A 72,089-nucleotide genomic window follows, 5' to 3' on the forward strand; every position below is an offset into this window, starting at 1 on the left:
AGCTTGTCCAGGGTTTTTAGGAATTGAAGACTGATACTATGGTAAATTTACTGGATTTTCTTATTGCCTTCAATGTATCCCAGGTGATGGACTATAGAAGCTTCCAATACAGAATCTCCATTAGGCACAGACTTCAAGGAAATCCTGTTCTCTCCCAGCCAAAGGACCAGGAAAGGATGATCTAACCATACACAACCACTCAAAACCCTTCTACAGGAATAACCAAGCTATTCCAGACAACCAAGCTATTCCAGACAAACACCACAGAAAAAAACTACTACAGTGGTTTCTATAGAGCCATGTAGACAGACAAGTTTCTCCCAGATCAGTGATGCTCTGATTCCCTCTAAAGGCAGAGTAGGCAACTAATCTTTTACTACCCACCTGGCATGAACAGAGGACAGCATTCCAATTCCCTAACCAGTGTCAGCAGAGTCCAGTAGCAAGCTGAGCATCCAGGTCAACGCAACCACAACAGTTTTTAAAGAGCCAGTTCTAAGTAGGGTTCATTGCACTGTGCTTCTAACCTCCCCTCCCCATTATCCTACATTATCCTGTTACCAGGTTCCAGTGGGGAGTTAAGCATCTACCACCACCCAACCTCCTAGGCACTGAACAGTTGATGTGAACCTAAACTAGTCAGCAATCTGCTATTTCCCCACGCCACAGGTCAGCAGTAACCCAATTTAGCAACAGTACCATTTACAACTGCTCCAAAGAGCATGAAATGCTTTGTTATACATTAAAACAAAACAAAACAGATATGGGATCTGTATGCTGAAACATATAAAACACTGGTGAAAGAAATCAAAGCAGAAATAAAGGGAGATACACTATATTCATGGATGGGAAGACTGAATATGTTGTGTTAGGTTTCCCTAGCTTGGTCTATATATTTGATGCAATTCCTATCAAAATCTCAGCAAGAATTTTTGCAGACAAAGCAAACTTACATCCTTGGATAGCTAAGAAAATTTTGAAAAAGAAGTATAGAGTGGGAGGAATCCATCAGCATTTCAAGGACTGATGCACAGCTAAAGTAATTATGACAGTGTGGTATTGACATAGGGATAGATTCATATAAAAATGGAGCCAAAGAGAAGGCCCAGAAATAGAGCCACACTGGTATGGCTATTACCAATTGATACATCACAAAGCTGGCAAACACAAATCAGTGGAGGAAAAAATAGCCTTTCAACAAATGGTGCTAGGGCAAGTGAACATCAATAGGTTAAAGAAAAAAAGCCTTAACACAAACCTCACACTGCAGAAATTAACTGAAAATGCTTATGAACTTGAATGTAATATAAAATTGTAACCCTTTTTATGAAACATTTTAGAAAAAATCATAAACAAAATTCAAGCCTCTTAGGTGTAGCAAAGAGTTATTACCTTTTATCCCAAAGGTATAAGACATAATAGGAAAACTGATAAACTGGATCAAAACTAAATTAAAAACTTCTGCTTTGTGAAAGAACTTACAAAGAGACTAAAAAGTCAATCTGCTACAGAAAAGAGTACTTTTCCTGCTGATAGCTGGGGACAATGGGAAGACCAGCTGCAGAGAGCAGTACCTTCTCTGCTGAGAGCAGCAGCTGCAGCAGAGAGCTTCAGAGACCTGCAGAGACATTTAAAGAACTTGCCTGCAGAGAGAAGACAACTGCTCCAGGGCCTCTTCTCTGCTGCGAACTGAATGCTCCATGGGAGGAGCTGCCTATATAGAGTAGCTACCCACTCCTCTGAGCTCTTTTAACACTAAATAGAACTCTTCTTCTTCTTCACGCTTTGCTTGTCTGTGTACCTCATTCTTCCTGCATGCAGGACAAGAACTTAGGCAAAGGTGCCAAGGCCACAGAGGTTTCCGGCTGGAAAAATCAACATCTCAGTGATCCCGTAAACAATAGCACTGAAATTTCTGTGTTGATGTTTATCATGTTGTTTCATTGATGTGCAGGGCTTCCTGTTTCTTGCCAAGATGAGAGATTTTTATTTTCAAGTTAAACATTTGGGAGACTACTGGGAGACTCTGGATCTTGTTATGACATTCTGTTTTTCATCTGTAGCTGGCTTTGTCTGAAACTAGCCTAACAGAGGAAAGGGTATGCTTGTCAAGTAGGGGCACAATTCCAATTTCCCTTTTTCTCTTTGACACACAAGGCAGGGCTCCTCATTACTGACAAATAAATATCTAGATTCTAGCTTCACCCTAGGCCTTACTTGTAACTCTCTGTCTAGGAGGGGAAGGGTGTCTTGTTACTACATGGCAGGGTTGAAAACTCCTCTAGCTCTTTACTCTGTCTTCTCTAATTCCACTCCAGCAGGGGATTGGGATGCTTCATTACTGCCTGGTACAATGGATGTTCCAAGTTGGATTTTGTTGTCCTGGCTAGGTTTTTTATTTTCCTTTGTTTTGTGCTGTGTAGTTTGGCTAAAGTAGGATAGTTATTATAAAAACTATCTTTGTATTAGTAAAATGTTCCTTTCCTAGCCTTTGGTTCTAAAAATTGGGCTTTTAGGGGAAATTTTTGTCTTGGCTTACTGCAACCTCTGCCTCCTGGGTTCAAGCCATTCTCTGGCTTCAGTATCCCGACTAGCTTGAATTAAAGGTGCCCACCATTATGCTTGGCTTATTTTTGTATTTTTAGAAGAGATGGGGTTTCACCATGTTGACCTGACTGGTCTCAAACTCCTGACCTCAGGTGATCTACCTGCCTTGGCCTCCCAAAGTGCTGGGATTACAGTCGTGAGCCACCATGTTTGTCACATTTTGTTTTCTTTTTAACATTCTTCACGTTCAGCATTTAACCATGTATATCACAGTTCCCTCTGAAAATACAGTTTGAGAACTAAAATGCGGTATATATCTTAATACCCTGTGGACACAGGTGAAATGACCATTGTCTTGTGTCATGGTATGCCAGGATAAGGAATCAATATTCCCCATGTACATAATTGATTCTGAACTTTTTCTACTTAGGCATAACTTGAAAATATATGTATATGGTAGGATGGCAGCAGTAGGTTTCTAGCCTGAGGAATCTGGCTGTCCAAATTCATACCCAATTCCAACCCCATTCCAACCCCAGCTTTCCCAGAAAACTGGGTGATAAATCTCGTCAGGCCTTAGCTTCTGACACCAGAAGTTGTATAGTACACCAAATCCACCGTGAATGCTGCTTCTGAAAAACTGTGCAGCTGGGATCCTCAGTGTAATCCATTTCAGCACAACAGCTGGGAATCTCTGCTGCAAATAAAGGAAGGAGTAGTAAGCACACACCTAGTTATTTCAGGCAAAGACCTGCGAGTCAAAGCAGAAGATGAAAAAGAAATTTTAGAGTAAGCAGGGAAAATCAGAACTAGACCTAAAAAGAAAGCATGATAGTTGAAGTGATAACCAGTGACACTAGTTTTATTTAAGTCAAAATTATTGCCTCTCTAGTGAACACTACTGTGACCTACCCTTTAAAGAAAAGTTCTGCTGAAGAACGAAGAGTAAAGCGTAATGCCACAAAACCAGGAACGTTTGTTTTTGACAATAAAAATAGATTTTATGTTTTAAGTCCACAGTCATCATTGACTAATATGCATACATACATACATCAGGTACTGTGTACCATCAGTACTGAGTTTCCAAGACAGACAAGAAAACTAATCTGATAGATAAGAAGCCCCTCCTGGAGGAAGTGATGTCTGTGCTATAGGAGTCTTAAGCAGGCAAAGAGGGAGAGAGTTTTTATCTCCAGGATAGAAATGGGGGCAAAATTACCAGATGATAAAAGGCATGCCTGAAAGTGGAGTTGCCTGAATGTTGCTTCAAATGGACGGTGATGAAACAGAAACACATGAAGCTGCAAGGCAGACAAATATCAGGTCTTGAAGGGATTTGTTCAGTTATGCTGAGGATGTAGGCTCAGAATCTAGAAAGTATTAAATGCCAACAAAAGAATTTAAATCAGACTTTGGATGGAGCATGAAACCAATGTGATGAAAATGTGCAGTTAGAGGCCAGGTGTCATGGCTCAAGCCTGCAATCCCAGCACTTTGGGAGGCTGAGGTGGGTGGATCACCTGAGGCGAGGAGTTCAAGACCAGCCTGACTAACATGGTGAAACCTCATCTCTACTAAAAATACAAAAATTTGCACAGTGTGGATGCACATCTAATCCTACCTACTCAGGAGGTTAAGGCACAGAATTGCTTGAACTCAGAGGTTGAGGATGCAGTGAGCTGAGATTATGCCACTGCACTCCAACCTGGGCAACACAGCAAGACTCTGTCTCAAAGGAAAAGAAGGAAACTGTGAATTAGAAAACATGAAAGGTGGATTCTTACAGGATGTAATTAAAGGCACAAACCTGTTGGAAGGCTTTGATGGAAGATCAAAAAGGTCATTGATAATGCCAGCTATAAAATTCTACAATGTTCCTACAGTGATACAATCCATTAGCAAAATATCATGTGAAGTTTATTACATAAGTGATGACACAAATAATTGTGATCATGGTTACTGAGCTCACTAGGTATGAATTGTAATGAAGAAAATCTTTGCCAACTAAAATCCAAGTTTAAAATAACTGAGAAAAAGCGAGAAAATACTGAAGTATATAGTGTGTCTTAACCTTTCTCTAGATTTTCTCTTTGTGTGTGTGTGTGTGTGTGTGCACATCTATTCTTTTTGTGCCATCCTAATTTAGGCCCTCATTTGATTTATGCCAGACTACTTTAGAAGTCAGTTATTACTCTTTTCTAACTCCAATTGCTTCTTTTTCCCTTGCCTGCTGCCATGGTTTTGAATATATAAACATATGTATATGAATTAGTCAATATTGACTGTGGACTTAGAAACCATATAATCATGAGTGTGCACCCTCATGGCCGGATTGATAGCATTATTTGGAGAACAGGTTAGTTATTGTGTGAGTAGGCTTTGGAACAAAGGATGAGTTTGGCCCTGATTTTCTGTTTATCACATGTCCTTTACCATAGGATGCCCTCCTGCCACGTTGCAACATAGAAAGAAGATCTTACCAGATGCAGCCCCTTGGACTTCCCAGCCTTCAGAATAATGAGCAAAATAAGTCATCTTACAAATTATCCAGTCAGCAGTATTGTGTTGTTGCAGCAGCAAATGGACTAAAACACTATTATTTCTTCCTCTTTAGATAACAAAATAAACTAACTTAGAAAAGGCCATGCCAAATTTCCCATCAAATGATCAAAAAGCCCATATATTTTTTTAAATGCAGTACAATAGCCTGCCACTAAAACAAAGCCCCATTTTACTCTTAACCATAGTTTTAGAAATAAAGGAAAAGCAACCATAAAAGTCAACATGTAATTTTATTGTTCAGTAAGAGAATTGCAGGAATTTTTAATGTTCTTGTCAACATAAATTTCAGTCTCTGTTGTCGTGCATAATCTGGTACTCTTTTGGTGGAAGATCAGTTGTAACTAGGGTGATATTTTTCCAGTAAAGATGGTTGAAGAGCTGGCCTGTAACGAAAGGCAACTGATGTATCAGCTATCGCACTCATTCACAACCACAGATTGCCTGCTGGTAGCAGGTTATAACGAGGAGCCTCATTGGCTAATACTTCAGGAGATCTGGTTGGAAAAAGTTGAAGGTTTCACTATCAGCCCCAAAGAAGGGAGACATGATGTATTATTGAGAAGCTGTGGTTTTAACAAAATTCACAATGTGGCCATTTGCTTACATGTCGGTGCTATGAGAGTGCATATGAATATTCGTCAATTGATTTAAAATAGCATGTTGATTTGTTGTAATTTGTTCTGATTGTCCAACTGAGGTTGAAATGGAAGAGGAGGGAAACCACTTCTAAATGGGTCAGGTGAACCATCAATTCCCTGGCTGACAGAAGATTTCCTTGTTAGAGTCATATTTGAATTTGTAGATATGGAAAATGAACTTTCTTCACTAGTTTCAGCAGCTAAGACAGAATTATGTTTATCTGTGTTAGCCTCTGCTCTAAAGTGCTTCTTGAAATATTCAGTGAAGTAGATACAAGAGAAGTGTTTTTAATCCTAATTCTTCTTTTTGTTCTTATTAAAAGTTGGGGACAGCCATGCTTGAATTTTGGATGATAATACAACTTTAACTAAAACCAAGGAGAAGGTAATTCAGTGCCATTTTAAACCAAGAGACAAGTAACAATAACAAACATAACACATACAATCTCAGATTTCTGTTTTATCAACACAAAGTTAATATCATCAAATAATGAATGAACATTGTTTACTATTTTTAAGAACATGCTTGTTGAGAAAAAAAAAACACTCAAGTTTTGAAGTCCTCAAGTGAAAACATGTTATACATTTAATAGTAACATTTCACTAAGTGGCTTTGGTATCTTTACTTGGAGTTCACTGGTGATACTCAAAGTTGCTAGCAATATTTCCTAAAACCTGAAAGTTTAATGCTCAACCTGCACTCAATAATTTCAAAAAAATTAAGTAATTTTTACCTCAATATTTGATATAATTTTAAAAATCTGATCTTACTGCATGTATTAACATAGTTACTGATGTACAAAATGAAATTACATATATACTCAAAGTGGTAACTGAAATATTTTGAATACCTTGCTTAAAACAGAAATTTTTCTTCTGCCAGAAATTTGGCTAGAAAGGCAGATCTGTGAAAATTCTGTTGAATTTTACTAAATCCATAAAGGTTGAGCTGTCGAGTTAAGCTTTTCATACTGTCAGTTTCAAATATTCTGTAAGGAGCCTTTATTTCCAAATTTTCTTTATTGAAGAGTTCTTCATTAATCACTATGCAAGTTTCATTCTTATCCCATGATTTAGACTTGAATTTGGCACTTTCAACTATTTTCCAAAGTTTACAGGGAAAGGTCAGAGAAGGAAAATCATTATCTGTATCTAGTTCAGAGACACAATGTGTAATGTGGCCTTTTTATCAAGGATCCTTGTGGCAAGACCTGAAAATCATTTATTCAGTCATTTACTTTAATTCTGAATCCCCAGGCATTATGTGTTCACACAATGGAGACCAAGTGGAGGCTTCCAAGCCATTTGATTCATCTTTAGGAGAAACATCTTGAGTTTCTGCAGAAACATGTGCCATCTCAAATAAGTAATTCTTTAGCTACTTTTTCAGCCTGCGTATGTTTCAAGACTGCAGCTTCAAATGCTGCTTCAGTAGTCTACTCAGGTAAGGTAATCTAGATCACCACAGTGGTTTCCAACCTGAGTAGCAATGGCATCACAAGAGGACTTTGGTCACCTAGCAACAAACATAAAAATTTGGCCAAGAATGTTTACTTCCCAGTCTCAGAAATGTATCTGGTAAAAATAAAATGCAGAATGATTACTTACACAGTTTATTCTGCAAAAGTTTCATGCCTGCAGAATCTGATAAATTAATAAGGAGGGACGGGTATGGTGGTTCACGCCTGCAATCCCAGCACTTTGGGAGGCCAGGACAGGTGGATCACAAGGTCATGAGTTCGAGACCAGCCTGATGAACATGGTGACACCCTGTGTCTACTAAAAATACAAAAATTAGCCAGGTGTGGTCCATGTGCCTATAGTCCCAGGTACTCAGGAGGCTGAGGCAGAAGAATGGCTTGAACCCAGGGAGGTGGAGGTTGCAGTGAGCTAAGATCACTCCACTGCACTCCAGCCTAGGCAACAGAGTGAAATTCCATCTCAAAAAATAATAAATAAATAAATAAATAAGGAAATAAATAATATCCTCAATCCTTGAAATAAACATAATTTTCTTCCTGACACACACAGTCTTACTAGATTGGTGCGAGGAGCATAGGGCCTGGTAATTGGACAGTGCAAACAATAAAAATAAATGATTTTAAAAACTCACTCAGCTTGGCATGTTGGATTGAAAACTGATGCAGTGTAAAACATATATGGTAAAAAGACATGGCCATAGAGATAAAAGGTAGGTTAATGGCTGTCAGGGGCTGGGGAATAGAAAGAACTGTTAAGTAGATATGGGGTTTCTTGTTTGATGATAGAAATGTTTTAATAATATAATTTTGAATAACATAATTTTATATTATGTGAAATGTACCTTAAAAAATCAAAATAAAATCAAATATAAAAAAACTGATTAGATTTCAGAATAAAAAGTTATTCATGTATGTATCTATTCAAAACATTTTTTATTCATATCAGTAGAATAAATAATACTTTCACTTGCTATGTCTGTAAATATCTGACATGTTAATTATGTAAGATTTTAAAAGCAAGTGACCTACTTATAAGGAGATCCCAAAGAGTGGGAGATTTAAAAATGTAATAATAACAAGAAAGTGTTTTAAGTAAAGTAAATTTGTATGTATGTCTAAGCAGAAAATTTTATTATTTGGTTCCAAGAGCCAAATATCTATTAAAAATATTTCTTAAGGAATAATCTTTGTGTCCTGCAACGTAAAGTTATCATTGTAAAACAGGAGTCAAATTTGTGAGGTAATCTCAGTATTGAATAAAATATTTCTTCTCTTTGAAAAATAATGCCCCATTTACAGTAAGAATTTTTATATGTTCACAGTTGAGAGGTGGTATATTAAAATTCTAATGCCTTGGCTTTGGTAAGTGTTCAATATGTGTGGAATAAAGAAATGATAATTTTGATATTTCTTATACTGTAGGAGGCAGTTCTCTCATACTGGAAAGAGGTGTCATTGTTAGAAGCTTGTCTTGGTTTAATATAGTTTAGGTTTTGGGGGTGTATTTTGCTTGTTTAGTTCAAAATTTTCCATATTAGCAGTAACTAACAAAAATGTCCAGATCAGAAAACTGTTTGTGAAAATAAAACAGGTGCTCCTACCAGATGTGGTTCATCAATTTTGACAGTACTTTCATTTAAAAAATGCAAAATTAAAATTTGTTTAATTGTTTGCTTTCTGGGGAATTTTCCTGTTGCTCTGTCTGAAGGGAGTACAGACTTCTTTTGTGATGGGAGGGTAGGAATGGCTACTGACAGCAGCAAAAGATGAGACATGGGTGTGAAGAAAAGAAGGAGTTAATGGGTGAATCAGAAAAATATCACCCTAAATGTAGGACAATCTAAGTCAAATTGTGGCTGAACGTTTTGGGGAGCTAAGATGTGTGACTCTGTAGGGAGGAAGAATGCCTTGGTGTTTTGAGGGGAATATGGCTCAGCTAGTGCCGTCACCTGACTCCAAACTGCAAGGCTACTTTAGTCATAAAAAGGCAAGAAAATAAGCAATTTTACCTGAAAAGCAAAGGACATAGTATTGAAAACAAGACCAGAAATGGTGCTGTAAAAGAGGTGAACAAACGCATTTACTTTTTGAACAAGTTTCCAAACTGTGAGGGTAGCAAATAGAAAAGATAGGCAAGAGCAGCCCTCAACCATCTCAAATCAGCTACTTCAGCCTACCTTGACCTCTGCCTGTCTCAGCTGGGAATCTTAACATAAATCTCTTGATACCAGGGGTGGCTTTTCCGGAGTCTTGAGCCTAGAAACTCCCTCTCTTGATTCTGATTTTCAGAGAAGAGAAGCAGCTGATTAGCATTTGGGTGGGACAGTGGTTGTTACTAATATATTACAAATTTCAGCATGTTTTTAAACATCAGAAGGAGAAAGTGCTTCGTATTTAAGTGAAATCTCAAAGGGGCAGAAATCTACCATATTCTTTGTTATTCAGATGCAGTGAGGCACTGGCTATGTGAGCAGGAGAAACAAATTCACTTAATCAGAAACACACGCCTAAATTTCTTGGTTCAGTGACTTTACTTTCACTTTCTACCTTGAATTTTAGACTCTGGAAGACCCACATCCAAACCCTGTGGCCCTTTTCATATGTGCATATTTTCATAAGTGTTTTCCAGAAATAAATTCTAGAGGTCCTTCTGTGAGTCCAAAGGAGAAGGAAGTGGTTGGGGCAGCCAGGAAGGTACAGTCTGCATTAATATCGTATTCGATGTATGGATTGTTGGGGAGAGAGTGGGATATATTTCTTATAATGTTGGATGTATTTTTCGCCTATCCCGAGGCCCAGAAACTCTGATGTCTCTGCAGTTGTCTTTCCATGCTTTCCTTTATACCCCTCGCCTACTTCTGTAATTTCTTTCTCTACTCTCCCTCCTCCTTCCCACCCTTTTTCTTTCCATTTGTGCTCTCTCGTTCCATTCCTTCTTTTTCCCTTTTCTTTCTTTTTGTGGGTATCTGGTAGCTGCAACTTATTTTCTTTCTGCTTTTCTTACTCACTTACTCTATTTACTAGGTATTTAACAATTGTCTTTAAAAGTAACATTCTTTCTTTCTTAAAATTTTATCCCTAATGGACATTATTTGGGGAAAAAACATTTTTATAGTGCCTCTAGATAAGTAATTATATCATCTGCACGTGATTCCCGTATTTTCTTACATGCCCGTTCCTCGTAGGTGGAAATGGGTACTTCATTGTACTCTTCTCTCTTTATTTACAGTGTTTTTTTCTGTCTCACCCCTTTAAATAACACATTGTCTCTCTTTTTGTGACATTGAATTAATTAGGTCAGATGCAATTTTTCTCATCTGTTCATTTGAAGAATGTTTCCTTTCATATTGCTTCTAGGGCCTATTTGCAAGTAACAAATTATTTTGTTGTTGTTGTTGTTATTTTTAGTTGGAGTCTCATCACTCCAACAAGCAAGAATTAGTTCTCATCATTAAGATCCCTTCAAGATTTCATTCACTTGTTTCAGCAGCCTTGAATTATCATCACCATGACCTGTTGTTACATCAAGAATCTCTAATTTCTAATGTTCTACTTTGGACACTCTGTTACCTGTGAGTTTTAATGTTTATATTAAAAAAAAACCTTTTAGTACTTGAGTACCCTAAAGTTTCATATTTTGAATTGGTGTCAGATTTATTATTATTGATCTCTCCATTGCTGGAGAAAACTAAGCAATAGGTAAACTCTATTCTTTTGGTAATTTCTGTTTTCTGAATGTTTCAGAGTAAATGTTTACTACTCTTGTGATACTGCAAATTGGTAATCAGATATATTTTAAAGTGACAAGGTTTCCCTGTTCATCACCAGTTATGTACATCACACAGATCAAAAGTAAGGTGTTTATTTTAAATGTTTTTCCCAAAAATTCTGCTTCCACTACTTTTCCAAGCTCTACCAGATAGATACTCAAGAATTGACCAAGGCAATCTCTTCTCTCATATTTCACTGTCAAATACTCTTAATCAGTGAGTCCGGTCAATTCTGTGTTTCTAAGAAATGATGATAGTGGTCATGATTCTAATGATATCAATAGGAACACCTTTCCAAATTTCACTATGTACCACAAACTCTTCTTCCTGCTGCCGATGTATTATTTTCTCTACACTGCTATCTCCCCAGGAAGATTCTAATGATATTATTATTGTACAGATGTGGAAACTGTAGCTTATGAGGTTTTAATTTTGCAGTTCAAGGAAATGACAGGATTCTGGCAGTGTGGTAGCTGATGCTTGTAATCCCAACACTGGAAGGCTGAGGCAGGTGGATCAATTTAGCTCATGAGTTTGAGAACAGGAAGATGATCAAACCCTATCTCCTCAAAAAACACAAAAATTAGCTGTACATGGTGGCATGCTCCTGTGGTCTCAGCTACTTGGGAGGCTAAGGCAGGAGGATCACTTGAGTCCTGGAGGTTGAGGCTTCAGTGAGTCTAGGTCACACCACTGCACTCCAACCTGGGTGACAAGGGCAGACCGTGTCTTAAAAAATGAACAAATAAATGCCCACCACAACCAAGCACAAAGAAAGCAAGCATAATAAGCTAGCTAATATGCTTGTTAGCAATGTGGACATTTATTTTACAGTTAAAAGAAAAAAATAGAAAGAAGGGACAGTATTGTAACTCAGAAAGTCTGGTTCCAGAGTTTGTACTCCTAACCAGAACAACTTGAGCATCAGTTGATATTTTCCATTTTTTGCTCTACTTTGTCTGATATTAATATAGCCATTCTGGCGGTCTTATCACTAGGGTTAGTAGTGCACAGCTTTATTCCATCTCTTCCCTAGTAATTGTGTCTTTATGTCAAATGTGTGTTTCCAGCAGGCAACATATAACTGGATTTTACTATTTTTATTTCTCTTATAGGCTTTACCTTTTAATTGTGGTATATAAGCCATTTACACTTAATGTGCTGATTGATGTAGCTTTCTGTTTTCTCCATGTGTTATTTGTTCCATTTTCTCTTATCTGTCTTCTTTTCTATTATTTATTTATTTTTTTAATTTCCTATTATGGCCTTTGTTGGTTTCTTAGCTGTTACTGTTACTTTAGTTCTTGCTTTGAGGTTTGTAGTGTACATCTCAAATTTACCACAACCTATCCTGAAGAGGTATTACACTTCTCTAGGGACAATATTAAAACACTAAAATAACATGTACCATTCTCCCCTCTTAGCCTCTATGCTACATGCATTTTTAAAATTATATAACCACAATATTTTATTATTTCAACAGTCAATTGCATTTTTCAAAGATTTGATTAAAGAAAAAAGTCTAAAACTTACATACAAAATTGCCATTTTCAGTTTTTGTCATTTTATAAGATCTATTATATCTTTGTGGCACCTATCACAGCCATTTGATAAATTAATTTGTAGATACAGTAAGAATGTCATATATTTATTAAAGTTTTTAATAATGATTTTTAAATTTCTTATTAGGTAGCAAAAAATAATAAAAATAAATGCTCAGAATGAGTATGTTATAAAACTAAACTGAAACTGCATGTAACAGCTATAGCATAGTTCATTTGAACTGAAATTCACATAAAATAATCATATTGACATCCAAAAAATTTAAAGATGTAGTGTAAATTCAATTTATACAAAATTGAAGCACGAGGTTTCCTAGATACCTGCTGTCTACACAATTAGAATCTAATTCTTCTGATTATTCTTGTAACAAAATCTTTTGAAATTCTAAATTCCGATGCAGAACATATCAGTGAAACTCCCTACCACTGTCTCTTGTACTGGCCTCAAGGAAACGAGAAAAAATAAGGTAAAAAAAATTTCTGCTGTGTTTATTTTTTTAACCTTCCAAATCTTGCTGAGTATTACTGTTCAACAAATGAAAAAAAATTCTCATCAGTTGTACTTGTTTATTGCCAATATACCTGGAAAGCAAATTCACTTTGTGTACAAAGTTGCAGCTGTTTCCAGGTACTTAAAACACAGTAACCAATAAAAATACTCCTTATAATTAGGTTCCTGATTTTTGAGATGCTTTTTTTATCTACTATAGTACTTTTAAGATAACCTGTTAGAATTATTTTAAGTATTCTTTCTATTGATGTTTTTCTTAAGTTTGGCTGTACTGTCATAATAGAGCTTTCTAGAAGGAAAGCAAGTAAAGTGGCTTAACAGGTTTGATATATACATTTTTTTAGTTAAGGTCAATGCTATCATAGAAAATTACATTTTATTTTTAAATTGTGGGTTGAAAGTCTAATCCGTGACTCTTAAACATGAAGATATTGCTTAATATTATTAGTCTTAAACTTGAGCATCAGATAACATCAGATTTGAAGACTTAACTCTAACATCTTTATATAATATTTCCATTTACTTGAAATCTATGTCAGTCATATATATTGTTTGTCTTAGTCATAATTTTTTATGGATGATAATTGTTTGTGTTTTAGTTTTAAAATGGGAAAAAGGGTATTCTATCACAAAAGAGGGGTATTCATAAAGGAGTTATAACTTACAAGAGATTGTGAAACAGTCACCCTATTTCTAGCATCTGTTAGGTTTGCTTTCTCATCTATAACTGTGCATGACATTTCAGGAGTAACATCAAATCTGTTTTAAAAAATGAATATATTATTTACCTGTCACCACAATTCTTTCCTGATTACTCTGTCATTTCTTAGATATTATGCAACCATTTTTTTAAGTAAGCATAGTAAGTGATTGAATGAAAGAATGATCTCAGTATTATGTACTGGAGAGGGATGTCAACGAGATGTCTTACTAGGATGTGTCAGGCCTTTATGCCTTCACAGAGTCAGTGAATTAATAACAATATTTGGACCACAATACCTTTGTGAGAGCTCCAGAGACCAGTTGAGAAGCAGCAGCACCCAGGTCCATGTTAAATATGAAGGAATCCAGCAAAAGGAGTATGAACATTCATGTCATTTTACTTGTCAGTAGATCTGTTTCCATCTCCCTGTGTTGCATAGTGTGGCAGAAACAGGAGGAAAACTTCCCTGCCAAGACTCCTCACTCAGTTTAACTCCCTAGGATTCTTCCAATTATACATGCTAATTTCATTTTTATTGCTGAGTAGCAACCCATGGTATAAATGTACCACAGCTTGTTTGAACATTCATATTTGAAGAACACAAGGGATGTTTTAGTTGAGTTGCCTTTTACCTTCATGTACAGTTTTTTTTGCATAAGTTTTATTTTCTGTAGTATAACTGCACTCAATTGCAAGGTTGTCTAACAGCTGCATGGCAAACAGTTTTGGACTGAGCCTACCATTTTACACGCCACCAAACAATGCATGAGTGGCTTGTTATTTCTACATCTTCACCAGCATTTGGTGTTGTCATTACTTTTTAAAATTGTAGATGTTTTAATAGATGCAGTGATGTAGCTAATAATGTTCAGTGACTTTTTGTGCATTTATTTCCCATGTTTATATACTTCTTAATGAAATGTCTTTGTACCCTTTGTCCATTAGCTAATTAATTTTTACCTAGGTGTAGTAATTGGGTACACATTTCATAAATGCTTTCTTCCATCTGCAGATTGGCTTTCTAGTCTCTTTATAAGTTATTTCACAGAGCAGAAGTTTTAAGTTTTGATTTGATCTAATTTATCAGATTTTTTTCATGGCTTGTATTTTTGGTATCAAATCCAATAAATCTTTCTCACGCCTAAGAGGGTTGAATTTTCTTTATTATTTTTTAAAGTTTCCTGAAAAGTGTTAGAATATCAGATTGCATTGAAGTTCATGAACCCTTTTGCATTAATTTCTGTAGGGTGAGTTTTATGTTAAGGCTATTTTTACTTAACCTATGGATGTCCACTTGCCCTAGCACAATTTGTTAAAAGGCTATTTTTCCTCCACTGATTTGTGTTTGCCAGCTTTGTGACATATTGCATCATATCCAAACCAGTGTGACTCTATTTCTGGGCTTTCTCTTCTACATTTTTTTATGAATCTATCCCTAGGGAAATACTACACTGTCATGATTAATTTGGCTGTGTAATAAGTCTTTAAAACATTGTTGATAGATTCCTCCCATTATATACTTTTTTTTCAAAATTGTCTTAGCTATCCAAGGATGTAACTTTGCTTTATCTAAAAAAATTATTTTCGAGATTTTGATAGGAATTGCACCAAATATATAGATCAAGCTGGGGAAGACTAACACAACATATTGAGTCTTCCAATCCATTAACACAATGTATCCTTCTTTATTACTACTTTGATTTCTTTCACCAGTGTTTTATATGTTTCAGCATACAAAGCCCATACCTGGTTTTTTTAAATGTATATCAGAGTATATCACATTTTTTTGGAGCAGTTGTGGATGATTCTGTTGCAAATTTGGGGTTCTCCTGACCTGTCGCATAGGGAAATAGCAGATTGCTGACTAGTTTAGATTCATTTCAACGGTTCAGAGGATGGGGGTTGGGTGGTGGTAGATGCTTAACTCCCCAGTGGAGCCCACTGACAGAACAGAGTAGGGTAGTGGAGAGAGCAGTCAAGAAGCACAGTGAAATCATCTCTACTTAGATCTGGCTCTTTAACCACTATTGCTGTTGGGTGGACCTGGGTGCTCAGCTTGCTATTAGACTCTGCTGACACTAGTTAGGGAACTGGAATTGGAATGCTATCCTCTGTTTTATTTAGCTGGGTGGGAAATAGAAGATTAGCTGCCTACTCTGACTTTAGAGGGATTCAGGGCATCACTGACCTGGGAGAAGCTTATCTCTGTACATGGCTGCAGAGAAACTGAAGTAGTCGTTTTTTTCTGTGGTGTTCGTCTGGAGTAGTTTGGTTATTCTCCATAGAACGGTTTTGTGTATTTGTTTGTAGTTAGGTTATCCTCTCCTGGTCCTTTGGCTGGGAGAGAACAGGATTTTCTTGAAGCTCTTTTTGTCTGTGCCTATTGGAGATTCAGAATTGGAAGCTTCTATAGTCCATTATGTGGGATACATGGAAGGCAATAAGAAAACCCAGTATCTTTACCGTAGTATCACTCTTCAAGTCCTGAAATCCCTAGACAAGACTTTTCAGAGTCTGTCTTTGTTTCTTGTAATTATGTCCGTGGTGTTTTAGTTGTTCAGAGGAAACACTGGGGTGTTGCATTGTACCTGGAAGTCCTAGGAAGTCAAAGTTTGAGGATGGCTTTAAAGTACCAAGCAAACCAAATCTCATAAAGCAAAACATGGGGAGGTATGATTGCAGAGAATGAAATGATATGATTTACCTATAATAAAGTGATTTTATAGCATAAACTTTTCACTAAAATTAATATCAAAGAAGTTTTATAATATATGTGAAAAAGCCAATGATTTATAGCATATAAATAATATAGGTCAATGAAAAACAGATGAAATACCTGCCATACACTTTGGAAAAAAAAATAAAGTTGGCAGTGCTTCCAGAAAATATTACCAAAAATATGTTCTTTTTCAACTGCAGAAGGGATATAGTAATAATGGCTTCTCATAGGTTTTATTTGTTAAGTAACAAATAATTTAATTGAAATCAAGCATTTGTTTCTAGTTCTCTGGGGCAATGACAGCAGTTGCAAAACCAAATTTTATGGAAGCCAAAGATTAAAAGTGTAATATTATATTCTTTTAAAAAAATGGCTGTCAAGAAAGAAAACATCTGTAGGATTTGAACTCCAATATCATTAATTTGAGATAAACTTGATAGTTCATTGAAATAGTCAACTGATGAGTAAATGTGGATATATTCCCAGGAAAGAGACCATTTCTGAATCCAGTGGGGTTGGGCTTCCTGCCTAAATAATTTGTTAAAGAAAGTGTTGTTCAGACATTTAGCTGGAATATTTGAGCCAATACAGAAAGCCATTGACCACAGATACTAGGATCTAACACAGAATGAGGTTTTTATTCAAAGCCATGAGGGGAAAGTTCATATCTCAACCTCCATCCTATGTGATATTCAAGACTGAGGTCATATTTTTCATATTACCTACAAGATATAACTACCTCAAAAGCAGAAACTAATTGATTGGTGGGCATTCGATGCCCTAATAAATAGCCAAGAAAGACACACTAAGGGGAACTAAAGGATAAAAAGTTGAATTAAAAGATTCTTCATAATAAGTAGGTTTTGGTGTTCTCTGAGATGAATAAATGGAATCTAAAGGCAAAACAGGTGGGTAGGAGAACAAAAATAAATGTTTTAAATAGAGAATTATACCTTGTTGAAAAATGAACCATATAGTAAAAAGTCAAATAAATTTTTTTTGTTTGTTTCTTGTATAGTAGATTCAGCACAAATATAGCAACAATAAGTACTTTTCTAAGTAAATCTGAAAGTAAGTTTGCCAGTTTTGGGGGAAAATACGTAAATGTAAATGTCACATTTCATTTTGAAATTTCATAGTTTGCTGACAAACAACATATACTTTATTTTTGGTATGAGTCTCTTCCTTGCAATATTGAGAATATAATTATACTAAAATGCTATTTATTGTTTATTTAAAATGAAAATGCAACTGGGAATTCCATGTTATATCTGATGACCATACATGAAAGATAAGTTAATAAAAATTGAGCTCAGAGTAGACAACTTTCATATTAAATTACAAGATACACCAGAAGGAAAACATGTATAGAAGGACTAAAAGGCAGAATATGAAAATAAATTCTACACTGGATATTATTCCACATAAGTTGTCACTGAATAAAAATACATTTTTCAACTCACAAAGATTAAGCAAATATTGAAGACTTAGTGAAAGCCAAAGGAAAAGAAGTATGAAACCTATTATTTTTATTTTTTAGCAAGGGCAAAAACAAATATCAAAATTAAAGTGGTATGTAGGAATTTGTGTGAATTTTTTTTGTGGGGGCTAGAAATACATTTTACCTTTTTAGGAAAAAAATGTCAACTAACTGCATCCTTTTGATTAGCTATAGAAAGTGTAGAAGTATGGTAGTTAATATCAAAAGCAGGAAATATGAATATTTTTTCAAAACAATGAATAACTACGGAAAGTGTAAAAATATGGTAATTAATGTCAAAAGCAGGAAAAAATAAATTTCTGCCAGAAAAATAAATTAATACAATTAGAAGAAAAGGTTCAGGGTAGGGAGAGGGATTGAACAACAAAGACTGAAAGAGAGGCGGCAAAGGCAGAGACAAAAAATCTTGGGTAAATAAAAAGCTATCTAATCAGATATTAGTTATGTAGATAAGAGAGTAATCATATTAGATGTAAATGCTTCCAAATTATGTGTTAAAATATTAAATACTCTAACACTGGATTGAGAAAATATGCTTTTACCTGGGAATAATTACACTGAAATATTAAAACAAAGGTTTAGAGAAAATTAACAAATATTTATTTAAAAAGATAGGCCACTACAATTGTATAAGACAGAAGAGAATTTTAGAAAAAATGCAAGCAATAAGGAAGGACTATAATAGATAACATGAGAGGTGACAGACAAAATATGAAATATCAAAATATGAAAAATTTTTAAAGATATATAACAGCCACAAATTTAAATGCCTCAGTAGCATTCTCACAATATATGCCATAATCAAATTTGATGGATATTTATTTATATTGACAAATCACAATTGTAGTGAGAGGTGTTTAATAAATCAATCGTCTAGACTGATGAGTATACAGACATTTAGTTGTTAATAGGAATACTTTGCAATTAACAATTAACAAAACTTTTATATGTATATAAATGTTGCAACCTTCACTCTTAAAAAGTAAATATGTGTCTTAGCCACTATATATCTTCTACTTACCAAGAAAGCATTCTTTTTTAATGATGATTTACTTGGTTCAAAAATGTGATCTCAACAAGTTTTAGATAGATAATTTCATATAGATCTGATTTTATGGTTAAATGTAAGCAATATAAAATTAACAGACTTTCCAGCTCATTCTATGAGGCAAGTAGTACTCTGATAACAAAACTAGAGAAAGATTGTAGAAGAAAAGAATGTAACAGACAAATATCTTTCATGAATACAGACAAAAATTCCCAAGGAAATACTAGCAAATCAAATCCAGCAATATATGAGAAGAGGTACATTCCATAACCAAGTAGGATTTATCTCAGGAATGCAAGGTTAGCTTAATATTCAAGAATCAGCTATGCAATACAGATACAATTAAGGAACCCAAACCATATGACAATCTCAACAGATGTGGTAAGATATTTTATAAAATCCAACACTTTTCTATGATAAAAGCACTCAACTAGGTGGGAATAGAAAGAAAATAACTCAGCCTGAAAAAGGGCATCTACACAAACCCAAAATCTAACGTGAAACTTAATGCAAAAACCTGAATGCATTTTCCTTATTATCCAGAATAAGGCTAGGATGGCCACTGCTGCCACTTCTCTTTGACATTTTACTGGGAGTTTGATTTTGATGAGGGGCAATTGGGCAAGAAAATAAAAAAAGAAGCCATCTAAATTGGAAAGTAAAAAAGTGAATCTATCTCTGTTTGCAGATGACATGATCCTGTATACAGAAAATTCTGATAAATCAGAACTAATAATTAAGTCCAGCAGAGTTGCAGATGACAAGATCAGTATACAAAAGTCAATTATATATCTACACAGTAACAAAGAGCAATCCAAAAATAAAATGAGATTAAGAAAAACATTTCACAAAGATAGCAAGAGAATAAAATACTTAGGAATGAATTTAACAAATGTGCAAACATTATAATCTAATAACTCTAAAATATTGTTTAAAGACATTAAAGAAAATTGAAATAAATGGAAAGATATCCAATATTCATGGATTGGAAGATAACATTAAATGACAACACTGCAAAATTGACCTACAGTTTCAATTAAGTCTCTACCAAATCCCAGGTGGCTTCTTTGTAAAAATAGGTATAGCAATTCTACTATTCTTATGGACTTTCATAGGATGCAGAATAGCCAAAACAATACACTTTCCATTCAAAATTTACCACAAAGCTGCAGTAAAGATAGTGTGGTACTGACACAATACACCAATGAAATAGAATTGAGAATTCAGAAAGAAGCCTTCCCAACCTGTGCGCAATTGATTTCCAACAAAGGTACCAAGATAAATGAATGGGGAAACATAGTCAAAATCTCAAGAAATGGAACTGAGACAACTAGATATTCATGTGAATTTGGAACCCTGTCTTTTACCACAATTATCTCAAAATGTATCAAAAATCTAAATTCGGGAGCTGAACACAATAAAATAAAACTCTAGAAAAAAATATAGATGTTAATCTTTTTGACCTTAGATTAGGCAAATGTTTCTTCAATATGTAACCAAAAACACAAATAATACACATCAGTTAAATTGAACTTCATTGAAAATAAACTTCTGTGCTTCAAAGAGATCATGAAGTAAAATGACACTGTGGGAGAAAAATATTGTCACATCATATCTAGAGCTAAGCATAGGAAATGATATTTAGCTCTCAGAAAAATGAAAATCAAACCACAATGAGATACAATGAATCTCAAACCACAATGAGATATATTGAATAGAATGGAGTGTAATCAGAAAGAAATAACAGATGTTGGTTAATATAAGGAAAAATTGGGAACCTCATCCAGTTGCTAGTGGGAACGTAAACTGAGGTTGCTTCTTTAGAAAACAGTCTGGTAGTTTCTCAAAAGATTGGACATACATTCACCATATGTTCCTAAAAATTAAGATATAATTATGAACATTTCTATATGAATGTTACTAGCAGCATTATTCACAATATAAATGTTTCCATCAACTCCAGATGTGGAGGTGGGCCTAGGTTGATGTTACCCTTGCAGTGGTTTTGCATCATATATTCACTCACCATATATCTGATCTAATTGATGCAAATCCACATATTCTACAATAAAACGACCAAGATAAAGAATGTGGACAAATTACTTAAACTTTCTTGCCTCAGTATGCTCGGCTTAAAAACCGGACAGAATAGCAAGCCTGTTACAGAAATCTCGAGTTTAGGAAACTCCAGCCTTTTAAAGGGAGGTAACAGCAAAGCTGCTTAACTTCTGCCTTAGAAAGAGGTGTTATCTTTATCTTCTTTTAATTTTTAATTTTTAATTTTTTGAGCCGGAATCTTGCTCTGTTGCCCAGGCTGGAGTGCAGTGGCGCAATCTCGGCTCACTGCAAGCTCCGCCTCCCAGATTCACGCCATTCTCCTGCCTCAGCCTCCCGAGTAGCTGGGACTGCAGGCACCTGCCGTCACGCCTGGCTAATTTTTTGTATTTTTAGTAGAGACGGGGTTTCACCGTGTTAGCCAGGATGATCTTTATCTCCTGATCTCGCGATCCTCCTGCCTCGGCCTCCCGAAGTGCTGGGATTACAGGCTTGAGCCACCGCTCCCGGCCCATTATCTTTATCTTCTACAGTGATTGTTATACACAGCTCCGTGAAGATAATCTACAAAAAAAGGCTGTAAGTCACGAACAGCCTCATATTGTATTAGTCTGTTTATAGTAAGTGTCTGTAATAGGCAATTCCACAGAGACAGAAAATGGCTTATTGGATACCAAGGGCTCTAGGAAAGGGGGAAGTTGGTATAGAGTGCTAATGGTACAGAGTTTCTTATTAAGGTGATGAAAATCTTCTGTATGTAAGTAGTGGTGATGTTTGTACAACTTTGTGAATACCTTGAAAATCACCGAGTGTGTACTTTATTTTATTATTATTATTTTTTAGACGGATTCACACTCTGTCTCCCTGCCTGGAGTGCAGTGGTGCAATCTCAGCTCACTGCAACCTCTGCCTTCAGGGTTCAAGTGATTCTCCTATCTCAGCCTCCTGAGTAGCTGGGATTACAGGTGCACACCACCATGCCCAGCTAATTTTTTTTATTTTTAGTACAGATGGGGTTTCACCATGTTGGTCAGGCTGGTATCGAACTGCAGACCTCATGATCTGCCTGCCTCGGCCTCCCAAAGTGCTGGGACTACAGACGTGAGCCACCGCACCCAGCAAGTATGTACTTTAAAATGGTTAATGTTATACTATGTGATTTATCTCTCAATCCAAAAAGTGTTTAAATCTTGATTAAAGTTGTGTGCACTACCAGCCTTAACAGGAATGTATATGCAAGTTAAACACACAAACAAAACTACTGAATGTGCCCCAGTGACCTAAAGGTGCAGGGAAGTGAACAACTGGAAAACAATGAGAGCTAAACTCAAAATTGGCATTGAGTATGAAAGAATGCTTTCTCCAGTCTATGTAGGAAAAACTAGAGGAAGTGTCCATGTAGTTGGATAATTTTTCACTTATAACAAATGCCTGTAAATATGCCCCTAAATATTAAACCTTTTTTTGTTTTGTCTTTGTTTGTTGTTTTTTGTTTGTTTTGTTTTTTGAGACAGAGTCTTGCTCTGTCGCCCAGGCTGGAGTGCAGTGGCATGATCTCAGCTCACTGCCAGCTCTGCCTCCCGGGTTCACACCATTCTCCTGCCTCAGCCTCCTGAGTAGCTGGAACTACAGGCGCCCACCACCATGCCGGGATAATTTTTTTTGTATTTTTAGTAGAGACGGGGTTTCACCCTGTTCACCAGGATGGTCTCCATCTCCTGACCTCGTGATCCGGCTGCCTCAGCCTCCTAAAGTGTTGAGATTTCAGGTGTGAGCCACCGTGCCTGGCCATATTAAATCATTTTTTTAATAAGAAAGTGAAGTTCAGAATCTAGAAAGGAGTTGGCAGTACCATCATTAAATTTTAAATTGTTCAGCGTACACGTGAAGAATATAACTTACATTTTAGTTCATGTTGTACATACATATAAGCAAACAGAATTTTCTATTTTGATAACAAAACCACAGGATAAAGAATCAAGTCAAATTACTTAATCTTTTCTTGTTGTAGTCTCCTTAGTTTAATAAGAAGTCCAAATAGTAAGCCTGTTACATAAATTAAGTCTGTCAACCTTTTAGAATAAAGATCAGGCCAGCCACAGTGGACTCAGGGTGAATCCAAACACTTTGGTAGGACCAAGGTGGGTGGACCACCTGAGCTCAGGAGTTCGAGACCAGCCTGGCCAACATGGCAAAACCCCATCTCTACTAAAATTACCAAAAAAAAATAGTCAGGTTGGGTGGTGGCCGCCTGTGGTCCCAGCTACTGAGAGGCTGAGGCAGGAAATCGCCTGAACCCAAGAGGCAGAGGTTGTGTGGTAAGCCAAGATCCTGCACTTCTGCCTGAACAACAGAGCAAGACTTTGTTACTTCCTATATAAAAAAAAAAGAAAGAAGAAGAAAGTGAAAAAGAAAAAAAGATCAAAGTGAACTGAAAATATATCATGTATTGTTTTCCACAGTTCTTCTGACAAAAGACAAATATCCGTGTACTGACAGAACTTACATTTTGGCTTTAGTAGGAAGCAGTGACAACAACTAGTGACTTTTAAGTAAGAAGCGTAAGGATTGTGGGTTCATGTATATGCAGGTGCATAACATAAACTTAAAGGAGATTTGAGCAAATTTTTTGAAATGGCAAGGAGAGCAGAACCTCTGAGGTTGTAGTATATATTGGGGCCCTGACCAAGAAAAAGAATGTTAGAAGAAGATATGTAAAAGATAATAAGAATAAAATTATATATGTGTTTTTGTTACATTATAAGGACCATGGTTTTAGCTTAGGAAAGGGGGAGGCTGGGATTGAATGCTTAATGGGTAGTTTCTTTTTAAGGTAATGGCAACATTCTATATATAAATAGTGCTGATGGTTCCTGTAACTTTGGGAATACCCTAAAAATCACTAAATGTGTACTTTAAACTGGTTACTTTTACAGTATCTGAGATATAACTCACATAATGTAAGAGGTAATCGAGGAAGGTAGGGAATCACTGAAGAGGCTGAGTTAATCACCTGAGAAATGTGGATGGCCTGCATCTGGGTGATAGCAGGAGAAATAGGGAAAAGTGGTTAGATTCTGGATGTTTCTTAAGAGTAAAACCTGCAGAATTTGAGGATTAATGGAAATGATGCAATGAAAAGAAAAGCATTAAGGATGACCTTATGTGCCTTAGCAACAGGATATAATTACTATCAGGTGAAATGGGAAACATCTGGGGAAAGTTGTTTGGAAACTGGATTAGAATTCAGTTTGTAGCCTTGAGTTCAAATTGCATATTAAACTTGAATATGTACAACAGACTCCGATAAGATTGGGGGATTGGTAAGAGACTGACTGGAGATATAAATATGGGACTTATAGTATCATTCAGAAATCCATTGTACAGGAAAAGATAACCAGGAGATTGAGAGTAAAAGCATCAGGAATAATTCAAGTAAGAGGGAGACTAAAAAATAACTCTTATAATTGGCCAGGTGTGGTGGCTTGCACCTCCAATGCCAGCAGTTTGGGAGCCTGAGGCGGGCAGAAGGCTTGAGCCCAGGAGCTCGAGACCAGCCTGGGCAATATGAAGAGACCCTGTCTCTACAAAAATATAAAAATTAGCTAGGCCTGGTGGCCTGCAGTCACAATCACCCAGAACATGGAAGTGGAAAGATTGCTTGAGCTTGGGAGATTGAGCTACAGTGAATCCTTGATCACACCACTACACTCCAGCCTGGACAACAGAACCAGACCCTGTCTCAATAAAGAAACAATGATAAGAATTAAAAAAAAAAACTATTATATTTATATGGCAAAAAGGAAGTTAAATATAGCACTTTTGGTGGACGGTTGGGGATGAAAGCTTGACTGTTTAAGGTAAGTGGAATGTTCAAATGAGAGCATATTATCAATGGCAAAAATATTCAACTGAAGTTTAAGGTAACATATTAAATTTAGCAATTAGGGTGTCACTGATGACTTTTGAGAAACGACTGTGACTTCACTGTTGTGGGATAAAACTGAGAAATAATAAGAAGTGATGGAAAGGAAATAGCTAATAGAAATTCTCTGTGGAAATTAAAAGCAGAGAAAAAGTTCAGCACCATCAGAGACAGTTTTTGTTTTGAATTGTAAAATATGTTTTTTTTAATACTCGTGTGATAAGGAAATCAGGGCACTGACAAGGAGAATGAAATAAATTACACAAAAGAGAAAAAGATCAATCATATTGATGGATTGGGTCCAGGAGGACATATTTCAAAATGTGATGAAGGTTTTGAATTTGAATAAATAAGTGCATATAGATAAAGGTGTGATTTAGATCAGAATAACAAACAAAAGAAGGTGAGGAAATTAATATTCTGAAGCATAAAATTTAAAGAATTTGAGGAATATTTATGATAAATTATGACAAAGCAATGCAAAGAAATTTCAAGAAATGAACAACTTATCAAATGAAATAGATAACTTCCTGCTTCTTCCCTCTCACTTTTTTTAACTACTACTTTTACTTTTCCCATTAATATATTTTTAAAAATGACCAACATCTTCTGGGGAAATATTGTCTTTCTTTCTGGAAATTTGTATTAGATGCTTACTCATTTTTTGTGCTTTCAATACATTAACAGCATTTTTAGTCAGAAAAATATTTCTCTAAAACAATTTCATTTTAATATTTACTTGATTTAAAAGTACTGTTGCCTTTTATTTTCCTTCTTATTCATTTTGTTTTATATTGCTTCCCACACATAGTGACTAATTGACACTCACAGTATGTCAGTAATTTTTCTGGTGGTTTGTCTACAGAGAACCTAAAATGAGCTGTTTCCCCCCCCCCCCCCCAACAAAATAGAGTTTAGACCTACTATTGCCATGTAGTCTGGATTTTACATCTATTTAAATTGAAACTTTACTAGATTAATAACTTCATAGAGTTAAGTTCAGCCAAGAAACAGTATTTTAAATGCAAATAACCAACATCTAGCAATAAGTGGAACTTAGAGGCCTCACTATTCTGTATTCCTTTACTAATCACGAATATCTGGGGATAGTTTTCTTAGTGTCATCATGGTTACACTTGGCTTAGATTGTGCATTTTATTTTAGTGGATGTCAGCTGCAGACATTGGCTGAAAAGCACAAAAAGAAAACTTATGAGAAATGAACATTTCTTTCATACTACATGGAGATAGGACTGTCATCTCAGAGCTAAGGGGTAGTTGATGCCTCATAGAAGTTTGGTCATCTACTTCTTTAAAACAATGTTTTCTGAAGAAATAGTATGTCAAGTTAGACATTGTAGTTCAATATTCCCTAAATCAGACATAGATTTTTCTATTGTGATTAGTGATCCATATCTACCTGTTAACATTTTCTATGAATAGTGAATTATAGAGAATCTTGTTTACTTCTGTTTAAATTTAATACTGAACTCTACTGTATTCACTGACAAGACGACTTTGAATTAGCAGCACCCTGAGAATGGAGACAGTGTTTGAAGAGACAGATGAAGAAAGCACAGGAGGAGTTTCATCTTTGGAAGAAGAAATAGTCCTTGGCCAGAGACCCCATATAAGCTTTTCTTTTAGCATTCTCTTCTCAACTGTTCTATACTGTGGTGAGGTTGCCTTTGGTTTATATATGTTTGAAATTTACCGAAAAGCCAATGACAGATTCTGGATGTCATTTGCCATCAGCTTTATTATTGTGGGGGTAATTTTGGATCAAATTATCCTGATGTTTTTCAACAAAGACTCGAGGAGAAATAAGGCTGCATTGCTTTTTTGGCACATTCTTCTTTTAGGACCTGTTGTGAGGTAAGTGACACAAATATTTCTCATTCACTGCCTCCAACAAGTAAATTGAATATAAGTAGATGGCTAAAAAGATTAAGGATGCCATAATTATCGTTTCCGGAATTGAAATATTTCCCTCTTTAGATTTATGTAGTTTTCACACTTTTGTAACTGTTCCTATTTAATTGTCATCAGTTATAAAGAAATGATAGATTTTTAAAAATGCAAATGGGAATAAGTCAGTCATTTCTTCTATTCTTTCTATGCATGTGCTGTAGTCCAGTCTTTACTATTTTTCTCATTCGGCTGAATGGGCATTTTAAATAGTGATGAGGCATAGAAATATAACCTTAAATTAAGGAATGAGAGAGTAGCGTGAGTGAGAAGAGAGAAAGGCTTGAAAATAATCTCATAAATTTTATTTGTCAACTGAAGCGAATTTAACTTTTTAGTGGTAGATTTTCCAGACATCCTGGAATTTGTAGCTGTTACTTGGAGTATCAAAACATAGCTTAGCAATTAATTTCCATATCACTTCAGTCTGTTACCACACTGATTTGCATGAGTACTGTAAATTTTGTTATGTTAATCTGTCTTACTCATAGTTCTAAATTCTTAGTTACTATTTATGTGAATAAACATAACATTTGGCAGGTAAATTCTTTCTTTTATAACTTCTTTTCACTGAGTGTTTTAGGTAAACTCAAGTTTATTTTTCTGCATGAATTTCAGAGCTAGATGTTGATAAATTTTATTTTATCCAATAAAACTTATACATAAACTTTAGGAAAGACTAACGTGGTTTAAAAGAACAATTCTTCATATTTATGGACCACATAGGAATTAATATTTATTTAAGATTGGTCTATCTTAAGTGTTTTTTTTTTTTTTTTGATGTGTTTTCTTTATTGAAGTTTTTATATTTTTTAGGATTCTTGCATCATGGATTTACATTTTAGGTTAATACTATGCAAAGTATATTTTCATTTTACTTTTTATTATTGTTAACTGTTTTGTTATTGATTTAAAACTTAACTGTAGGTTGGGCATGGTGGCTCACACCTGTAATCCCAGCTCTTCGGGAGGCCAATGCAGGCGGATCATTTGAGGTCAGGAGTAGAGTCTAGTCTGATCATCACGGCGAAAAGCCATCTCTGCTAAATACCAAAAAAATAGCCAGGCATGTTGGTGCATGCCTGTAATCCCAGCTACTTGGGAGGCTGAAGCCAGAGAATCTTTTGAAACTGGAAGGCAGAAGTTGCACCTAGGCAACAGAGCAAAACTCTGTCAAAAAACAAACAAACAAACAAAAAAACAAACAAACAAAAACCTTAAATATATTTCATCACAAAATGTGATCTGCATTATAAAATGGAAATACATGTTTATATATGAATTATATAAACATATAAATTTAAAAATATAAATATATAAAGGGAGCCTTGAATTATTACCAGATCTGATGTCAGCTGTTAAAAAGGTTTTTCACATGAGCTAAATTAGAAAGTATTGCCTAATTGACTTTCTTTTTTTTTTTTTTTGAGATAAACTATCATTCTTTTATGCCGAGGCTGGAGTGCATTGACACAATCTTGGCTCACTGCAACCTCTGCCTACAAAGCTCAAGAGATTCTCCTGTCTCAGCCTTCCAAGTAGCTGGAATTATAGGTGCCCACAACCATGCTCAACTAGTAGTTGAGAGATAGTGTTTCACCAGGTTGGCCAAGCTGGTCTCCAACTCCTGACCTCTAGTGAGCAATTGGCAGACTGTCAGACTGACATTTGAGAAACTCTCAGGCTGTTTACCAAAGTAACTACTTCCTCACCCTTACCTCCCACCAGCAATAATTAGGGGTTCTTATTTCTCCACATCCTTCTCCACTCCTACTGTCTCTTTAAATCATAGCTCCTAATGCAAATAAATAAAGTTTCATTGTGATTTTGGTTTCTATTTCATTTTTGAATGGTCCTGGCAGCCTTGTTGAAAATCAACTGACGGTAAATATGAGTGTATATTTTGGAGTGTCTTATCTATCCCATTGGTCTATGTATTAATCCTTATTACCAGTTTGATGAATAATGTTTTGTAATAAGTTTTTAAGTAGAAAGTATTAATTAACAAATTAATTAAGTTGATAATATTATTTTTGCAAAGTTGTTTGGCTATGTGGAGTCCTTTGCATTTCCCAACTGATCAGATGTTTGTTTCTGCCAAATATTGTTAATAATAATAACAACAATAAAGGCAATTAATTTTGATATGGAATGAATTGAATCTGTAGATAAGTTTGGGGAGTATTGTCATCTTAATAATATGAAGTCTTTCAACTCACGGTCCTGTGATGTATTTCCATTTACTTAGGTCTTTAACTTCTTTTGTTGGTGTTTGGTAGTTTTAAATGTACAGGTCTTACACTTACTTGTCAAAGTTATTTCTAAATATTTTCTTTTTTAGGTTATTATAAAAAAGGTTTTTAAAGCATCATTCTCAATTGTTCATTGCTAGTATGTAGAAATACAAATCGTTTTTGCATACAGATGTTGTGTACTGAAACTATGCTGAAACTATTTACTAGCTTTAATGTTTTTTTGTGTGGATTCCTTCAGATTTTCTATATACAAATTATGTCATCTTGAATAGAGCTAGTTTCACATCTCCTTTTTAAAATCTGTTTGCCTTTCACATCTTGCCTGGTAACCCAACAACTAATTGTTTTGGTTAGAACCTCTAGTACTATATTAAAAATGAGTTTACATGTTTCACTTATTTCTGACATAAGGGAAAAAGTTTTCAGTCTTCCGTCAACAAAAAGAGTTAAACTCTGTAAAATATTTTGAAGGGATTTATTCTAAGCTAAATGTGAGTGACCATGGGCTATGATACTTTTCCTAGGAAGTCCTGAGTGCGTGTGCCCAATGTGGTCAGCATACAGCTTGGTTTTATACATTTTAGGGAGGCATGAGACATCAATCAAATAAACTAAGAAATACATTGGTTTATTCCAGAAAGGCTTGACAGCTCAGAGCAGTGGGGTGGTTGGGTGGATTCCAGGCTATAGGTAAATTTAAACATTTTCTGGTTGACAACTGGGTGAGTTTGTCTAAACAGCTGGGATGATAGAAAGGAAATAGGTTAAGATAAAATATTGCGGAGACCAAGGTTCTTTTGAAGACTTATAATGGCTGCCCTTAGAGAATACATGACAAATGTGTTCTATTCAAACCTTTTAAAAGTGCTAGACTTTCAGTTAACCTCTTCAGATTTGGAAGGGCCTGGAAATAAAAGATCTGGGGAAATTAATAGAGATTCCATGCAGATCCAAAATTTCCCCCACATAGGACAGCTTTGCAGGGCCATTTCAAAACATGAGGGGAAAAAAAACATGTTTTGGGGTAAAATATTTTTACTTTCTTCTTTATTTTGTTTTGTTATGCCAGAGTCAGAGTGGAAAGTAAGTCACAATATATAGGGTTAATTAAAATCCATCTGATGAGAATTTATGGTTTGTAGGGCATTAGTACCCAGACCCCTTATATAGGAATTTGGGCAAGATTACAAAATGATAGCTTAGTTCTCATTTTTGGCATGAAACATTGTACTAGCTTTTTTTTCCTTAATTGATGGTCTTTGCTAGTCTGAGAAAGTACTGTTTGTTGTGTGTTTTTATTTTGAGATGTGATGGATTTTGCAAAATGATTTTTTCTGCCTGTTGAGATGATCCTGTGATTTTTGTTCTTTATTCTATTAACATGATATATTTCACTGATTTTTATATGTTGAATCTGTTACAGGAAAGTGGTCCTGATCCAGACCCCAAGAGAGGGTTCTTGGATCGTGTGCAAGAAAAAATTCAGGGCAAGTCCACAATGTAAAGTGAAAGCAAGTTTATTAAGAAAGTAAAGGAATAAAAGAATGGCTACTCCATAGAGAGAGCATGCCCGAAGGCTGCTGGTTGCCCATTTTTATGGTTCTTTCTTGATGGTATGCTAAACAAGGGGCGGATTATTCATGCCTCCCCTTTTTAGCCCATATAGGGTAACTTCCTGATGTTGCCACGGCATTGGTAAACTGTCATGGCACTGGTGGGAGCGCAGCAGTGAGGACGACCAGAGGTCACTCTTTTGGCCATTTTGGTTTTTGTGCATTTTGGCTGGCTCCTTTGCTGCGACCTGTTTTATTAGCAAGTTCCTTATGATCTGTAGTTTTTATTACACACATTTTAGAACACATTTGCCATGTATTCTCTAAGGGCAGCTATTATAAAACCTCCTTTTTATCCTGTAACTTAGAATGCTTTAAATATCTGGGAATGCAGCCCAGTATGATTCACATTCATTTTTCCTGCCTCCTGTTTAAGATGGAGTTGCTCTAGTTCACATGCCTCTGACAAATCTCTTCTTGTTGTGGAAATAAATCCTATTTGGTTGTTGTGTATTATCATTTTTTATGTGTTGCTGAGTGTGGCTTTCTAGTGTGGTGTTGAGGACTTTTGTGTCTGTGGTTCATAAAGGATATTGGTCTGCAGTTTCTTCTAGTTTTTTTCTCATTTTTGATAGGCTATAGCATTTTTAATAGATTTTATTATATTTATGCCTTAACACAACAAAACAAGTATATGCAAAAGTGGAAAGGTAATTTATGAAAACATAATGATTGTTAAATTCTAGTCTACTGTAACTAAGAGGAAAATTGTGTATATATATGTCAATTGAGGACACTACCAACCTTAAGATGGATTGACATGGAAGTCCCTGATTAACATAACTTTACAGCTTAATATCCTCTCCACGATCTCCACAAGTTTTTAGAAAGTCTTACTTTCATGGCCAACTTTTTAACTTGTGTGACTATTTTATTTCTGCAAAGCTGTCTTAATGTCTTATTTTAATGTCAAAAAATAAATAAAAAGAAAAGGATGAAGGAAAAACCTTTTTTTGTTTTCACAAGCATCACCTTTGGTGTCAATTAATGAGTTTGTAGAAAGACTGGGATGACTGCTGGGTGCAGTGGCTCGTGACTGTAATCCCAGTACTTTGGGAGTCCCAGGCAGGCAGATCACAATGCCAAGAGATCGAGACCATCTGGACCAACATGGTGAAACCCTGTCTCTACTACAAACCCAAAAATTAGCTGGGTTTGGTGGCACCCACCTGTAGTTCCAGATACTTGGGAGGCTGAGGCAGGAGAATCACTTGAACATGGGAGGGAGAGGTTGCAGTGAGCCAATATCGCACCACTGCACTCCAGCCTGGCAACAGAGCAAACTCTGTCTCAAAAAAAAAAAAAAAAAAAAAAAGAAAGACTGAGATGGTTTCATGAATTATCTGTTAGGATTAAATATTAGACATTCTACCTCTAAATGTTCTCAGTTATCTTCTTTCTTTCCTTTACTCCTTGTCTTCTTTCTCTTTCCTTTTTGAATCTAAGACAATTCAATCAAGTATCTGTAAATTTTCCCTTCCCCAAACCCTGATAAAATTCTTCATATAAGATAATGAAAGACAAGGAATGGGAGAAAAACTGTTTTCTATTTGGTCAGAAGATAGAAATAATAAATGATAGTGTGTACTTAAAAGTCAAAAGTAGCTAAAAGGTATAGTGATATGATTTTCTATTTAATTTATCATACATTTCATAATTGCTAAAGAAGAGTTAGTTAATAGGGTCTAATGAAATGATATGTTATGGCCATTGGATTATGTGGTGAGAGAGAGGTACAGTAGTAGACAATGACAGAGGAGATGCTGGAGATATTGAAAATATCCTGTTTGTTTAAAGAAGGGTGTTACTTACATTAATGATTTTTAAATAAATTTTAACAATGTCTCCTTTTTGGAAAATTGCATTTTGTTTTAGAGAAAATGGGCTCCAGACCATTTAGTCACATACTTTTCTTTTAGATTTATGCTGGATTTGTTCATTTTTGCAAGTTATTGGGTGTATAGAAGCTTAAAATTAATACAATTTTCTAACAAAATATTATTTTGCACTGAGCTTTATTACGCTGATGATGCTTTTTTTTGCATTGAAATGTTTCTTCTGATTTTATAAAAGCACAAACTTTTCTGCCTTTTCTGTTGTTTACATTTTTTTTTTTGCTGTTAGCTTTTATTTCTTGTTCTTATCCTTGAATTATAACTCTTTAACACCTGACAGCTTGTAGTTCTGAATATGTATGTTTAGTCTATTTGCCCGCATTGCGTTATTTTAAAACTTACAGTTACTTATATATTTATTTTTTTGAAATGGCATCTTGCCGTGTTGTGCTGCTTGGAGAGCAGTGGTGTAATCTCAGCTCACTGCAGTTTCTGCCACCCAGGCTCAAGCAATACTCTTGCCTCAGCAATAACTGGGACTACCTACAGGCACGCATCACCACACCAGGCTAATTTCTGTATTTTTAGGTGAGATAGTGTTTCACCATGTAGCCCAGGCTGGTCTCTGACTCCTGAGCTCAAGGGATCCTCCCCTTCTCGACCTCCCAAAGTGCTGGGATTCCAGGCATGAGCCAGCGAACCTGGCCACACTTATTTAATTTTATTCTTTATAAATCTTTTCTGCCTAGGATATATAAGACTTCCTTAATCTGAGAATTCATGATTGTAACAATTTGAAACTCTTTTTCTAGTCATTAATTTAAAAATACTGCCACTTCCTGTATTCTTTTAAAATTCTGATCAGAAGTGTAGGCTTTGTCATTCTTTTCTTAAATGCCCTATAATCTCCATAATATATTAGATGCTTCTTTCTCTCTTTGCTACATTTTTTTGTAATTTTGTTAAAGTTATTTATTTTTCAATTATCTAATTAGCTTTCAACTAATTTACCCAGTGATTTTTATATTTTGTTTTCTAGATATTCTGTTGGTTCTTTTTAATACTTGCTCATCATTGAGAAGCATTATTTTTTCATACTTCTGAAGTACTGCATTATTTCTTCAAAAAGTAAATATTTTTTGGTTTGGTAAATTTTACATAGGAAATATGTTGGGGTCATCTTGTGCTTCTTATTCATGGTATCTTGTTTTTATTCATGTTTTGTGATTTTTTTAATAAAGATCTGCTTATTTCCCATAGATTTTTATTTGTGAAAGTTCTTTGAGGACTACTTTGAAGTTAAGGTCCACTATAGATCATATCTATGTATGTTTTTGTCACTTACGTGTGGCTGTTTTAAGCATTCATTGAGTTGTTTTAGACTGCTGTCTTAAAATAATGCTAAATGAGCTAAATTTCACCACTAGAGAAAAATCGTAAGTCAAAATATGTTCCAGTGAAAATTTGGGGTCCTCCCTTTGAGGCAGTTGACATTTGTATCATGGGAAGAACACCTAAAAACATTGACGTCTTTAGAAAGTTGTCAGAATAGTATGTTTCTGGAGAAATAGCTTTTGTATGTGTCAGAATATAAATGCATTAGAAAAAAATTGTGATATTATTTAATCAAACTGACCTTGAGAAAGTGAATTGAATTGTGTATGAATGATGGAATTTTTAGTTTTTCATCTGCTGTTTGAATTTTTGTTTATCAGACTGCAGTTATGTGTTATTTGAAGTTGAAAATGAGGGGAAGAACTACCATAAATAATAATATTAGAAACTGTTAGAAACTTATTTTTTATCCAGTATGATTAAGTTATTATTTGCCATTTGATGGTATAATTTCAAAATTAAGAGTTCCTCTCCTGATAAACTTTCAAGTATTTCTAGATATCTGTCACCAATAAATGTTAATCTCGGATGTTACTTCATGTTAACAGGTGTTTGCAGACCATTATAAATTACCACAAATTGTTGAAAATCTTAAACAGGAGAAGGAAGAGAGTCAAGTTAGCATCCAAAGAGAAACATGATGCTGGAAAGGGAGATTGCACTCTCAATCTGGGATAATTTCTTGCAGCAGGCTTTCAAGTACATGTCAGTGATTCAGGCTTTTCTTGGTTCTGTTCCACAGTTAATTTTTCAGATATCTATCACTCTCACTATACAAGAATGGCCTTTGGGTAGAGGTAAGTTGAGTTACTTGATGCTGAAAGACACACGAGATGAATAATGTGTACTAATATAACAGAAATTGAGAAGTTGAAATATGTAATCCCAAATTACAGTTGCACTAAATTTTTTATAAGATTGAGTTTCCATGAATTTATTTGATTACAAGATTATAAAAAGATGCTGCTGGAATCCACAGAAATTTAATATAAATAAAAGTTAGCATCAATTTATTTTATTGACCCTGAAGAGTTAAATTAAGCTTGATATAATATTTAGAGATGAAGCGGAGGAATAAGTTTTTATCTAAAACATATTTTTGTTATAATCTGCCTTGTATAAACAGCATTGCTTTTTTTTTTTTTTTTTTTTTTTTTGAGACAGAGTCTTGCTTTGTCACCTAGGCTGGAGTTCAGTGGCCCGATCTCGGCCCACTGCAAGCTCCGCCTCCCAGGTTCACACCATTCTCCTGCCTCAGCCTCCTGAGTAGCTGGGACTACAGGTGCCTGCCACCACGCCCGGCTAATTTTTTCATATTTTTAGTAGAGATGGGGTTTCACTGTGTTAGGCAGGATGGTCTCGATCTCCTGACCTTGTGATCCACCTGCCTTGGCCTCCCAAAGTACTGGGATTACTGGCATGAGCCACCGCACCCAGCCAAACAGCATTGCTTTTAATAGAAGTCAAAACTGCATGAAAATTAGAATCTGCCTAAGACTATAAAATTTTTAAAAGTCACCAGGCAAATAGTTCTGTATATTTTATTTTAAATTTTTACCTTAGATACAGGGAGTATATGTACAGTATACATATAGGTTTGTTACATGGGAATATTTTGAGATACTGAGGTTTTGAGTGTGGATCCCATCACCCAGGTAGTAAGCATAGTATACAATAGGGAGTTTTTTTTTAGCCCACCCTGTTCTTCCCTCCACCCAATAGTGGTCGACAAGGTCTGTTATTTCCATATTTATGTTCAGATGTGCTGAATGTTCAGCTTCTGCTTATGAGTAATAAATCTATTTGGTTTTCTATTCCTGAAATGATTTGCTTAGGATAATGGCCTCCACCTGCATTTATGTTGACGCAAACGACATGATTTATTTATTTTGTATGGCTGCACAGTATTCCAAGTACACATACATGGAATACTATGCAACCATATGAAAGAAATTAATCAATTATTTTCCATATCCAATGTACCGTTGACATGCACCTGAGTTGATCCCATGTCTTTGCTATGGTGAATAGTGCAGCAATAAACATACGACTGCATGTGTCTTGGACATAGAATGATTTATATTCCTTTGGGTTCATACCCACTAATGGGATTGCTGGGTTGAAATGTTAGCTCAGTATTAAATTCTTTGAGAAACTTCCAGAGTGCTTTCCACAATAGCTGATCTAAGTTACACTTCTATCAGCAGTGTGTAAGCATTCCTCTTTCTCAGCATCCTCACCCAGCATGAGTTGGTTTTTGACATTTTAATAGTAGCCATTTTTGCTGGTGTGAGATACTATCTCATTGTGGTTTTGATTTGCATTTCTCTGGTGATTACTGATGCTGAAATTGTGGGGGTTTTTGTTGTTGTTGTTGTTGTTGTTTTTTTTTTTTTTTGAGATGGAGTTTCACTCTTGTTGCCAAGGCTGGAGTGCCCTGGCATGATTTTGACCCACTGCAACCTCCACCTCCCAGATTCAAGTGATTCTCCTGCCTCAGCCTCCCGGGTAGCTGTGATTGCAGGCATGTGCCAACATGCCCAGCTAATTTTTACATTGTAAAACCTTGTAGAAACAAGGTTTTGCTATATTGTCCAGGCTGGTCTTGAACTCCTGACCTCAGGTTATCCACCCAACTCGGCCTCCCAAAGTGCCGGGATTATAGGGGTGAGCCACCGCACATGGACTTATGCTGAGCAGTTTTTCATATGCTTGTTGGCCACTTCTATGTCTTCTTTTGAGAAGTGTCTGTTCATTTTCTTTTACCTATTTTTTTTTTTTTTTTGAGACAGAGTCTCACTCTGTGGCCTAGGCTGGAGTGCAGTGGTGCAATCCTGGCTCACTGCAAGTTCCGCCTCCTGGGTTGATGCCATTCTCCTGCCTCACCCTCCCAAGCAGCTGGGACCACAGGTGCCCACCACCATGCCCAGCTAAATTTTTTTTTTTGTATTTTTAGTAGAGATGGGGTTTCACCGTGTTAGCCAGGATGGTTTTGATCTCCTGACCTCGTATTCTGCCTGCCTTAGCATCCCAAAGTGCTGGGATTACAGGCATGAGCCACTGCCCTTGGCCACTTTTACATATTTTTTAACAGAGTTATTTGTTTTGTGCTTGTTGATTTAAGTTCTCTATAGATTCTGGATCTTAAGCCTTTGCTTGATGCATAGTTTGCAAATATCTTCTCCCATTGTGTAGGTTGTCTGTTTGCTCTGTTTACAGTTTCTTTTGCTGTGCAGAAAACTTTTAATTTAATTAGGTCCCAATTTTCTATTTTTGTGTTTTATGCAAAATTTAATTTAGGGACTTAGCTAAATTCTTTTTGCCACTATCAGTGTTTAAAATAATACTTCCTAGGTTATTTTCCACAATTTTTATAGGTTGAGGTCTTACATTTAAACATTTCATCCATTTTGAGTTAATTTTTGTATATGGTGAAAGGCAGGAGTTCAGTTTAATTCTTCTACATATGGCTAGCCAGTTATCCTAGATTCATTTATTTAAAAGGGAATCTTTTTCACATTGCCTATTTCATTGGCCTTGTCAAAGATCAGATAGTTGTAGGTGTGTGGCCTTATACCTGGGCTCCATGACCTGTTTTCTTGGTCTCTGTGTCTGTTTTTGCACCAGTGCTAAGCTGTTTTTGTTACTGCAGCTTTTAAGTGTAGTTTGAAGTCAGGTAGAGTAACATCACTGGCTTTGTTATTTTTGCTTATGGTTGCTTTGACTAATTGGGCTTCTTGTTGCTGTTCCACATGAAATTTAGAATAGAATTTTTTCTAATTTTGTGAAGAATGACATTGGCAGTTTGACAGGAATTGCATTAAATAATTTGAGCTTCTGCCTATTCAGTATGATGTTGTCGATGGGTTCATTATAGAAGACTCTTATTATTTCAAGTACATTCTTTTGATGCTTAATGTGTTGAGTTTATCATGAAGAGATGTTTGACTTTATCAATCCCTTTTTCTGTTTTGGTTTTTTGCTTTTGATTCTGTTTATGTGGTGATCACATTTATTGATTTGGATATGTCGAGCCAGCTTTGCATTCCAGGAATAAAGCCTACTGTGATTGTGGTGTACTAGCTTTTTGATGCACTTTGAGATCCAGTTTGCTGAGATTTTGTTAAGGATTTTTTCATCTGTGTTCATGAGGGATATTGGACAGAAGTTTTCTTGTGTCTCTGCTAGGTTTTGGTATCAGGCTGATGCTGGGCTAATAGAATCTGGGCTCACAGATTGAGATGGGAAAAAGGCCCCTTCACCTTTTGTTTGAATAATTATAATCACATTGTTATGAATTCTTTGTACATCAGGAAAAATTTGGCTATGAATTCATCTGCTCCAGGGATTTTTTAAAAAAAGTATTGGTAGGTTATTTAGCACCTAAACAATTTAAGGCATAGATAATGGCCTATTCAGAGTTTCAATCTCTTCTTGATTTAGTCTTGGGAGATTGTGTGCTTCCAAGAATTTATCTGTTTCCTCTAGAATTTCTAATTTGTGTGCATAGAGTTGTTCACAGTTGTCTCTGAGGATCTTTTGTATTTCTGTGGGATCAGTCATATACTGCCTATATTGTTTTGATTGTGCTTCTTTGGATTTTCTTGTCCCTTTTTTTTTTTTGAGACTGAGTTTTTTTCTGTCACCAGGGTTGCAGTTCAGTGACGTGATCTTGGATCACTGACACCTCCACCTCCCAGGATCAAGCAATTCTCATGCCTCAGCCTCCTGAGTAGCTGGGATTACAGGCATGCACCTCCATGCCTGGTTAATTTTTGTATTTTTAGTAGAGACAGGGTTTTACCATGTTGTCCCAGCTGATCTCAAGCTCTTAACCTCAAGTGATCCTCCCATGTCATCCTCTGAAAGTACTGGGATTACAGAGGTGAGTCATCATAGGCAGCATTTATTTTTTGTTTTTTTTGTTTTGTTTTGTTTTTTGTCTTTGTTAATTTAGATAGCACACTATCCATTTATTTATTTATTTTATTTTCAAAGGCCAACTCTTGGTTTGGTTTAAGTGATCTTTTATATTTATTTTGCATCTCAGTTTCATTAACTTCTCTAGCTTTAGTTATTTTCTTCTGCTAGATTTGGTGTTGGTTCCCCCTCCCTCCCAGTTCCTTTAGGTGCAAAGTTAAATTGTTAATTTGAGGTTTTTCTAACTTTTTTGATGAAGGCATTAAAGGGCTATAAACTTTCCACTTAACCCTGCTTTGGCTGCATCCCAGAGATTTGGGAAAGTTTTTCTTATTTTCATTTATTTCAAATAATTATTTTAATTTCTGCCTTAATTTTTATGTTCACCTGGGAGTTATTCCGATGTAAGTTGTTTGATTTCCCTGTATTTTTGTATTTTGAGAGATCTTCTTGGTATTGATTTCTATTTTTATTGCACCATGGATCAAGACTGTGCTTTGTGTGATTTGTTTCTTTTGAATTGAATGAGGCTTGCCTTAGTAAATTGCTCAGAGTCAATCTTAGGCTATATTCTGTGTGCAGATGAGAAGAATGACAATTCTTTGTCATGGGTGGCATGCTCATTCTGTAGATGTGTGTTAGTTCCAGTTGGTCAGGTGCTGAGTTTAAGTCCAGAGTTTCTTTGCTGTCTTTTCATAGGTCAAGAAGAACTTGTTCTACAAATTGGTGCTCCATTTTTATATGTATGTGTATTTAGGACAGTGCTTGATTGTACCCATTATTATTATGTAATGACCTTCATTGTCCTTTTCAATTTTCAGTGGTTTCACATCTGTTTTCCTGCTCTCTTTGTTTTCCATTAGCATGATAGATCTTACCTGCTCCTTTACTTTGAGGGTATGGGTGTCATTGGATGTGAGATGAGTGCCTTGAAGGCCACAGATGGTTGGGTTTTGTCTTTTTATTCAGCCTACCACTGTGTGTCATTCAAGGTTAGTATTGATATGTATGATTTTGATCCTGTTATGTTGTTAGCTGGTTGATAGGTAGACTTTGTTGTACAGCTGCTTTAAAGTGCATGTGTCCTTGCTCTTAAGTGTGCTTTAGTGAGAGCAGATACCATTCTTTCAAATGCATGTTTGGCATTCCCTTGAGGATGTGTTGAAAGTCTAATCTACTTCAAGTGTATGCCCTTAGCATTTGTTTGTCTGAGAAGAATTTTATTTCTTTTTTTCTTATGAATCTTAGTTTGGTGGGATATAAAATTATTGGATTTTTTTTTTAATGTTGAAAATAGGCCCCCAGTCTCTGGTTTCTGCTAAGAGGTCTGCTGCCATCCTGATGGTGTTCTCTCTATAAGTGACCTACCACTTCTCTCTAGCTGCATTTATATTTTCATGTTTGTTTCCTTTCTTTCTTTTGTTTGTTTGCTTGTTTCTTTTTGCACTGACCTTGGTGAATCTGATGACTCTGTGCCTTGGGAATGGTCATCTTACATAGCATCTGGCTGGGGTTCTCTATTTTATTTGGATTTGGATGTTGACCTCTCTAGTGTGATGAGGAAGACTTTCATGACTGTCTCCTCAAATTTGTTTTTCAGCTTGCTTATTCTTTCTCCTTTTCTCTCTGGAATGCTGGTGAGTCAAGTCATAGATTTGGTCGCTTTACATAACTCCACTATTTCTTGGATGTTTTATTCATTTTGAATTATTTTTGCTTTATTATTGTTTGACCAAGTTGATTTGAAGAACCAGTCTTGGAGCTCTGAAATTCTTTCCTCAGCTTGGTCTATTCCCCTCTTAACACTTCCATTTGTATTATAATGTTCTTATTGAGAAGTTTTCAGCTGAAGAAGTCAATTTTTGGTCTTTCTTTAAGTGGCTATTTCATCTTTCAGCTCTTGAATTTCTTTATTGCATTGCTTGGTTTTCTTGGGTTGATTTGAAATTTTAATAACTTACAGTAAATGTTGAAAGAGACCCAAAACGACATGCTGACTTTAGATATTCAGAAAATTTGATTGTAAATTCTCAGGCAAGGAGTTTTGCCTCTTTGACAGCCTATTTGATGGTCACCAGGTGGTCTTTGCTCCCATATAAATTCCTCAGATAAGAAGTTTTGTCTCTGGGTGGTCTGTTTTATGGTCATCAGATGATTTCTGCTCTCCTCAATAACATGATTGTAGTGGCAGTTACCTGAGTCTATACACCTAAATAACATGAAATAGAACCCCCAACACAAACACTGAACCAATATCAGTTTTCTCTTAAACTGTGTACTGGAATTATGCAAAATTATTTAAAATGCAGCCTTTGGGGGAATATGTAAGTGTACATTGAACATGTCTGCACTGTCTTTGCACCTTTTCAGTACCCTATTATGTCAAATTCAAAAAATAGTCATCAGAGCCAGGGGCAGTGGCCCATGCCTGTAATCCCAGCCCTTTGGGAGGCTGAGGCGGACAGATCACCTGAGGTCAGGAGTTAGAGACCAGCCTGGCCAACATGGAGAAACCTTGCCTCTACTAAAAATACAGAATTAACCATGTGTGGTGGAGCATGCCTGTAATCCCAGCTACTGGGGAGGCTGAGGCAGGGGAATCGCTTGAAACCGGGAGGCAGAGGTTGCGGTAAGCCAGGATGGCACCATTGCACTCCAGCCTGGGAAACAACAGCAAAACTCCACCTCAAAAAATAAAATAAAAAATAAAAAATAGTCACCAGGAATGTAGACATTTAGATATATGTTGTTCAAGTATACACGAAGAGGAAGATAACTAGTTGAATAGATGCATGTTGATTATCTGCAAAAGTAAAATAAAATCAAAACATTTTTATTTGGCATTTAAGAGGGAAGTGCTGATTGCAACATGTAAAACGAAGGTAATCATTTTTTATTTTCAGAGTTGATAAATATAGATGAACAAAACACCACTAAAAGACATGGAATATATAGTATTTTATTACAAAGATGTCATTTGACATCAGATGTCATTTGAAATTCTTTCATAACAAGGGAAGTTTTTAGCATATATGTGAACAACAAACTAAGACTAAGAAGTTGTTTGTCAAATAAATAGATATTTGACAAGTGGGCATTCAAACCAAATGAGAAGCAGTTAGGTACATGTTTACATGTGTCCAAAATTATTGAAGTTTATGGGACCTTCAGCAGTAAAACAAATGATGGCTGAATAAACCTGTAACTATACAACCACAACCATATCCCATGGGATAGGATCTATAGTTGGAAATTTTTTTACAAATAAGTTGTACTAGCTTCATGGCATTAGATGCAGTTTTCATTGTATGCAGAGATCTGTAGACTGTGTGTATTTGTGTGTTCACTTTTCCTATTACCACTAATATTTTTAACAAGATTCATAATTATTTGCTTTCTATTAACTGACAAAACGTAGACGGACACCTATTTATAAACATATGAAAATTGTGTTAGTGTAGGCCAGGCACGGTGGCTCACACCTGTAATCCCAGCACTTTAGGAGGCCAAGGTGGGTAGATCACATGAGGTTAAGGTTTCAAGGCTAGCTTGGCCAACATGGTGAAGCCCTGTCTGTCTCTACTAAAAATACAATAATTAGCTGGACATGGTAGCAGGTACCTGTAATCTCATCTACTCAGGAGGCTGAGGCAAGAGAATGGCTTGAACCCAGCAGGCAGAGGATGCAATGAGCTGAGACAGTGCCATTGCACTACAGCCTGGGGAACAAGAGCAAACCTCCATCCCCTCCAACAACAACAACAACAACAACAACAACAACAACAACAGCAAAAAAAAAAAACAAGAAAAAAACAAAAAGAAAATGGTACCAGTGGTCAGTGTAATACAATTTTATGGTGTGGCTGTTTTTCCCCTTTAGTCTCAGAGTCAGTCTCTCTCTCTCTCTCTCTCTCACTGCCTGTCTCTCTCCCTCTCTCTCCTCCCCCCGCCTCCTTTCTTTCTCTATTTTTTTTTTTACATCGACAGGTTACATTGTATGTTTTTATTGTGTACAAGATGATGTTAGAGGTATATATATGACATGGAATAGTTAAATCCAGAAAATTAACAAATGCATTTTCTCACATAGTTATCTCTCTTTTTTTTTTTTTTTTGGTAAGAGCAATTAACATCCATTCTGTGTATATATTTCAACAATATACCTTCACTAACTGTAGTGACCCTCCTATACAATAGATCTCTTTAAATCTATTACTCCTATCTGACTGTAATTATAAATCTTTTGTTAAAATTCTCCTCATTCTTTCTTTTCCTATAACCACTCCAGTCTCTGGTAACCATTGTTTCACTCTCTGTATCCACAGAGCCTTTTTTTTTTCTTGTAAGTTTTGTCATAAAAGTGAGACCTTTTTTTTCACTCAACGTAATGTTCTCCAGGTTCATCCCTGTTGCTGCAGATGAGAATTTCTTTCTTTTTTATAGCTGAATACTATTCCACTGTGTATATGTACCACATTTTCTTTATGTATTCATTCACTGATGTACACTTGTGGTGATTCTGTATCTTGCTTACTGTGAATAATGCTGAAATAAACATAAGAGTGTATATATCGCTTCAACATACTGGATTCAATTCATTTTGATACATTTTCAAAAGTGGAATTTCTGGATAATGCATTAGTACTAACTTCTAATTTTTGACGAAGCTCCAAACTGTTCATGGAGTAAAATGGGTTTAGTGATGTATAATGGGTGTAATAATTTACATTATCACCCATAGTGTGCAAGAGTTTTCCTTCCTCCATATTCTTTTGTTTTTGTTTTTTATTTCAATGTTTCTTTTTTCTTTTTATTCTTTAAATAATGACCATTCCAACCAGGATGAGGTGAAGTGTCATACTGGTTTTGATTTGCACTTCTTCTTTTGAATAATGCCTTTTGAGAAAGGCCTATTAAGAGATCTATTTTCTTTATAGAGAATTGTTTATTTTTTTCTTTCTAATTTTTAAAATTTAACTTCTATTTTAGTTTTAGGGCTACATATGCACATTTGTTATATAAGTAAACTTGTATGCTAGGGGTTTGTTGTACAAATTATTTCATCACCCAGGTATTAAGCCTAGTGTCCATTAGTTGTTTTCACTTATGTTCTCCCTTCTCTCACTCTGTAGCCTCCAACGGGCCACAGTGTGTGTTGTTTCCCTCTATTCGTCCATATGTAATCATAATTTAGCTCCCAGTTATAAGTGAGAACATGTGGTATTTGTTTGTTTTGCTTTTGAATATTTTTAAAGTTCCTTGTATATTTTAATTAACCCCTTGTCTGATGTATAATTTGCAAATATTTGCTCTCATTCTATCACTCTGATTTTTTTTTTTTTTTCCTGTGTGGAAGCTTTCTAGTAGATGAAACCTCATTTGTGTGTTGGTGGTTTTGTTGCTTGTGGTTTTGAAGTCTTATCCAAAAAAAAAAAAAAAAAAAAAAAAAGAATCCTTGCCCAGACCAAGGTCATTATGTTTGCCCTGTGTTTTATTAGGTTTGACAGTTTAGGGTTTTCACTACATATTTATTTTTAAATGTTTTTAAAAATGTATTTTTACAGATGAAGTCTCACTGTATTGCCTAGGGTTAGTGCAGTGGCATGAGTGTGGCATGCTACAGCCTTGAACTCCTAGGTTCAGGTGATCCTCCTCACTCAGACCCCTGAGTAGCTGGAACTGTAAGTACATGCCACTGCACTAGGCTTTTTAGTGTATTTGAGTTATTTTTTGTGTGTGGTAAGAGATAGGGTTCTGATTTTGTTTTTCTGCATGTAGCTCTCTTGTTTTCCCAGCACCACTTATTGAAGAGACTGACTTTTCCTCATTTTGTGTTCTTGGCACCTCTGTAGAATATCAGTTGGCTATCCATGTGTGGATTTATTTGTGCTCACTATATTCAGTTGCATTGTTTTATAGCATTGTGATGCCTCCAGCTCTATGGGTTCATTCCCCAAACCCATGGCCATCTTCAGGATTGCTTTGGCTATTCAGGGCTTTTTTTTTCTGTGGTTTCATATTAATTTTGAAATTTTTTCTATTTCTGTGAAAAATGCCATTGGTGTTTTGATAGAGATTGCATTGAATCTGTGGACTTATTTGGGTCCTATAAACATTTTATCCACATTACTTTTTTCCAATCAATTAGCATAGATATCTTTCCATTGATTTATGTTATTTTAATTTTTGATCAATACTTCATAATTTTCAGAATGCAGATTATTTTCTACCTCCTTGGTAAAACTTACTCCAAAGGTTTTTTGTTTATTCATTCATTTTCCCATAGCTATTGTAAGTGGGATTATTTTCTTGAGGGTTTTTTGTAGACATTTTGGTATTAGTATATGAAAATGCTACTTAATTTGTATGTTGATTTTGTAAACTGAAACTCAACTGATTTTCTGAGATAGTTCTAACTGCTTTTTAGTGGTGTATTTAGGGATTTCCACATTATATCATTAGGAAATATGGTCAATTTTACTTCTTTCTTTTCAATTTGGGTACCTTTTCCTTCTCTTTTCCAGTTGCTCTGGCTAAAGACTTTCAGGATTATGTTAATATAAGCAGTTAAAAGGAACTTCTTAGTCTCCTTTCAGATCTTCAGAGAGAAGCTTTCAACTTTGAACTCCCATTGAGTGTGATGTTAGCTATGGGTTTGTCATGTAAAGCATTATTTGGTTATTCTTGTTTATGTCATTTGTTGTGTTGAGTTACAGTTGTTCTGTGCATAATTTGTTGAGAGATTTTATTATAAGAAGATGATGAATTTTGTCAAATGGCTTTTTTATTTATTGAAATGACCACCTAGATTTTGTTATTTGTTTTGTTGATGTATGACATTTAATGATTCTTGTGTATTAAGCCATTCTTGTATTCCTGCAATCTCACTTGATCATGGAAAATCATGAATGATTTTCTAAATGTGCATTATAATTCAGTTTCCCAGTATTGTGTTGAGGATTTTTACAATATGTTAATCAGGTATATTAGCCTGTAGTTTTCTCTTCTTTGTTGTGTCCTTGTCTGGTTTTGTATTGAGCATAATGCTGGCCCCACAGAATGAACTGAAACAGTTCACATATCTTCTTTTTTTTATTTTTTCTGCTAGGTTAAAAAGAATTGATAGTAGTCATTTTTTAGTGGTAGGTAGAATGCAGCAGTTAGTCTATCAGGTCCTGGGCATTTCTTTGATGGGTAACTTTTTATTGCTGATTTGATTTCTTACCATTAATTTGTTTCTGGGTGTCAGTAATGACATCTCTTTTTTTGTCTCTGATTATATTTATTAGGGACTTTTTTTACTTTTGATTTTAGCTTTTTGTTTTTCTAATTCTTTGGTTTGGTGTATTTGGTATCTTCCTTTTGATGAAGACATTTATTGCCATAACTTTCCCTTTAAAACTGCTTTGGTCGTATCCAGTAGGTTTTGATGTGTTCTGTTTCTATTTTTGTCTCAAGAAATATGGTATTTTCTGTGTAATGTCTTCATTGACTCACTGGTTGTTCAGGAGTATGTTATTTAATTTTCATTTACTTATGAATTAGTGATATCAGAAGAAATACCCTGTATGACTTTGATCTCTTCAAATTCATCAAGATGTGTTTTTTGGCCTAATGTATGATATATCCTGGAAAATGTTCCATGTATGCAGTAGAGAAGAATGTGTATTCTGTAACTCTTTGATGGATAGTTCTGTAACTGTTTTGTCCATTTGCCCTACAGTGCATTTTAATCTGATGTTTACTTACTGATTTTCTGTCTGCATGATCTATTCATTGCTGAAAGTAAGGTGCTGAAGTTTTCTATTACTGCCTTGTAGTTTTTTTCTCCCTTTGCATCTATTAATATTTACATTATATATATATGCATATATCAAATATATAGGCATATTCCTGATATTTTCTTTTTTATCCTGCTTAATTCTGTATGCTCTCCTTGTCTTTGATATTTGTTGATTTGATTATATTAAGCCATGGCGATATTATTTGGATTTAATCTTATTGGAAGACTTCGATATTCCTTTACCTGAACATTTATATTTTTATTTAGATTTAGAAATTTTATTGTTATTATTTCTCTGAATAGGTTTTTACTTTTTTTCCTACAATATGCTTTTTTTTTTTTTTTTTTTTTTTGAGATGGAGTTTTGCTCTTGTTGCCCAGGCTGGAGTGCAATGGCGTGATCTTGGCTCAATGCAACCTCCATGTTCTGGATTCCATGATTATCCTGCCTCAGCCTCTTGAGTAGCTGGGATTACAGGTGTCCACCAACCACACCTGACTAATTTTTGTATTTTTAGTAGAGACACAGTTTCACCATGTTGGGCACTCTGCTCTCAAACTCCTGACCACATGTGATCCACCCGCCTCTGCCTCCCAAATAGCTGTGATTACAGGCATGAGCCATTGCACCCAGCTTTTCCTTGAACACCAGTGACTAATACATTTGTTCTTTGGATGTTATCCCATAAATCCTATGAACTTTGTAGGTTTCTATTTTTTATTCTGACTGTATATTTTTAATTGACCTGTCTTTGAGTTTTTCTGCTTGACCACTTCTGTCATTGCTCTAAATTGCATTTTTTTAATTTTATTGTGTTTTTATCTTCAACATTTCTGTTAGTTTTTTCCTCCCATTAGTTCAATCTCCTTGCTAAGTTTCTCTGATAAATTTCTGAATTGTTTGTGTTTTCCTTAAGTCCACTACATTGTCTTAAAATAAGTATTTTGAATTTTTTGTCAGGCTATGTGTCCATGCCCATCTCTTTCGGGTCACTCACAACTGGCACCTTATTTTGTCCACTTGGTGCCATGATGTTCGCGTCATTGATCCTGATCTTTGTGACTATGCATTGTTGTCTGCACAATGATGTAGGTGCCTGATTCAGTGTTCATGGTTGGGCTTTGTTTGGAAACTTCTTTCTACAGTAAGCCTGTCCAGAGATTCATGGCAAGAAGAAGAAGGAAACTAAGGTCTTTAAGTCTATGATAGCTTCACTGCTGGTAGAAGAAGTAATGCCTAGACTTTGGTGGCTGAAGTAATTTGACCACCAAAGCTGACTCAGTGCCAGATTGCACCTGTAGCCCACAGTAGAGCACTGGATGCACTCAAGGCCTGCAGCTGCCATGGTCTTCCCTCTGAGGTTTATTCAGTCAACCAGTAGGAATATTGACTGGAACTCGACTCCATCCTGCTGAGGCCACAGTTTCTCATCTGTTGTCAGGAGGGCTCTAGAAGTTTGCCCCTTGATATCATCCTCCCAAAGTGCTGGGGTGAAGGGACAGACAAATAAAGACCCAAGTGAAAGTCCTATGTTTACTTCCTGGGCTCAAGCAGTCTTCCCACTGCAGCCTACTGAATAGCTGGGACTACAGGCATGTGCCACCATGCCTGGCTAAATTTGTGTATGTGTGTGTGTGTGCGTGTGTGTGTGTGTGTGTTTTGTAGAGACAGGTTTTCACCATGTTACCCAGGTTGTTCTTGAACTCCTGGGCTCTAGTGATCCATTCACCTCAGCCTCCTAAAGGTAGGATTACAAGTATGAGTCACCATACCTGGCCACATTTTACTTTCAAACATTTAATTTGTAGATCATTTATTATATTCAGTCTCATTTCTCACAAATGCAGTTATAATGCTAATGTTTTAGAGTTTCACTTTGAGTATTCCTGAAGGAATACATGGTGTGTTAATATTCATTTTCTAAACGGTGTTAGAAAGTGAATAATAAATTTAGATGAGGAATGACTATTTTACTATTTGGCCTCTTTTTGTTTTCTGGCTTAAGTTCATTGTGTATGAAGAGTGTTTTTTGTTAGTGTTTATTTGTTGTTTGTTTGTTTTTTGAGATGGAGTCTTGCTCTGTCACCCAGGCTGGAGTCCAGTGGTACTATCTTGTTTCACTGCAACCTCTTCCTCTTGGGTTCAAGTAATTGCCCTGCCTCAGCCTCTCGAGTAGCTGGGTCTATGCCCAGATTTTTTTTTGTATTTTCGGTAGAGATGGGGTTTCACTGTGTCACCCAAAATGATCTTGATCTCCTGACATCGTGATACACCCACCTCAGCATCCCAAAGTACTGGGATTACAGGTGTGAGCCACGGTGCCCAGCTGAAGAGTATATTTTTTTAACCTGCATGTATACGTAAAATGAATTTTTTCTCTTTCAACTGAATGTAGCACAAAAGTGCTTAAACCAATTATTCAACTACTTCATAATTTTAGTTTTCTTCCATGTGCTTATTTGTCTAATTACTGAGAGAACAATGTTGAAATTAAATTAATTTTGCTTATGAAAAAGTTTCTCATAAAATTGTGTGGATACATACAATCACACATATGCACACACACTTCTTAATTTCTGTAACTTTTTATTTTTTCTGCTTCTGTAGTACCTTATATTCCATCACTCAGCAGAATCTGTCAGCTCCACTTCCAGGATTTACTTTAACTCCACAGCTTATTTCTTCTTTTCTGTTACCACCATAGTCTAAAACACAGTTTATATTACATTAGTCTCCTATTTCACATGCTAGCTTCCTACTTGACACTCTTAACTTTCTATAAAGAATGGAACTGTCTTTTCAATGTCTAATTCAGGTAATTTTTTAAATTGAGACTGCTTTCTATGTGTTGTCACACCTTATAGCATCAGATCTGAATGTGTCTCTCCCATTTTATCTGTGCCAGTCTTCTCTTTGAGGGCATGTGTATATACATGTATAAATGTAGATATGTATGTATTTGCTTATTATTTGTTTTTCCAAGGTGTAGTATATGTTTTTCATGCCTATACTTACTGTATCCCTGAAAATGGAAGATTAATAAACCTTTTTTTTTTTATAAGTAAATGGTTTTCTAAAGGAGGCAGGTGAGGAAGAATGTATCTTAAAATGGCAAATTTAAAAAAGAAAGTGGCCATTACTAATGAAAAATATTCTCTAACATTTTCATGTTTGTCTTTAATAGCATTGCTGATGACATGTTCCCTGTTATCAGTTACTTATGGGGCCATTCACTGCAATATACTGGCCATCCAGATCAGCAATGATGATACTACCATTAAGCTACAGCCTATAGAATTCATCTGTGTCATGATATGACATTTTTTGGAGGTTATCTCACGTGTAGTGACTCTGGCATTTTTCACTGCATCTCTGAAACTGAAGAGCCTACCCTTTTTGTTAATCATATATTTTGTATCATTCTTGGCACCATGGCTGGAGTTTTGGAAAAGTGGAGCTCATCTTCCTAGCAACACAGAAAATAATTCCAGCATGGTGGGTACAGCACTGATGCTTGTCTTGATCACACTACTATATGCTGTCATCAACTTCTCCTGCTGGTCAGCAGTGAAACTGCAGTTGTCAGATGAGGAAATAATTGACAGGAGACAGAGGTGGGGCCATAGAATCCTACACTACAGCTTTCAGTTTTCAGAAAATGTGATAGTGATATTGGTATTTAGGTTCTTCGGAGGGAAAACTTTGCTGAATTGTTGTGATTCATTAAATGCCATGCAGCTCATCATAACCTACCTATTGGCCATTGGCTTTATGCTCCTCTTCTATCAGTATTTGTGCCCAAGGTGGTCAGGCAAAGTGTTGCCAGGACATACTGAAAATCAGCCAGAAGCACTGTAATATTATGTAAACATCTAGAAAAAACTCAAAAGGATAAAAGTAAACAGCTGAGGAATTACTATCACTCCTGGAGTAGGGTTGGATATTTTTCAATCAAAAAAAGTAGACATATTCATAAAATATACATATATACTTTCACAGAACAATGAGTAAAGATGCTGAATGTGACTTTGTTAAGAGGCTCTTAAATTAAAAAAATATATACACAGCAAAATGTTCGAAGTGGTTTCTAATAAAATTCATTTATCTCCTGTGAATGTGCCTTAGTAATTTTTGTTTTCTTAACTATAATTATACAATTCATTAAATAAAACAAAATGAAAAATCCATCTGGATCCAAAAACTGAGCAGGAAAAATAACCATAATGCATTTTTCACCTAGTATGTTTTTGGAAACTATGCCTTTAACAGGTGTTTGTAGCATATACATTATCAGTGAACATGTTTTCTTCAGAAAGAGTATTTACCACAGGCTTTATTCTGTACTTAAGGAGAACCCGAAAGGCAAGTCTTATGAGACTGCTCCTATTTATATTAATTTAGGGTAACTAAGGTATTTCTCATTGAACTTTGACTAACAGAAAGCAATTCATATTAATGCATTTTAAAGCACAAAAACTTTTCAATTAAAATAAATAATCATGTTAATAATTTGAAATATGAATTTACATTCCTACCAATAGTGCACAAGGATTCTCTTTGCTCTACATTCTCAATAACACTTCTCATCTTTCATCTTCATGATAATAGCTGTTCTAACATTTTTGAGAGAAGGTGCATTGTTGGTTTTAATTTGCATTTCCCTAATGATTGGTGGAGAAGCATTATTAAATATACAGTTGTTCAAAAATTGGCCAGGCATAGTAGCGCACACCTGTAATTCCAGCTACTAGGGAGGCTGAGGCAGGAGAATTGCTTGAACCTACAGGGTGGAGGTTTCAGTGAGCCAAGATCGCACCACTGCACTCCAGCCTGGGTGACAAAGTGATACTCTGTCTCCAAAAAATAAATTAAAAAATAAATGAATAAGGCCGGGCTTGATGGCTCACACCTGTAATCCCAGCACTTTGGGAGGCCAAGATGGGCAGATCATGAGGTCAGGAGATGGAGACCATCCTCGCTAACACGATGAAACCCCGTCTCTACTAAAAATACAATAAAAATTAGCTAGGTGTGTTGGCATGCACCTATAGTCCCAGCTATTCAGGAGGCTGAGCTAGGAGAATCCCTGGAACCTGGGAGGCGCAGGTTGTGGGGAGGCAAGATCATGCCACTGCACTCCAGCGTGGGTGACAGAGTGAGGCTCCATCTCAAAATTAATAAATTAAATAAATAAATAAAATAAATGAATAAATAAAATTAAACACAGTTAAACATAGACTTGACCATTTTTGTCTTTTTTTAGAAACATAAATTCAGGTCCTTTGCCCATTTTTAATAGGCTTACTTGATTTTTGTTGTTGTTAAGTGGTGTGAGTTTCTTGTATGTATTTATTATTCACATTTATCATATATATGATTTGCAGACATTTTCTCCCAGTGTGGGGGTTGTTTCATCACCCTCTCTGCTAATTGTTTACTTTGATGTGCAGAAACTTTTTAGTTTGATGTGATGCAATCCAATTGCTGTTTTTCTTGTGCTTTTGTAGCCTGTGCTTCTGGGGTGATAGAACTGAGGTTTCAAAAATAAAATTAAATTAAAAATAGAATTACAACATGGTCCACATACTCTACTTCTGAATATGTACTCAAATGATATAAATCAGTATTTATATAAATATAATGATATAAATGATATAAATCAGTATTCATGTCAGCATTATTCACAATAGCCAAGATAAGGAAACAACCCAAGTGCTCATCAACAGATAAAGTATGGAACATATACACAATGAAATATACTATACAGCCTTAAAAAAAAGGAGAAAGTTCTGTTATTTATTTATGATAAAATGAATGGAACTGGAAAACATTATGCTCAGTGAAATAAGACAGGCACAGAAAAACAAATATAGCATGGTCACAATTACATGTAAAATGTAAAAAGGTTGAACTCATAAAAATAGTGAATATGCTAAGTGTGGTGACTCATGTCTGTTATCTCCAGCACTTTGGGAGGATGAGGTGGTTGGATCGCGTGAGTTCAGGTGTTTGAGGCCACAGTGAGCCATAATTGTGCCACTGCACTCCAGCCTGGGCAACACAGCAAGACCCTCACTCTTTATACAAATACACAGAAAGTAGTCAAAGATTGGAGTGTGGGATAGTAATAGGAATACATACAGAAAGGGACGACATTTGTCAAAGGGTAAAAAATTTCTGTGAGGCAGGAAGTAGTTCTGGTGATCTGTTGCATGGAATGGTGATCACAGTTAAAAAATGTACACTTGAAAATTGCTGAAAAAGGCAGGCATGGTGCCTCATGCCTGTAATCCCAGGACTTTGGGTGGCCATGGCAGGCAGATCACTAGAGGTCAGGAGTTCAAGACCAGCCTGGCCAACATGGTGAAACACTGTCTCTACAGAAAATACAAGAACTAGCTAGGTTTGGTGGCACACACCTATAGTCACAGCTACTCAGGAAGCTGAGGCAGAAGAATCACTTGAACCCAGACAGTGGAGGTTGCAATGAGCCAAGATTGTGCCACTGCACTTCAGCCTGGGTGACAAAAGCAAAACTCCATCTGAACAAAAGTTGGAAAAGTGGAGTTTAAATATTCTCACCACAATGAAATGATAAGTGTGTGAGGTGATGTATATGTTAACTAGCCCAATTTAATTATTTTGCAGTGTGTACATGTATTATAAAATCACTTTGTGTCCCATAAATATTTACAATTGTTAATTTAAAATAAAATTTCTGAAAGAATGAATTAAAATTAAACTTGGCTTGATAGACAGTAATATATGCCTATGTGTCCTTCTATTTTGACTATTTTGCTTCTGTTATTTCTTGGGGAAACAATCACCATGATAAATGATGAAGAACACTAAAACTTAATATTATATTATTCTCATTATTTTGTTGTTTTTGTTTTTCCTCCTACTTTTTTCTACCAAAGCAATGTAGACAATTTTCTTATTCATACTTTCTTTTATGTTTTTTTTTTCTGATGAGAAATTGTCACCGAAAATTAAGCTTGTGTGGATCTGTGTAAATTTTCCTGCTCCTATCTATGACCATCTTGACCTTTGCTTTAGATTTCACAGCTTCTTAAAACACTTATTTACTTATTATTTATTATCTCCTTGTATCATTACTTTTTTTTTCTTTCTTTTTTTTTTTTTTTTTTGAGAAGGAGTTTCACTCTCGATGTCCAGCCTGGAATGCAATGGTGTGATCTAGGCTTACTGCAATCTCTGCCTCCCACCTTCCCCGGTTCAAGTGATTCTCCTGCCTCAGCCTCCTGAGTAGCTGGGATTACAGGCATGCACCACCATGCTCAGCTAATTTTTTGTATTTTTGGTAGAGACAGGGCTTCACTGTGTTAGCCAGGATGGTCTTCATCCTTGTGATCCACCCGCCTCAGCCTCCCAAAGGGCTGGGATTACAAGCATGAGCCACTGTGACCAGCCAACTATTTGTTATTAAATGAAAGAGAGAATGGGTCTCATAATAATGTTGGAAGCAGCCTTGTATGAAATCTTACTAAACAGGCTGAACACCGCCTTAACATTAAAAAGCAAGGTAAATTTAAGCAAGTTTACATTTTATGCTGTCATTACATTTAATTGGGTTAAAAGTTAAGGGGTATACAGCAGAGAAAAAAACCTCAGACTTGACTCTTGGAGCTCTGGAGTCTAATAACATAACTCAGGGGAGTGGTTAAAGAAGACCTTACCCCTGAGTTTGGGCAAGACAGTATGTGTCTTTTTTTCTTCTTCTTCTTCTTTCTTTTTTTCTGAGACAGACTCTCTTTCTGTCACCCAGGCTGGAGTGGAGTGGCACAATCTTGGCTTACTGCAACCTCTGCCTCCTGGGTTCAAGCGATTCTCCTGCCTCAGCCTCCCGAATAGCTGGACTACAGGTGCATGCCACAATGCTGGCTAATTTTTTGCATTTTTATTAGAGACAGGGTTTCACTGTGTTAGCCAGGATAGTCTCAGTCTCTTTACCTGGTGATCCACCTGTCTTGGCCTCCCAAAGTGCTGAGATTACAGGCGTGAGCCACTGCGCCCAGCCAGTATGTGGTATTTTAACTGTCCATCATCACCCACTCCATGGTTTCATGGCAACAGTGAAGAAGACTAAGTTCTAGGTGCAGCTTTTAATACATGTGGGAAAAATATGGAGCTAATCTCAAAGAATTGTGGTTGTCATGGTGAAACCCTGTCTCTACCAAAAATACAATAATTATCTGGGCCTGGCAGCAGAAGCCTGTAGTCCCAGCTACTGGGGAGGCTGAGGCAGGAGAATCACTTGAACCCAGGGGGTGGAGTTTGCAATGAACCGAGATTCTGTCACTGCACTCCAGCCTGTGCAACAGAATGAGACTCTGCCTCAAATAATAATAATAATAGTAATAATAATAATAATGGTTGTATAATTTGAACTCTCTGAAGTTCTCTTGAAGATTTTTAGCTCAGAATCTTTAGTCCACCTCATAGCTTTCTTGGGGTGAGAAGTCAACTCCCAAGAGGCCTTTGTGGAAGGGAAATATACTAGTCTGAGCTGCCTGGCAGTCAGATCAAGCAGTACACAAAGAACATGCCTGGAAGGAAGAGGCTGGGGGAGGAAATTGCTGTGGAAAATCAGCTTTGAAAAACTCTCAGTTTGTTATTGTTGTTGTTTGCTTAGGTTTTGTTTTAAATAGAGACAGAGTCTTGCCCTGTGGCCCAGGTTGGAGTCATGTGGCATGATCGTGGCTCACTGCAGCCTCAACCTCCCTGGGCTCAAGTGATTTTCCCACCTCAGTTTCCTCAGCAGCTCAACCTTTCTGGATTCCGTGATCCTCCCACCTCAGCCTCCCACAGTGCAGGCATGGGTCGCCACACACAGCTTATTTTTGTATTTTTTAGAGATGAGATCTTGCCATGTTGTCAAAACTGGTCTCAAACTTCTGCGCTCCAGCAACTTGTTCACCTCAGCCTCCCAAAGTGCTGGGATTACAGGTATGTACCACCATGCCCAGCCTCCTACTGGTATATTTAGAAGGCTATAAATATTTCCAGTACTGGATGTATGCACAGAGAAGCTCCTGAAGCTTTCACTTTTCCCTGACTTTGGGCTAAAAAGTGGAGTTCCTCAAAGAGTCAATCTGCAAAGTCTGGGCAGTTTTTCATTTCTTTCTTTTCTCCTTTTCCTTTTCTTTGCTTGGAGTGTTTTCTAAAAATTTGTCAAAAACAGTAGATGGCAAATACAGTGACAGAACACAGGTTAAGTGTCCATACGTGACAAAGAATACAGGATACAAAAATAACTTTAGAGGGTTTCAAAACAAGTAAGTGACCCCCAAAACTGACCAATTGTGGAGGGCAGGAATATGTTTTCTGGATATGCTGAATGATATCCGAAGTGTTCAGTGTTCAACAATAAAATACAAGACATTCAAAAGGACAAAAAAAATGGCACCCTCAACGTGCCATTTCAATAATGAAACTGTACTTCAGGAATCCCAGCCATGGTATTTACTAGGCAAATATTTTAATTTACTTGACTTTAATATTCTCAAATACCTAAGAGAAGCCAGGAGAACAGTGTTTCAAAAATGGAAAATACCAATAAATACCTACAAATTATTTTTTAAAATGAAATTCATACCCTGTAACTAGAAAGACTGAAGAGTATGCATGAGCAGGCAGGAAGGATAATCAAGGAACTTGAAGATGGATTGTTTGATATTCAGTCTAAGGAAGGTACAAGAAGAGAAAAACAAGAAAAATGAATAAAACTAAGGTAGCCATGGAACATCAAGTATATCAACATATTCATAATGGGAACCCCACATGAAAAGGAGACATGGAGATAAAAAGAATAATTTGAAGAAGCAATGGCTGAAACTTCCCAAATGTGCGGATAGATACAAATTTACTTATTCAAGAATCCCAGAAGAAAAAAAAACTCCAAGAAGAATAACCTCAAAGATATCTATGCTGAAACACGTACACTGAAACTAACAAAAGACAAATTAATAGAGAACTTTAAAAGAAGCAAGACAGAAGTAACTGATCACATGCAAGTTATCCTCAATGACATTAACAGTCAATTTCTCATTAAAATTTATGGAGGAAAGAAGTCACTGGGGTGACATATTTAGAGTACCGAAAGAAAACATAGATCAGTCATAAACTCAATATCTGGCAAAACCAAACTCAATTACTCTATTTATGAATAAGGCATTTGCAAGCAAACAGAAGTAAAGACAGTACATCAGTACTAGATTGGCCTTACAAAATATGATAAAGGAAGTAAGGAATAAAAGAACCATACACAGTAACCCATGTGCAAATAAATAAATAAATAAATAACATCAATAAAGTAATTACACCAGGAAATAGAAAAGCCAATATCATTGTATTTGGGGTTTCTGGGACTTTATTTTTCTACTAGATTTAAATGACAAGTGGTAAGGCACAGTATTTCACATCTGTAATCCAAACCAAGGTGGGAGGATTGGTTGAGCCCAGGAGTTTGAGACCAGCTGGGGCAACAAAGTGTGACCCTGTCTCTACAGAAAATAAAATTAGCCAGGTATGGTGGCATGAACCTCTAGCCCCAGCTACAAGGGAGGCGGAAGTGGGAGGATCCTTTGAGGCCAGGAGCTCGAGGCTGTAGTGAAACATGTTTAGCCTGCATGATTGAAACCATGTCTCAGTAGAGTAAAATAAAATAAAATAATAAAATAAAGAAATGACATACAATAAAACAAGAATTATATATCTGTGCTGTTGGCACATATTGAATAAGAAGCATTTTTTGACCAAAAAAAACATAAGAATGGAGGGACAGCAGTATGGGAAAATATTTTTATATAATGTAAACAATTATTATAATTCACACTGTATTATTATAAATGTAAGATATTAGTTATAATACCGTTAATGACCGCTAAGAAAATAACTGTTAAAATATACTAAAGAGAAATGAGACAGTCAACATGGTGCCCTAGAAAAACAATCAAATGTAAAAATGAGCAGTTTTTGGAGGAATTGAATAACAACAACAACAACAACAACAGCAACAAACTTGTAGAAAACAAGGACAAAAATAGCAAAATAAATTCTTTCTTATCAATAATTACCTTAAATGCAGATAAACTGAACTCTAGTTAAAAGTCAAAGATTGACAGAATAACTTTTTACATGTTTTAAAAGGGATGGGAAAATTAATTTAAACAGTAACCAAAAAAGAGCTAGAGGTACTATGCAAATATCAAGAATGTTTAATTCATCAAAAATATATTATCCCTACATGTTTACCTAATAAAAAATCCTCAGGATATATGAAACAAAGACAAACAGATTTGAAGAAGTAGACAGTTCTGCAATAATAGTTGGTGATTTCAACATCCCACTTTCAACAGTGGATGAAACAACCAAACAGAAGTTCAATAAGAAAACAAATGTCTTAAACAGCATTATAAACCAAATGAGGCTATTAGACATATACAAAACGCTCCATTACACAAGTGGATTAAATATTCTTCTAATGGGTTTATAGGTCCAGAATAGTCTTTATGGTAGGCCACAAAGCAAGTCTCATATTTAAAGTTATTGAAATCACACATAATGCTTTTTCCAACCACAATGGAATAAAACTAGAGACTGCTCCCCTCTTTTTTTTGAGACGGAGTTTTGCTCTGTCACCGAGGCTGGACTGCAGTGGCACAATCTCAGCTCACTGCAACCTCTGCCTTCCAAGTTCAAGTGATTCTACTGCCTCAGCCTCCCAAGTAGCTGAGACTACAGGTGCCCACCACCACACCTGGCTAATTTTTGTGATTTTAGTAGAGATGGAGTTTCACCATATTGATCAGTCTGGTCTTGAACTCCTGACCTCAAGTGATCCATCCCCCTCAGCCTCCCAAAGTGCTGGGATTACACGCATGAGCCACTGTGACTGCCTGAGCCCCATTTTCTAAAAACTGAAAAATGTATAATATTTGGAAACTAAACAATACACTCTTCAACAACCTATGGCTAACTGAAGAATCTGCAAGAAATTAAAGAATCCTTGCAGATAAATGAAAAATTAAAACATATTAAAACTTCTGGAATGCAGCAAAATCAATACTGAGAAATATATAGTTGCAAACATATAGAGGCATAAAGAATAAATGTAAAATTATAACATAAATCACGCACAGGGAAGTAGAAAAAGTGTAAACTAGAGAAGAGTACTTTTACAAAAAAAAATGACATAGTAAAAGAAGCTAGCATGTTTCCTCACCAACCCTAGTTCCCCCTCCCTGCAAGAACACATACAGGAAACCAAAAGCCAATCTACATTGCAGAGGTTATCACCAGCAATACCTCAGAACTCAAATATGAGGATGAGACAGCTCCTAGGGTGACAGAGAAGTGAAGAAACCAGGAAGGTGATAAGAAAATTTGGCTTTTATATTTATGACACTCTTCCCCTTGTCTGCTGGCAATCAAGTGTGAAAAAAAATCCTCTGTCTCATGGTTACTACACTGGATTAAATAAAGTTGAGGTGGACAACACAAGCCACTTTTGATTTCCTGGCAGGAAACCTGTTCCTGTCTTAACCCACAGGAAGCCTTGTGAATGCCTGAAAGAAGAATTCCTGAGGACAACCAGGGACAAGGCAGAAAGGCAGGAATACCACCTCCAGCCTTGATATCTCAGCCATAGGAGATGCCAAACCAGAGTGCCTGTGCAGCAGTACCATGAGGTAGGAGGTATATTTCATAATTTCCCTAGGCACAAACTCATAGCCAGCCTTCCCTCACTGTTAGCATATCCCCTTCAGGATCTCTCTGATAGGGGACTAGCAGCAATCCTAAACTTGCTAGGGCTGAGGCAAACCTGGGCTTAAGGCACCAACTACTGTCAAAACAAAGGAACTGACCTAGCCAAAGCAAGCAAACAAAACCCCACAATAGGTGTGTCTAAAAAAACCTCAACGCAAATGTACTCAATAAAACACGAAATAATACAGAGAAAAGAATGAACTAAATAAAGTCCTTCAACAAAAAGATATAGATGTATAACCACTAGAAATAATACCAAATAAGGAATCATAACCTTCCGAAATGGACAAAGCACTAAACCACTGACCAGTGCTAACTAATGTGATGGTTATCAGTGAGTTCTCTAATCAAGAATTCAAAATGGTGGTTTTCAGGAAACTCAGATCTCTAAAATGACAGAAAAGGAACAATAAACTTCTGAGATAAAATTTTAAAAATGAAATAATTAAAAAATTAAAAAATCCTGGAACTAAGAAATACATCGGCTGAAGTGAAAAATTCAAGAGACTCTCACCAGCAAAACAGATCAAACAATAAAAAATCAGTAAGCTCTAAAACAGGTTATTAGGGCCAGTTGTCATGGCTCACGCCTGTAATCCCAGCACTTTGGGAGGTTTAAGTGGATCACTTGCAGTCAGGAGTTCAAGACCAGCCTGGACAACACGGTGAAACCACATCTTTACTAAGAATACAAAAATTTAGCTTGGCATGGTGGTGCACACCTGTAATTCCAGCTAGGTATTAGATCTCCTATAGAATCAGTAATCTTGTCTCATTTGCTAGAAGCACAATTTAGATAAAATATAAAATGGACATAAACCAGTGAGTTTTATATTTCTCTATTGCCTTATTCATGAGTAAATTTTGTCAGGGCTATAAAATCTGCTTGCCTTTATCTATATTTTTAGCATATAGATTAACTGTGTGTGATATATTTCTACCTCTGGATGTTAGTACCAAGTTAATTTTGAATATCACTTAAAAGGGTGCTATCCAAATTGGCTAAGAGATAAATGAGCACTATTGTGAATTACATACTCCTAAAAATCCTTGAAATAGACAATCAAGTCCACATGACTCATGAAAATGTTTAGTAAATGAGATTAGTTTAAAATAGTTTATTGCACACAGCCACATATTACAAGTTATTGTTCTTATTAACGGCAAGATTACATTTGCAGGCCAGGCATGGTGGCTCATGCCTGTAATCCCTGCACTTTGGGAAGCCAAGGCAGGTGGATCATCTGAAGTCAGGAGACCAGACCAGCATGGCCAATATGTTGAAATCCCATGTCTACTAGAAATACAAAAGTCAGCCAGGAAAGGTGGTGCACACCTGTAATCTTAGCTACACAGGAGGTTGAGGCAGGAAAATTTTTTGATCCCAGGTGGCAGAGGTTGCAGTGAGCTGAGATCACACCACTGCAATCCAGCCTGGATGACAGAGGGCGACTCTGTCAGAAAACAAAAAAACAAAAACCAAAACTAAAAACAAAAACAAACAAAAAAAAAACCATGAAAAAAGGGAATACATTTTATTTGTATACTTATTGGATTTCCTAATGTACTAATTGAGCTGTGGTACACTCATTGGACATTTAAGATTTCATAAAAATTTTTATGGCAATAAAGGCATTTCTGCAGTTTAGTAAAAATGCATTTGAATAGAACATAAATGGAAAGTGGTTTTATAACCAAGTCTTGTCTGAAATATCAAATGTGTTTAAGAATTATTTCCATAGAATCAGATATAACCAGGTAGTATTAGGAATTAAAGTTGGCCGTGGGGGCAATACTTATAAAGCCCTCTTGGAAAAACCAGCCTGGTAATTGGTTACAGAGTTCCTAGCCTACAAGATAAGAAAGGTCACTTCTGGGCAAGCTCTGGAACCTCACGATATTTGAAGACTTTGAGAGGAGTGGAATTCAACCAAATCTACAGGTTCTGATAGGGAAGTCTGGTGGCAAGTTCCTAGCTTGGCTTCTAGTCCCAAGGCTTCAAAAAATATAATCTGAGACTAGTTACAGAAATTTTGAAAAATGAAACTGGAAAAGCCTCTGTGGCCAGGATGGTGGCTCACACTTGTAATCGCAGCACTCTCACAGGCTGAAGTGGGAGAGGCACTTGAGCCTAGGAATTCATGACTAGCCTAGACAACATGGTGCAACCCCATATCCAGATACAAACAAACAAACAAAACACAAAATTAGCCAGCCATGATGGTGTGCTCCTATGATCTCAGTTACTCAGGAGGCTGAGGTGGGAGGATCACTTGAGCCCAGGAGGTTCAGAATGCAGTGAGCCAGACACTGTCTTTAAATTAAAAAGTGTATAATGAATAAATGAAGAAATTAAGGAAGGCATTTGTGGTCAATGACCATTCTTATTGCACTTGGGTAAATAATGCCCAAACTAGTAAGGCCAGACTGATTTTCTGAACAAGAGTGAAGAGAAGTACCACAGCGAGAATTTTGTTTCAATGGAAAATTAGAGGACACCCACGTGAGATGTTTTACCAATTTTATTAGTCTACATTTTTCAGTTCTTGTTTTATTCTATATATAGCTACATCTCTCTAAACTAAAATTTCAACATTGTGTCCCGCTTTTCATGGTTTCGCATCACTGAAAACCAAAACTGCCCAATTTTCCCCAAACCTTGTAAGCTGAAGCTGGATAACTAGGTATCAACATTTTAAGAAATCATCTTCATGCTGTTAATACTTGATGGCAACACCAGAGACACTAAAAACTGCAAGCCAGGGAATTCATTCAATCATCACTGCCATCATCATTCCACCATCTAAAATATACTTTGAGCTCAACACAGGGAAATGTCAATTGGATGCCCTCTGGAAGGGGAACAGGGCCTTTGATTACAAGTGATCAGGTTAGGAAGACAGCACCCTCATACATGTTGTTAGCACCCTCCTAATTAGAGAAACCCAAGGGTTCCCAATCCCCTTCTATAATGTGTAGTCTCAGCAAGAGGGCTGTTTAAAATCCAGGAAGTGGGCCCTCACCAAAGCAATGTATTTGCTGATGACTTCATCTTGGGCTTCCCAGGCTCTGGCTTTAAAGGAAATGTTTGTTATAAATCACCAAGTCCAGATATTTTCTCATAGCAATCCTAGAGGCCAAAGATGATAAAATATATTATATTATTCATTAAAAAGCATAATTTTCCTATGAAAATTAAGGAATAAGGCTTTAGCTCTTGTTATATAAAGGCTTTTCACCTTTTACTCTACCTTGCTGAAACACAGCCCCTATTCCAAGGTTGATAAATTGTATCTTACATTGTATCTTACAGATTATACCTCTGTTTCCCACTCCTTTAAACCATTATGACAGAATGCCTCATGGAGATAATTGGGGTTAAAAACTCCCAGGTCAGAGTATCATAGACAGTTTGTCTTTTTTTTTTTTTTTAATAGGGTCTCACTTTATCACTCACACAAAAATGCAATGGAGAAAACACGCTCACTGCAGCCTGGTCCTCATGGCCACAAGTGATCCTCCCTCCTCAGTTCCAAAGCAGTGGAACTGCACTGATGCAATACCACATCCAGCAATTTTTTGTCTATTTTATACAGACAAAATTTCTCCATGTTACCAAGGCTTGTCTCAAACTCCTGAGCTAAAGAGATATGCTTGCCTCAGCCTCCCAAAATGCTGGGATTAAAGACCTGAACCATCACACCTTGACAGACATTATTTCTTAAGATGCCACTGTGAAGATAGACAAGACTAGGGAGTTTTATCTTTTCATTTAATCCTCACAGTCCTACATTATAAGTGAAGGATAATGTAACCTCATAACATAAATAACTCATCTGAAAATCAAAGTTGTTAACTTCTCCTTTAAAATTATTTGCAGATTTTCTCTTTAAACACTGACGATCTTGTCAACATATTCTCATGAAAATGCTTCCTCTTTACATATTACTCCATTAATTATAAGAATTATGAATTACAAAACTTCTGGAACTTCATATATTCCATTTCTGTAAGTTTTATGTTCAGGAAAGTTAATTGGTTTACTTATTTGGTACTTATTCTTTATATTTTTATCATTAGATAATTTCTCAAATATTTAAGCCATCCCCTATGAGAAATTTTATGCTGTTGTTTTATACATTTAACTTTCCAAAAAGCAGAAGATTTAAAGCATTCCTATTCATATCTTCATTGATATCCGATAGGCTCAGCGTGATGGCTCATGCTTGTAATTGGAGCACTTTGAGAGGCAGAAGAGGGTGGATCAGGATTTTCAGAGAAGCCTGGCCAACATAGTCAAATGCTGTCTGTACTAAAAATACAAAATTTCAGCTAGCTGTGGTGGCACATACCTTTAATGCCAGTTACTCAGGATGCTGAGAAAGGAGAATAACTTGAACCCAGAAGGTGGAGGTTGCAGTGAGTCAGGATCCAGTCACTGCACCATGGCTTAGGCAATAAAGCAAAATTGCCTTAAATAAAATTGATAAATTCCCAACCCTCCTAGATTATTCATACTTGCAGAAATATATTGCTAAAACATCACTTAGAGCATCCATTGTCAAATATTTGAAGACCATATTAATCATATTAATGTGAGTACCTCCCAAAGCTAAACACTCATTTTTCACTATGTAAACTAGGACCATTTAATTTCATTAAGCTATGTTCCTGGAAACTTAGGTGGTTCAGTTTTGATTTCAGTGGAAATGTGTTTTCATTACCATTGTCCTGCTTCAGTCACAGAATGCTTCAAGAAGAATATTCTGGATGTTTTAAACTCCAGTATCAACCATATCTAATTGTTTCCTTTGACCTTTACTATTCCTCTGACATCTAAACATTTTGGGGTTAGACAGACAGTTTTGTAGTCTTTCTGAAGTCTTCTGAAACCTGAATTCTTGGTTCAACCACCTGGGTACCTAGAAGTGAAGGGAGCCACCTTGCAAGAGTACAATCTTGCAAGATGACAAGTGAGCCACATTGCCTGGCTGTGGCTGATAAGTTTTTTTGTTTTTTTTATTTTGTTTTTTTTTAAACACAGCCTAATTAGGAAACTTGTTCAGCTTCCAACAGAGACTTCACATATGCCTACTTTTATATCTACTTCTGTGCAAAGTAACAAAGACAATTTTCTACAAGCAACACAATTTACTCTCCTATTGAATTTGCTTTTGAGCATGTGTAGCAATAAAATCAGGCATTTTGCATTCCATCTATAAATGTATTCTGCTAATTGTACTACAGACATTACACCCAAAGAGATAGTTTTCAAATAGCATTAAAGATCATGAAATTACTTTGAAAAAAAATTCCTTTTCATCCGAATACCTCAAGAAATTCATGGAGCAAGTTAGTATCTACCTCTCCACATAAAACTAACTTATTTCTGGTGGTGATACTCAGATAATAATGCAGAAACAACATTTTAATTTTCAATATGCAAACAAGGTTTCATATGCAAGAACTATTATTTTAAATATCTGATTCAGTCTCCTTTTTCTCATCGGATTTCCCCATCACATTTTCTAGAAGCCCTGTTATTCAAGCTACCATATGTTTCATGATGATCACTGTGCACCTATCCACTGAAGGTAGACATGTTCATTCTTTTCTGCCACCGTGCTCATGACCACTGGAGTAGAAATCACCACAGCTCCTTGAGTACCTCTCCTGACTTCTGTCAGATCTATCTCATGTATTGTTATAATCATGGTGACTGCTTCCACTGAAAGTCATCCAAGGACCTGGTGCAGTTGGTGCACCACGAGAGGTCCCTGCAGGTTTGATAAAATAATAGAACTTATGTTGAACTACGTTTAAACATTTTTACTGATATCACTAAACTATGAATCAGTTAAAGTACTATTTGGAAATATCTGTTTTCCTCTGACTCTGTTGTCAGGATATTAATTGTGACTGCAATATTCAAAATGTTTTATTTAAAGGAAGTGTCAGATTAGTATTTTGAAGCTTAAGAAAGTTTATTCTAAAATAAAGGTTGAGGTATCTTTTCTGAAAATGAATTGAAGTTCTAATCTTCATAAAAATTCCTATGCTTTATACTGTTAACATTTCCAAATATTTAAACATTGTTATTTTTTCCTTTGTAATTTTCCTTAAAATTTTATTAAAACAATGATCTGATCTATTAAATGTAATTCTATAATTTACAAATCATACCTGGACTCTTACTATAACTCTGATATGCTTCTCTGTAAGAACTTCCACAGGCCATTCTGAATGATCTCTACCACGGCCATCATGATCACTACATTAAATAAATAAAGAAAGAAAACTTTGTTAGTGTCAGAATGAACAATTTAAGATATATATTGGACAAAATCAGAAAATGTTATAGTACCTGTATCCTCTAGAGGAATGCTCATCATGGTGAGAACCACCATAATCATGCCATGCATAGTCTTTATGTGGTGGAGTATAATCCCTGGTGTCTCAGGAACTTCGATGATTTCTCTTTGCATTAGTTAAAGCAAAAAATTTTAAATGATCAACTTCTAGTATCCAAAACATAACCTGTTTACAACTAAAAAAAGTAAAGAGCCAGACATCTAAACAGATATTTCTCCAAATACAATATATGCAAATACCACAAAACATGTGGAACTGATACTCATAATAGGGATTCAGAAAACTCATTTCTAAACCAAAATATGATACCATACTTCCCACATACTGGAATGCCTATAAATTGTGAAAAGCTGTAATATCAAGTCTTTGAGAAGCTGTAGGTAAAAACTGGAACCCTGATACAGTGCTTGTTGGAATGGAAAACGATGCAGCTACTATGGAGACAGATGGTGGGTTCTCAAGAAAACAAACATAATTATCATATGATCAAGCAACTCCACACATATATAGCCAGAATTGACTAAGTGTACTCAAACTAATATTTGTGCCTAGAAATACTGTGGTGGAAACAACCCAAACAAAATAATGGGTTAACAGCTTGTGTAAGGAGTGAAGTGCAATGACATAAATGAACCTCAGGGCATCTGGCAGAAGGAAACGAGACAGAAAGAAAAAGTCATGTAGAGTTTGAGCCCAATACAAGGAAATGCCCAGAACAGGTAAGTTCATAAACAGAACTCAGATTGGTGTTTCCTGGTAACTGCAGGAAGGGGGAAAATGAAAGGGACTGCTTAACTGGTAGTGGAGTTGTAGTTTGGAGTAATGAAAACTTTTTTTTTACTAAATAGAGGTGGTTGTTGCACAACACAGAATGTATTAAATGCCACGTAATTGCTAACCTAAAATGTTTAATTTTGTTATGTAAATTTCATCACCACAACAAAAATCAACTATTTTTTCAATTTTCCTCTACCTATCCTTAGTTGCAAAACATCATCTCTTGGTGACTTATTGTTGTTTCTCCAGGAAGAGAATGGCTCACTGTGTGAAGGACCTGCATAGTTCTCTCTTCCATGTGAAACGGGATCTTTAATTTAACATGATTACATATTATGTAAAGTATAGTAAATTTGAAGAGCTATTGTTTCTTCTCTAAAACAACTTTAAAAATTATTTCTCTCATGACTCCCTTTCTCTTTCCCTGAGTTATTAGACATTCATTACACCTTCATTACAGCTTACAGCTTTGTATAATCTCTTGGATCCTGCAAGGCCAGTTCTTCTTAAACACAGCTTAAGCCAAACATTAATTCTCAGGTAAAAGTTCATTTTTAACTGTTAATAACTACTTAGTTATTATTTTCCTTTTCATATGAATTACTGATGACTATTAATGACACAGGGAAAATGTGTAAAACCATTAAAATTTACACTGATTTTTAAGTTTACATGTATTGTCTTTTCTCAGCTAAAGAAACTAAATTTACCCATCTCGTTCAATCCATCTCTCACACACAAGTACTGCAACCCGTGAATTACTGAATGTGAAATTTATACATAAAAGTTCTCCTTTATCTCTAAGTAGTTGGCTCTATCTTAAATGAGGACAAATTATAATATGCTAATCAAGCTTTTCTAATGATGGCTAAGATTTATTTTACATGGAATATGAAATACTGGTAAAAGAATCATTACATCATTGTGCCTCATTCAAAATAGAACCGTTTTTCCTTTAATATACCCTTCATGTGCTATTTCTGACAGGTCAGTCTCTCACCTATGATGTGTTCACTGGCTAATCTTTGAGTGGAAATGTGCTAGCTTAAGTATTGTGAACTCAATTACTACATGACTTCACCAATCCTCTAATATGAAATGTAAAATTGAAATGGAAGGTTTCCATTTCCTCCATATTATGATGCAGTCTTTAGTAAGAAATGTAGTTTGTTCTGCTTAAACTTCTTTGCTGAGAACTGTTACTTTTTGTCTTGTCTTCTTCTGTTCAGTCTGTTCTTACCCTTCTCCTTCTCCAAATTGTTACTTCTATTCAATCCTACTGCTTATCTCACATGGCTTAGTTCTAAATTCTCTCCTCAAATAATTTCAAATCCTGCACTAAGGATCCTTTGTTAAGGTTTAAACATCCCTGTACAATCTTAATGTTAAATATACAGCCTCCTGTATTTCACAACACTGCAATCCTGTGACATCCACTTAACTGAAAAATGTTAGACTCCTTCATGTCTACATTTCAACTCTTACTTTTCTTACAAATAGTATTTAAGTCCAGTGACTGTTTTCTGCTAAATGTTCTCATAGTATCCTCAAAGAATTAGTAAGAATGCCTTGCCCATACACATTACCGAGGTCACAGAAACTGGGTGACCAGGCACAGTGGCTCACCTTGCTATCCAGTGTGGAAGGCTGAGGCAGGTGGACTGCTTGAGTCCAGGGCTTTAATGTCAGATATGTCATTAGTGACATGTAGTGAGATCCTGTTTCTACAGAAATGTGGAAAGAAAAACTGGATAGGTATTGTGGTGCATGCCACTAGTCACAGCATTCAGGAGGCTTCAAGAGTAGAACTGCATAAGCTCAGAAATTTGAGGCTGTAGTGAGCCAGCGTCTCACCAGTGCAAGCTGGCCTGGTGAGAGCAAGACTCTAACCTGACAAAGAAAGTAAACATGCAATTTTTACCATGAAACACCAGCGGTCAAATAGAAAAGGACCTACGATATGGAAGGAATCCTTAGATTAAGAAGCCTCCCATCAAAGAATACTGCCAGGACCTTTAAGAAAAATTAAGAGGAATTCTCTAGCAAACAAAGCATTAAATGGAATATTTGCCTTACTGGAATCACTTCTTTGATCTGCAATTAGAGGGTCAAGTATTTATTCACAATAATTTGAAATTCACCTAGTGAGATGGAAATTATAATAAAAGCTATCAATCAATAAATATGTCCATGTATGTGTCAATTCTAATATGTTTCTCAATGCTAAAGTTAACCATTCAGGTAAATAGCTCATTTTCAGACATTTCAGCATTTATCTTGGCCTTCATCCCACTATTGTTTTTTTTGTTTGTTTGTTTGTTTGTTTTCTTAGAGATGGAGTCTCACTCTGTCGCCCAAGCTGGAGTGCAGTGGCATGATCTGAGCTTACTGCAAGCTCTGCCTTCCGGGTTCATGCCATTCTCCTGCCTCAGCCTCCCGAGTTGTGGTGACTACAGGTGCCCGCCACATTGCCTGGCTAATTTGTGTGTGTGTGTGTGTGTGTGTGTGTGTTTAGTAGAGAGGGGTTTCACCATGTTAGCCAGGATGGTCTCGATCTCCCTCTGACCCCGTGATCCACCTGCCTCGGCCTCCCAAAGTGCTGGGATTAGGCATGAGCCACTGTGCCCAGGCCCCACTACTGCTTCTTGCCACAGTCGAAGGAGCAGATGATTTGGAAGGACTTCCAATTCTTGAAGATGGACGTCTTTTAACTCCAAACATTCCCCTAGAAGAACTCATGTTGAGATCAAGAGTGTATCTACCCTCATCTGTGTTTCAAAAAAATCTTTTTAGTTGAGAAACATCCCTGTATTTTAAATGGTTAAGTTTTAGATGTTTATAAATGTTCCCTATATATTGTAATCTTAAAACTGCACATTTCTCAAAACTAATACAATTTAGCATTTGTATACAAAATTAGTGTAATTCATGCAATAGAAGTCCATTTAGAAAATCTATAAAAATAATCAGGAATCATTATATATTGGGGTGAGAGATATGGGAGAAATGGAGAGTAAAGAGAGAGCAGAAATCTGTCTAAATATAATCTGGATCAAGGAAAAATATAAGGAGATCAATGATAAATAACTGCTCATATCATTCTGGTATGAAGAAAGATTTGTCAAAACATATCATAAAACTAAACCAAATTCCACTCAGAGAAACTCAATATTTACAGAATCAAAAAGTGACACCTTAGAAAAATACATTATCTGGGCTGGGCTTGGTGGCTCACACCTGTAATCCCAACAGTATGGGAGGCTGAGGTGAACAAGTTGCTTGAGCGGAGAAGTTTGAGACCAGTTTTGACAACATGGCAAGATCTCATCTCTATAAAAAATACAAAAATAAGCTGTGTGTGGTGACCCATGCCTGCACTGTGGGAGGCTGAGGTGGGAGGATCACGGAATCCAGAAAGGTTGAGCTGCTGAGGAAACTGAGGTGGGAAAATCACTTGAGCCCACGGAAGTTGAGGCTGCAGTGAGCCACGATCATGCCACATGACTCCAACATGGGCCGCAGGGCAAAACTCTGTCTCTATTTAAAACAAAACCTAAGCAAACAACAACAACAAACTGTGAGAGTTTTTCAAAGCTGATTTTCCACAGCAATTTCCTCCCCCAGCCTCTTCCTTCCAGGCATGTTCTTTGTGAACTGCTTGATCTGACTGCCAGGTGGCTCTGACTGGTATATTTCCCTTCCACAAAGGCCCCTTGGGAGTTGACTTCTCATCCCAAGAAATCTATGAGGTGGACTAAAGATTCTGAGCTAATAATCTTCAAGAGAACTTCAGAGAGTTTGAATCATACAACCATTATTATTATTACTATTATTATTATTATTTGAGACAGAGTCTCATTCTGTTGCACAGGCTGGAGTGCAGTGACAGAATCTCAGTTCAATGCAACCTCCACCTCTCAGGTTCAAGTGATTCTCCTGCCTCAGCCTCCCAGTAGCTGGGACTACAGGCTTCTGCTACTAGGCCCAGCTAATTATCATATTTTTAGTAGAGACAGGGATTCACCATGACAACCACAATTCTTTGAGATTAGCTCCATATTTTTCCCACATGCATTAAAAGCTGCACCTAGAACTTAGTCTTCTTCACTGTTGCCATGAAGCCATGGAGTGGGTGATGATGGACAGTTAAAATACCACATACTGGCTGGGCGTAGTGGCTCATGCCTGTAATCCAAGCACTTTGGGAGGCCGAGGCAGGTGGCTCATGAGGTCAGAAGATCAAGACCACCCTGGCTAACATGGTGAAACCCTGTCTCTACTAAAATTACAAAAAATTAGCCAGGTTTGGTGGCAGGCGCCTGTAGTCTCAGCTACTTGGGAGGCTGAGGCAGGAGAATGGTGTGAACCCAGGAGCTGGAGCTTGCAGTGAGCCGAGATTGCACCACTGCAATCCAGCCTGGGCGAGAGCAAGACTCCTCCCTCCCCACCCCCCCCAAAAAAAAAGAAAAAGAAAAATACATTAACTGTAAAATTTATTAACATAGTTTAGAATTCTTACAGTTCCCTTATGAAACAGTAAATTTCAGCTTAGGCTATGCTCAATTTTAATAATCTTTAAGAATTGCATATTAAATAATGAAAATATTTGTTGATATATCTCCAAAAAATGTACAATGTATTCCAATTCCTGGGTTGTGTCACAGGTAACAACAAGGACGTTCTCATATATGGCAGAGTATTATTAAACTTCACCCTCAAGATCATCTGTGACCAAAAAAGACACAAAGCTCTGTCTCTTACAATGAAAATGTCTCCAATGAATTACATATCTACTTCTTCAAACTCCAAATGAAATGTTACGTTTTTTAAGGTTTGTTAATAGATAATACAATTTAACCCATAAGTATATTTTTACCTCATGGTTTGCTTTTTTTTTCTTAAGTAAAAATTGACCCCTCATTCCTATTGTGTAAATATTTCATAAATACCATTTTCAGTGACTCATCCTCCAGCAAAGAAAATTACATACTTATTTGTGAAGCAATGGTTTTTAGCTTTTCCCTGAGTCACAGACCATTTGGAGAAAGTAGAGTTGTACATTCCTTAAATGGAAGATGCTATATGGCAGGCCAATGTCGAAGTTCTCAATATGAAATGAAAAATGAAATAGATTTGCACAGATGTTTGCACATGTATACAAAAAAAAAAAAACAAATATAGTTAAATCGTGTCTGGAGTTGGTTCCTTGAGGTGGGTTCTTGGTCTCACTGACTTCAAGAATAAAGCCATGGACCTTTGCAGTGTTATAGCTCTTAAAGGTGGCATGGACCCAAAGAGTGAGCAGCAGCAAGATTTACTGTGAAGAGCAAAAGAACCAAGTTTCCTCAGTGTGGAAG

The 72,089-nt window shown here is 36.2% G+C and overlaps 2 pseudogenes across 2 annotated transcripts; one reads left to right on the top strand and one right to left on the bottom strand.

Moving 5' to 3' along the window:
- Window positions 1–5,320: 5,320 nt before the first annotated feature.
- On the bottom strand, window positions 5,321–13,970 carry LOC735401 (heat shock transcription factor, Y-linked-like; annotated as a pseudogene). Of its 2 annotated transcripts, NR_189009.1 has the most exons (3): window positions 13,860–13,970; window positions 9,406–9,506; window positions 5,321–7,322 (listed from the first exon to the last, which is right to left on the bottom strand). The product of NR_189009.1 is annotated as a heat shock transcription factor, Y-linked-like, transcript variant 1 (transcript). The 2 variants fall into 2 exon arrangements; NR_189010.1 differs by lacking the exons at window positions 9,406–9,506; window positions 13,860–13,970 and having other exon boundaries at window positions 5,321–6,115; window positions 6,599–7,224.
- Window positions 12,958–50,823, top strand: LOC735503 (XK-related protein 3-like; annotated as a pseudogene).
- The last annotated feature ends 21,266 nt before the right edge of the window (window positions 50,824–72,089 follow it).

This window comes from Pan troglodytes, chromosome Y (assembly GCF_028858775.2).
Source record: "Pan troglodytes isolate AG18354 chromosome Y, NHGRI_mPanTro3-v2.0_pri, whole genome shotgun sequence".
Classification (NCBI taxonomy): domain Eukaryota; kingdom Metazoa; phylum Chordata; class Mammalia; order Primates; family Hominidae; genus Pan; species Pan troglodytes.